This window comes from Heptranchias perlo, chromosome 27 (assembly GCF_035084215.1).
Source record: "Heptranchias perlo isolate sHepPer1 chromosome 27, sHepPer1.hap1, whole genome shotgun sequence".
Taxonomy (NCBI): Eukaryota; Metazoa; Chordata; class Chondrichthyes; order Hexanchiformes; family Hexanchidae; genus Heptranchias; species Heptranchias perlo.
This window is the reverse complement of record NC_090351.1, coordinates 2853651-2925739: the sequence shown is the minus strand read 5'-3', so window position 1 is coordinate 2925739 and position 72089 is coordinate 2853651. Positions and strand designations below refer to the sequence as shown.

The 72089-nt window shown below is 45.9% G+C and overlaps 1 protein-coding gene across 6 annotated transcripts; it reads left to right on the top strand.

Annotated features, from left to right (window-relative positions):
* Positions 1–21200: 21200 nt before the first annotated feature.
* LOC137344342 (ligand-dependent nuclear receptor-interacting factor 1-like) lies at positions 21201–60653 on the top strand. Of its 6 annotated transcripts, XM_068007216.1 has the most exons (7): positions 21237–21385; positions 21512–21894; positions 27396–27540; positions 41547–43383; positions 50233–50544; positions 51871–52386; positions 59622–60653. In XM_068007216.1, the coding sequence occupies exons 4-7, from the start codon at positions 41560–41562 to the stop codon at positions 60069–60071; spliced, it is 3102 nt and encodes a 1033-aa protein (XP_067863317.1). In that variant the 5' UTR covers positions 21237–21385; positions 21512–21894; positions 27396–27540; positions 41547–41559; the 3' UTR covers positions 60072–60653. The 6 variants fall into 6 exon arrangements, with proteins under 6 accessions (XP_067863316.1, XP_067863315.1, XP_067863317.1 ...); XM_068007215.1 differs by lacking the exon at positions 27396–27540 and having other exon boundaries at positions 21201–21275; XM_068007214.1 differs by lacking the exon at positions 27396–27540 and having other exon boundaries at positions 21236–21385.
* Positions 60654–72089: the final 11436 nt, after the last annotated feature.

Here is a 72089-nt window from a genome sequence, read left to right as displayed (position 1 = left end):
AGACATTACTATATGACTAAGGCTTTTTGCTATCGGATGAAGGGAGCCCTTTGGTAATTTTTGCGCTCAGTGTCAAAATCGAGCACTCCCAGCCCGGGCATATCGCGGGTTTAACGTACATGAAAGCCTCCTCGCTCCCGTTTCAGCCCTGAATAATGTACTTTAACCTCAGGCACAGCTATAGAGAATACCCCGACTGCACCGATACCAATCGCTTTCTCACACTAACCTTTCTGAGTGGGGCTGACAGTTTGGTGCCGGGTAGTGTCTGATTAGACTCAATTTTGATGCTCGTGTGGTGACTAACCCAAACTCGTTTCAGACACGGCCCTTACATACAGAGAATGTTATGCCAGGCGCCTGCGCCCGATTCGGACCCAGATCCCAAAGAACAGTCCGATTACTCACGGTCCCGCTCCATGCCTCGTGTCAGATGTCCCGCCATTCATCCAGTTATACAGAAAGTTAAAAACACCAACGTTGCATAATAAACGAAAGGAGATTGAGGGTCGTCTGTTGGTTTAAAGCTTCTTGTCTGATGCTCACATTTACCGTGAATACTTCATTTAGTAGTTACCTGGCAGCAATGGGAGTGCATATTCTGGTAAGTGACATGTATAACATTTTCACACGCGGCTGCCCGAGCTTGATGTGAAATATCTGTTACAATATTCTGAGACCAGGGCCCTGCTTTGCACACTTTACTCGTGCGCTATGTGTCGCATGGGGAGCGGAGTGGTTATGTATTGCAGCGTTTGGACACTTGCAATATATTACAGTGCTAACCGATGTATTTAAAACTCTATAGCTATGATTAGTCTCTGGATTTGCAATCTCCTTACTAAGTTTCCCGTTATAACAATCTAACAGGCCCGTCTGAAGCCTATCGCCTAGGATCTGAAACTAAACTCCCTTCTTGTTGAGTGCAGGAAATATCAATGGAATCTAAAGAAATGAGCCTGCAGGCACTGCACGGCGCCGTCTTATTTCACTAAAGGCTGTGATTTTCTATAGGTGATCGGACACTGAGGAGATTCCTGTGGTAACCCGTCCCATATACAAACATTTAATGCGGTTAATTTGAGGATATGATTCAGGATTTCCGCGGGGTCTTCATTTGTAAACTTTCTTAAAGTTAGGATCGTTGGATCTGTGTTGATAACTCTTTATTCCATGATTCCAGTGGATGCACTGGCAGAAGGAGAACTTTGCAGGGCTGTGGGGAAAGAGCGGGGGAGTGGGACTAATTGGTAGCTCTTTCAAAGAGCCGGCACAGACACGATTGGCCGAATGGCCTCCTTCTCTGCTGTATGAATCCATGATTCTAAGGAAATGCTAGGCCGATAAAACCATAATTTCCGGTTTACCCTGTTCACACTATGTAATTGCTCTGGTGATTGTGAAAATATATTCAGTGAACAGAATATAGGCTTTACAACTGCTCAACTTATTCCAGGCACTAGATAAGTCACCCGTCCGGATGGGAAGCATCCTAGGTTGCTGAGGGAAGTAAGGGTGGAAATTGCGGAGGTACTGGCCATAATCTTCCAATCATCCGTAGATACGGGGGTGGTGCCAGAGGACTGGAGAATTGCAAATGTTACACCCTTGTTCAAAAAAGGGTGTAAGGATAAACCCAGCAACTATAGGCCAGTCAGTTTAACCTCAGTGATGGGGAAACTTTTAGAAACGATAATCCGGGACAGAATTAACAGTCACTTGGACGAGTGTGGATTAATTAGGGAAAGCCAGCACGGATTTGTTACAGACAAATCGTGTTTAACTAACCTGATAGAGTTTTTTGATGAGGTAACAGAGGGGGTAGATGAGGGCAATGCGGTTGATGTGGTGTATATGGACTTTCAAAAGGCATTTGATAAAGTGCCGCATAATAGGCTTGTCGTCAAGATTGAAGCCCATGGAATAAAGGGGGCAGTAGCAACATGGATACAGAATTGGCGAAGGGACAGGAAACAGAGTGTAGTGGTGAACGGTTGTTTTTCGGACTGGAGGGAGGTGTACAGTGGTGTTCTCCAGGGGTCAGTGCTGGGACCACTGCTTTTCTTGATATATATTAATGACTTGGACCTGGGTGTACAGGGCACAATTTCAAAATTTGGAGATGACGCAAAACTTGGAAATGTAGTGAACAGTGAGGAGGATAGTGATAGACTTCAAGAGGGTATGGACAGGCTGGTGGCATGGATAGACATGTGGCAGATGAAATTTAATGCAGAAAAATGCTAAGTGATACATTTCGGTCAGAAGAACAAGGAGAGACAATTTAAACTAGTGGGCACAACTCTAAAAGGGGTACAGGAACAGAGAGAGCTGGGGGTATATGTGCATAAATCGTTGAAGGTGGCAGGGCAGGTTGAGAAAGTAGTTAAAAAACATACAGGATTCTGGGCTTTATAAATAGAGACATAGAGTACAAAAGTATGGAAGTCATGATAAACCTTTATAAATCACTGGTTCGGCCACAACTGAAGTATTGTGTCCAGTTCTGGGCACCGCACTTTAGGAAAGATATGAAGACCTTAGAGAGGGTGCAGAAAAGATTTACTAGAATGAGTCCAGGGATAAAGAACTTTAGTTGCGAGGATAGACTGGAGAAGCTGGGGTTCTTCTCTTTCAAACAGAGACAGTTGAGAGGAGATTTGACAGATGTATTCAAAATCATGAAGGGCCTAGACAGAGTCGATAGAGAGAAACTGTTCCCATTGGTGGAGAGGTCAAGAACCAAAGGACATTGATTTAAGGTGATTGGCAAAAGAACCAAAGGTGTCATGTGGAAAAACATTTTTACACAACGAGTGGTTGGGATCTGGAATGCACTGCCTGAGGGGGTGGTGGAGGCAGATTCAATCATGGCCTTCAAAAAGGAACTGGATGAGTACTTGAAAGGAAAAAATTGCAGGGCTACGGGGATAGGGCGGGGGAGTGGGACTAGTTGGATTGCTATTGTATAGAGCCAGCACGGACTCTGTGGGCCGAATGGCCTCCTTCCATGCTGTAACCTTTCTATGATTCTATGCTGCATCATGGAATTGAGTTTGTAAGGTGTGCAAGTAACGTAAGCATTAAATCTCTACTAAAGCACAATAGGATCACAATGAGGCGGTAACACATAGATTCTCTTTCAAAAAGCTACTGATAAGGTTCCGCACATCACACTTATGCCTAACGTGAAAACTCATGAGATCAATGTAAAATTGATATTCTACTTCAACTAGCTATTGGAAGAGAATGATGGCAACAGTAATTGCTATCGATTCGAACTTGGTAATTGATCAATGATGTCCCAAGGCAGTAATTTAATTTTCATCATGCTTATTCATTTGCTCCATAAAGGTGTAGTTTTTTTTGCCTTTGGGAAGAATACAATTTTGCACAAAAGTAGGACGTAGGCAAGCATCACTCAGGGTGATATAAAGTTACCTGAAAATTTGGCATATCATTGTCAAATGTGATTAATATTGAGAAATACAAGATAATCTGTATCAACGCAAAACATAACAGTTGCGACTACGGTCAATGATGTATCGTGTAGTACAGAGTTGGTGTCATAGTTCACGCTCTGTGGATGAACATGTTTAAAGGAAAGGGATAAAGAAAGGGAGATGGAAAGAGACTTAGCAACTGATGAGATGGACTGAGAATAGTATTTAATATTAAAGAAATGTACGGTCACATATATATAGATATCACATATATATTGGTACAACATAGCAGATATATATATATATATATATAAATACTAATAGTGACAAAATGGATTATAACATAATACATGTATTATTAAATAAGTCAATCCAAATGCCTGAATCCTACCAAATATTGAATGTATTGTCGTGGTGTATGGCAGCAGTTGCAAAAGGTAAATGAAATGTTGGAGACCCGAAGCAGACATAAAAACATAAGAAAGAAATAGAAGCAGGAGTAGGCCATACGGCCCCTCGAGCCTGTTCTGCCATTCAATAAGATCATGGCTGATCTTCAACCTCAACTCCACTTTCTCATCCGATCCCCCATCCCTTGATTTCCTCAGTGTCCAAAAATCTATCGATCTCAGCCTTGAATATATTCAATGACTGAGCATCCACAGCCCTCTGGGGTAGAGAATTCCAAAGATTCACAACCCTCTGAGTGAAGAAATATTTCCTCCTCTTGGTCCTAAATGGCCGACCCCTTATCCTGAGACTATGATCCCTGGTTCTAGACTATTCAGCCAGGAGAAACATCCTCTCAGCATCTACCCTGAGAAGCCCTCAAAACCCATATTATAGAAGTCCAAAGAGGTGATAGTGACACTTTATAAAGTATTAGTTAGACCATGTATGGAGCACTGTATCCATTTGCCTACACCATGCCAATGAACATATTTAGACAAGGAAAGATTCAAATAGGGCAACAAAATAACTCCAACTTTCCATCAAAAAGAAGTTGATGAAAGTAAATCTAGTCTTTATGGGGAAAAGTAATGCTGGATGAATATGATTCAAATGCTTAACCTGGCCAAGATAATTGGAACTAGAGGTGGGTTTTGTTCAGAATCCAGATTGAAGAATCAGGAAACATGATCACAAGCTGCAAAAGGAACCAGTACAAGTAACACAAGGAATTCCTCCTTCAAGCTCAGTGCCCGGATCCTAAAGAGGACACTGTTGCCTTGTGCAGTCAGTGTTAACTCTTTTGAATCATTCAGAACCTAATTGTATCAATTCCTCCTTCAGCCCAGAGTAAGAGAAAAGGATTTTGAAAATTCACCGTATTCCCTCAAAAAGGCATTGGATGAGAAAGTGAGTTAAGCGAAGGGGGTGACTTTTTCTGATTTCCCATTACTTAAGCTTTTAAAATGACAAAAGGAAATTAGTAAGTTGAGGTGGGTAAACTTGGTTTTCATGTAGAAGAGAACTAAGGGAAGGATATAGAGGCACTGGAGAAGGTGCAAAAACATTTACAAGGATGATATCAGAACTGAAAGGTTATAATTATCTGGAAAGACTGAATGGACTGGGGATCTCTCCTCTAAGAAAAAGACTGAGAGGTGACCTGATCGAGCTCTTTAAAAATATGAAGGGGTTCGATAGGATAGAAGTAGATAAAATGTTCCCACTTTTGGGGGAGTCCAAAACTAGGGGTCATTAATATAAGGTACTCACTAATAAATCCAATAAGGAATTCAGAAGAAACTTCCTTACTCAGAGAATGGTTAGAATGTGGAACTTGCTACCACAAGGAATAGTTGAGGGAAATCCAGATAAATTCACGAGGGAGAAAGGAACAGAAGAATATACTGATAGGGTGAGATGAAGTAGGGTGGGAGGAGGCTCGTGTGGAGCATAAACACCGGCACAGACCAGTTGGGCCGAGTGGCCTGTTTCTATGCTGTAAATTCTAAGTAACTCGAGGTTATGACTCCTGAAGAAGTTCACGAGATTGTACAGTCCAAGGGATAAGGTTAGAATTATTGACCAGTCTCGCTCAGATAGACCACAGGAATGGCTGGTGTGAAGAAAATGCCATACTGGTGCAGTGAGGAGCGATCTTCTTGAAATTGGATTAAGGCCCGTTGTTGTAAAGCAGCGGGAGCGTCACTCTGTTTCGAATCAGTCTGTGGGATGTCGAGCGGCCCTGGGAGCGCTTGATGCTGAAACGGGGTGTCCGAAATGGAACGTATTCCGTTCGCTAACGTCAGTGGAAAAGTAGCTATACACATGGAGGCTCAGATTGCCAATCACCTCCGCAAAAGGCGCCTCCAATAGATTACCTCACACCACTTGGAATTCACACTGCGGGTGGTATAACTACCTGGTGCAGAGCCACACTTTAGTAGCCCAGGGAGTCAATTGGATCTCCTAGAGAATTTTATAAACTTTTAAAAAATCTTACAAGGAAGCGAACGATCCTTCCTACCAACATAAAAATAGACATTTCTGGTGGTCTGCACATCCCAGTCAAACATGCTTTCCTCATGGCCTTGTTACCTTACATACTAGCCTTCCATCTAACGGTTCAACAAAGGTGAAATTTATTGAAGATTTCAATCAGTAGAACCAATGGGATCTTGCTTTAACAATGTCAGCTCGGCTCCGTGGATAACACTCGTGTGTTTGAGACAGAAGCTTAAGAGTTTTAGCCCCAATCCAGTATTTGAGCAGATAATTTAGGCTGACATTACATTCAGAAATGGCACCCTCAGAATGAGATTGTAACCTAAGCCCGTCTGCCCCGTCCAGTGGTTCTAGTGGATGATACAGACTCCATGGCACGAGTCAAAGAAGAGCAGGAAGTTCTCCTAGGCAACATGCCCCCATCAACTACCGCCACCAAAAGCAAACTAAATGCTTATTCATAGAAACATAGAGCCGCGAGTAGGCCATTCAGCCCCTCGAGCATGTACCGCCATTCAATTAGATCACGGTTGATCTGTATCTTAACTCCATTTACCCCCTTGGTATTTCATCTGCTTGTTGTTTGTGAAATATTGTTATGCTGATTTGCCCACTAACAACAACCATGATTACAGTCCAACACGATTATTTGTATGTGAAATGCTTGAAGACTTCACAAAGTCTTATATCAATGCAAGTCAGCACTGGTGCCATAACAGATGCCATATCAATGCGAGTCAGTCTTCACTAAGAGCTATATCAGGGCGAGTCAGTCTATACCATGTGCTATATCAGGGGAGTCAGTCTATACCATGTGCTATATCAGGGGAGTCAGTCTATACCATGTGCTACATCAGGGCGAGTCAGTCTATACCATGTTCTATATCAGGGCGAGTCAGTCTATACCATGTTCTACATCAGGAGCGAGTCAGTCTATACCATGTGCTATATCAGGGCGAGTCAGTCTATACCATGTGCTATATCAGGAGCGAGTCAGTCTATACCATGTGCTATATCAGGGCGAGTCAGTCTATACCATGTTCTATATCAGGGCGAGTCAGTCTATACCATGTTCTATATCAGGGCGAGTCAGTCTATACCATGTTCTATATCAGGAGGAGTCAGTCTATACCATGTGCTATATCAGGGTGAGTCAGTCTATACCATGCTCTATATCAGGGTGAGTCAGTCTATACCATGCTCTATATCAGGGCGAGTCACTCTATACCATGCTCTATATCAGGGCGAGTCAGTCTATACCATGTGCTATATCAGAGCGAGTCAGTCTATACCATGTTCTATATCAGGGTGAGTCAGTCTATACCATGTGCTATATCAGGGTGAGTCAGTCTATGCCATGTTCTATATCAGGGCGAGTCAGTCTATACCATGTGCTATATCAGGGCGAGTCAGTCTATACCATGTTCTATATCAGGGCGAGTCAGTCTATACCATGTTCTATATCAGGAGGAGTCAGTCTATACCATGTGCTATATCAGGGCGAGTCAGTCTATACCATGTTCTATATCAGGGCGAGTCAGTCTATACCATGTTCTATATCAGGAGGAGTCAGTCTATACCATGCTCTATATCAGGGTGAGTCAGTCTATACCATGCTCTATATCAGGGCGAGTCACTCTATACCATGCTCTATATCAGGGCGAGTCAGTCTATACCATGTGCTATATCAGAGCGAGTCAGTCTATACCATGTTCTATATCAGGGCGAGTCAGTCTATACCATGTGCTATATCAGAGCGAGTCAGTCTATACCATGTTCTGTATCAGGGCGAGTCAGTCTATACCATGTTCTATATCAGGGCGAGTCAGTCTATACCATGTTCTATATCAGGGCGAGTCAGTCTATACCATGTGCTATATCAGGGCGAGTCAGTCTATACCATGTTCTATATCAGGGCGAGTCAGTCTATACCATGTGCTATATCAGAGCGAGTCAGTCTATACCATGTGCTATATCAGGCCGAGTCAATCTATGCGATGTGCTATATCAGAGCGAGACAGTCTATACCATGTTCTGTATCAGAGCGAGTCAGTCTATACCATGTGCTATATCAGGAGCGAGTCAGTCTATACCATGTGCTATATCAGAGCGAGTCAGTCTATACCATTTGCTGTATCAGGGCGAGTCAGTCTATACCATGTGCTATATCAGGAACGAGTCAGTCTATACCATGTGCTATATCAGGAGCGAGTCAGTCTATACCATGTGCTATATCAGGAGCGAGTCAGTCTATACCATGTTCTATATCAGGAGGAGTCAGTCTATACCATGTTCTATATCAGGACGAGTCAGTCTATACCATGTTCTATATCAGGGTGAGTCAGTCTATACCATGTTCTATATCAGAGCGAGTCAGTCTATACCATGTTCTATATCAGGGTGAGTCAGTCTATATCATGTTCTATATCAGAGCGAGTCAGTCTATACCATGTGCTATATCAGAGCGAGTCAGTCTATACCATGTGCTATATCAGGGCGAATCAGTCTATACCATGTTCTATATCAGGGCGAGTCAGTCTATACCATGTTCTATACCAGGGTGAGTCAGTCTATACCATGTGCTATATCAGGGCGAATCAGTCTATACCATGTTCTATATCAGGGGCGAGTCAGTCTATACCATGTTCTATATCAGGGTGAGTCAGTCTATACCATGTGCTATATCAGGGCGAATCAGTCTATACCATGTTCTATATCAGGGTGAGTCAGTCTATACCATGTGCTATATCAGGGCGAATCAGTCTATACCATGTTCTATATCAGGGGCGAGTCAGTCTATACCATGTTCTATATCAGGGTGAGTCAGTCTATACCATGTGCTATATCAGGGCGAATCAGTCTATACCATGTTCTATATCAGGGGCGAGTCAGTCTATACCATGTTCTCTATCAGGGTGAGTCAGTCTATACCATGTGCTTTATCAGGGCGAATCAGTCTATACCATGTGCTATATCAGGGGCGAGTCAGTCTATACCATGTTCTATATCAGGGGCGAGTCAGTCTATACCATGTTCTATATCAGGGTGAGTCAGTCTATACCATGTTCTATATCAGGGGCGAGTCAGTCTATACCATGTTCTATATCAGGGTGAGTCAGTCTATACCATGTGCTATATCAGGGCGAATCAGTCTATACCATGTGCTATATCAGGGGCGAGTCAGTCTATACCATGTTCTATATCAGGGTGAGTCAGTCTATACCATGTGCTATATCAGGGCGAGTCAGTCTATACCATGTTCTATATCAGGGCGAGTCAGTCTATACCATGTGCTATATCAGGGCGAATCAGTCTATACCATGTTCTATATCAGAGCGAGTCAGTCTATACCATGTGCTATATCAGAGCGAGTCATTCTATACCATGTGCTATATCAGAGCGAGTCAGTCTATACCATGTTCTATATCAGGGTGAGTCAGTCTATACCATGTGCTATATCAGGGCGAGTCAGTCTATACCATGTTCTATATCAGGGTGAGTCAGTCTATACCATGTGCTATATCAGGGCGAGTCAGTCTATACCATGTGCTATATCAGGGCGAGTCAGTCTATACCATGTTCTATATCAGGGCGAGTCAGTCTATACCATGTTCTATATCAGGGTGAGTCAGTCTATACCATGTTCTATATCAGGGTGAGTCAGTCTATACCATGTTCTATATCAGAGCGAGTCAGTCTATACCATGTGCTATATCAGAGCGAGTCATTCTATATCATGTTCTATATCAGAGCGAGTCATTCTATACCATGTGCTATATCAGAGCGAGTCAGTCTATACCATGTTCTATATCAGGGTGAGTCAGTCTATACCATGTGCTATATCAGGGCGAGTCAGTCTATACCATGTTCTATATCAGGGTGAGTCAGTCTATACCATGTGCTATATCAGGGCGAGTCAGTCTATACCATGTGCTATATCAGAGTGAGTCAGTCTATACCATGTACTATATGAGGGTGAGTCAGTCTATACCATGTGCTATATGAGGGTGAGTCAGTCTATACCATGTGCTATATCAGGGCGAGTTAGTCTATACCGTGTGCTTTATGAGGGTGAGTCAGTTTATAACATGTGCTGTATCAGGGCGAGTCAGTCTATAGAGGGTGCCACATAAATGGAAGTCAGTGCTTACCAGGACACTGAGAACCAGTCCTCAGTCCTGTGACGAAGAGGCTCCATTAGATTTCCCTTTAACATTGCAAGCAACAAATATAATCATCTCTTTTCCAACGTGTGTGTGCCTCTTACAAGACAATGAACACCTAAACACTGGTCATTCCTGTGCGTTCTCTGCGATTGTACCGTTAATTTTGTCAAACGGGATTATTTTAAAGATAAGAACGAGAGGCAGGAACAAGAGAAAAGCCTTCAGTCCGTCTCACCCCTTTTCTTTCTGTACACGATCCGCTCAGACCATATTTACCTTACTTCCGCCTTGGTACAAAGCACGTCCGCCAATACAGAGCCTTCGGGTTAACGTGGATAGGAAATTTCAGTCCGCAACGTAACTTTCTAGCCACTAATGGAAAGGTTTGCGGTCTGATTCTGACGCAGAAACCCTCCCGCCCGCAATGTTCTGAATTCAGTTGGATTGTCTCATTGCCTTCAGGCAATAAATCATTCTTTTCCAATCTTGTGACTGGAGTCTTTGGAATAGACCCGAGCAGAATTATTCTCGGAATGATTTCATGGAAGTCCACAGCTGAGGGGTTCAGCTAAAGACTCTGGGGCCAACAGCGATATCACATATCTTGAAAGTACTTGGGAGAGGGAAATCAGTTTTTCGTTCGGGGTTCCTGGTGCATTTATTAGCAGAACTGTTACAAGTAAGTTGGAAAAATAAACAGAAACTAGGAGAGATAGAGTTAGTGGAATAAAGTAACAAGATCTATTTGTTATTAAAATCCCTTGCATCCCAAACCACCGTACTTAGTTATTCGAGGATTTACAGCAACGGAAAAAGGTCACTAGGCCCAACTAGACCGTCCGTTCATCAGAGATCAACCACAGCAAAACACACATACACAGGGGCACAACACACACACACATACACAGGGGCACAACACACACACACATACACAGGGGCACAACACACACACACATACACAGGGGCACAACACACACACACATACACAGGGGCACAACACACACACACATACACAGGGGCACAACACACACACACATACACAGGGGCACAACACACACACACATACACAGGGGCACAACACACACACACATACACAGGGGCAAAACGCACACACACATACACAGGGGCAAAACGCACACACAGACACACATACACAGGGGCAAAACGCACACACAGACGCACATACACAGGGGCAAAACGCACACACAGACACACATACACAGGGGCAAAACGCACACACACACACACACACAGGGGCACAACACACACCAGCAGACACACAGGGGCAAAACACACACCAGCAGACACACAGGGGCAAAACACACACCAGCAGACACACAGGGGTAAAACACACACCAGCAGACACACAGGGGCAAAACACACACACGGGCAAAACACACACACAGGGACTAACACACACATGGGCAAAACACACACATGGGCAAAACACACACAGGGGCAAAACACACACAGGGGCAAAACACACACATGGGCAAAACACACACAGGGGCAAAACACACACAGGGGCAAAACACACACAGGGGAAAAACACACATACAGGGGCAAAACACACACACAGGGGCAAAACACACACACAGGGGCAAAACACACGCAGGGACAAAACACACACGGGGCAAAACACACACCCACACAGGGGCAAAACACACACCCACACAGGGGCAAAACACACACAGGGGCAAAACACACGCAGGGGCAAAACACACACGGGGCAAAACACACACCCACACAGGGGCAAAACACACACCCACACAGGGGCAAAACACACACACACACACACACACAGGGGCAAAACACACACAGGGGCAAAACACCCACACACACAGGGGCAAAATACACACGCACAGGGGCAAAACAAACACACGGGGGAAAAACACACACAGGGGCAAAACACACACACACAGGGGCAAAACACACAGGGGAAAAACACACACAGGGGCAAAACACACACACACACAGGGGCAAAACACACAGGGGCAAAATACACACGGGGCAAAACATGCACAGGGGCAAAACACACACACAGGGGTAAAATGCATGCACATACATACAGGGCAAAACACACACAAAGGGGCAAAACCCTGACGCACACAGGGACAAAACACACACACACAGGGGAAAAAGACACACACACACTCACACATATACGGAGGCAAAATACACACCCAAATATGGGGAAAACATACATACACACATACAGAGGCAGAACACGCCCGGGGCATAACACATAGGGAAAACATACACACGGGGCAATACACACACACAATGGCAAAACACATACACACGTGGGCAAAACATACACACGTGGGCAAAACACACCTGGGGAAAAATGCACACACAGGGGCAAAACACACACCCACAAAGGAGCAAAACACACCCACACAGGGGCAACACACACACATACACGGGGTAAAACACACACAGGGGAGAAACACACACACAGAGGTAAAGCACACACACAAAGGGCAAAAACACACAAGGGCAAAACACATACACACACAGCAAAACACACACACACATAGAGAGGTAAGCACACATACACAGGGGCAAAACACACACCCACACAGGGGCAAAACACACACAGGGACAAAACACCCATGCACACAGGGGCAAAACATACATACAGAGGCAAAGGAACACACACACAGGGGCAAAACACACATATAGGGGCAAACACACACACACAAGGGTAAAACAAACGCCCACACAGGCAAAACACACATGGGGCAAAAGGCACACAAATACAAGGAAAACACATACACATGGTGCAAAACAAACCCACAGGAACAAAACACACACAGGGTCAAAACAAACACCCACACAGGGGCAAAACAAACACACAGGGGCAAAACACACACACACAGGGGCAAAACACACACACAGGAGCAAAACAGACACACAGGGGCAAAACACACACACAGGGGCAAAACACACACAGGGGCAAAACACACATACACACAGGGGCAAAACATACACAGGGGCAAAACACACACGGGGCCAAACACACACACAGAGGCAAAACACACACACACAGGGGCAAAACACACACAGGGGCAAAACACACACGGGGTAAAACACACACAGGGGCAAAACACACACAGGGGGAAAACACACACAGGGGGAAAACACACACAGGGGCAAAACACACACACACAGGGGCAAAACACACACACAGGGGAAAAACACACACAGGGCAAAAAATTCACACACAGGGGCAAAACAAACACAGGGGCAAAACACACATACACACAGGGGCAAAACACACACAGCAGAAAAACACACACACAGGGGCAAAACACACACAGGGGCAAAATACGCACGGGGCAAAACACACACAGGGGCAAAACATACACAGGGGCAAAACACACACACAGGGGAAAAACACACACAGGGGCAAAACACACACACAGGGGCAAAACGCACACACAGGGCAAAACACACACACAGGGGCAAAACACACACACACAGGGCAAAAAATTCACACACAGGGGCAAAACACACACCCACACAGGGGCAAAACACACACACAGGGCAAAACACACACACAGGGGCAAAACACACACACACAGGGCAAAAAATTCACACACAGGGGCAAAACACACACCCACTCAGGGGCAAAACACACCCACACAGGGGCAAAACACACACGGGGCAAAACACACACCCACACAAGGGCAAAACACACACACAGGAGCAAAACACACACACGGGGCAAAACACACACACAGGGGCAAAACACACACACAGGGGCAAAACACACACAGGGGCAAAACACACACACACAGGGGCAAAACACACACCCACACATGGGCAAAACACACACAGGGGCAAAACACACACACACAGGGCAAAAAATTCACACACAGGGGCAAAACACACACCCACTCAGGGGCAAAACACACCCACACAGGGGCAAAACACACACAGGGGCAAAACACACACAGGGGCAAAACACACACACACAGGGCAAAAAATTCTCACACAGGGGCAAAACACACACCCACTCAGGGGCAAAACACACCCACACAGGGGCAAAACACACACAGGGGCAAAACACACACAGGGGCAAAACACACACACACAGGGCAAAAAATTCACACACAGGGGCAAAACACACACCCACTCAGGGGCAAAACACACCCACACAGGGGCAAAACACACACAGGGGCAAATCACACACAGGGGCAAAACACACACCCACACAGGGGCAAAACACACACGGGGCAAAACACACACCCACACAAGGGCAAAACACACACACGGGCAAAACACACACACAGGGCAAAACACACACATGGGCAAAACACACACACACAGGGCAAAAAATTCACACACAGGGGCAAAACACCCACCCACACAGGGGCAAAACTCACCCACACAGGGGCAAAACACACACAGGGGCAAAACACACACAGGGGCAAATCACACACAAGGGCAAAACACACACCCACACAGGGGCAAAACACACACACACAGGGGCAAAACACACACGGGGCAAAACACACACCCACACAAGGGCAAAACACACACACGGGCAAAACACACACACAGGGCAAAACACACACAGGGGCAAAACACACACACACAGGGCAAAAAATTCACACACAGGGGCAAAACACCCACCCACACAGGGGCAAAACTCACCCACACAGGGGCAAAACACACACAGGGGCAAAACACACACAGGGGCAAAACACACACACACAGGGGCAAAACACACACGGGGCAAAACACACACCCACACAAGGGCAAAACACACACACAGGGGCAAAACACACACACAGGGCAAAACACACACAGGGGCAAAAAACACACACAGGGGCAAAACACACACAGGGGCAAAACACACGCACAGGGGCAAAACACACACACAGGGCAAAACACACACACGGGGGCAAAACACACACACACAGGGCAAAAAATTCACACACAGGGGCAAAACACACACACACAGGGGCAAAACACACACCCACACAGGGGCAAAACACACACACACACAGGGGCAAAACACACACACACACAGGGGCAAAACACACACGGGGCAAAACACACACCCACACAGGGGCAAAACACACACACACAGGGGCAAATCACACACAGGGGCAAAACACACACACGCACAGGGGCAAAACACACACACAGGGGCAAAACACACACACAGGGGCAAAACACACACAGGGGCAAAACACATACACACAGGGGCAAAACACACACATGGGCAAAACACACACAGGGGCAAAACACACACCCACACAGGGGCAAAACACACACACAGGGGCAAAACACACACACACACAGGGGCAAAACACACACACAGGGGCAAAACACACACACAGGGGCAAAACACACACAGGGGCAAAACACATACCCACAGGGGCAAAACACACACATGGGCAAAACACACACAGGGGCAAAACACACACAGGGTCAAAACACACACACAGGGGCAAAACACACACAGGGGCAAAACACACACGGGGCAAAACACACACCCACACAGGGGCAAAACACACACACACACACAGGGGCAAAACACACACAGGGGCAAAACACCCACACACACAGGGGCAAAATACACACACACACGGGCAAAACACACACAGGGGCAAAACACACACACAGGGGCAAAACACACACAGGGGAAAAACACACACACACAGGGGCAAAACACACACAGGGGCAAAATACACACGGGGCAAAACACACACGGGCAAAACACACACGCACAGGGGCAAAACACAAACAGGGGCAAAACACACACAAGGACAAAACACACACACAGGGGTAAAATGCATGCACATACATACAGGGCAAAACACACACAAAGGGGCAAAACCCTGACGCACACAGGGACAAAACACACACACAGGGGAAAAAGACACACACACACTCACACATATACGGAGGCAAAATACACACCCAAATATGGGGAAAACATACATACACACATACAGAGGCAGAACACGCCCGGGGCATAACACATAGGGAAAACATACACACGGGGCAATACACACACACAATGGCAAAACACATACACACGTGGGCAAAACATACACACGTGGGCAAAACACACCTGGGGAAAAATGCACACACAGGGGCAAAACACACACCCACAAAGGAGCAAAACACACCCACACAGGGGCAACACACACACATACACGGGGTAAAACACACACAGGGGAGAAACACACACACAGAGGTAAAGCACACACACAAAGGGCAAAAACACACAAGGGCAAAACACATACACACACAGCAAAACACACACACACACATAGAGAGGTAAGCACACATACACAGGGGCAAAACACACACCCACACAGGGGCAAAACACACACAGGGACAAAACACCCACGCACACAGGGGCAAAACATACATACAGAGGCAAAGGAACACACACACAGGGGCAAAACACACATATAGGGGCAAACACACACACACAAGGGTAAAACAAACGCCCACACAGGCAAAACACACATGGGGCAAAAGGCACATAAATACAAGGAAAACACATACACATGGGGCAAAACACCCACCCACACATGGGCAAAACACACACAGGGGCAAAACACGCACAGGGGAAAAACACACACACAGGGGCAAAACACACACAGGGGCAAAACACCCACACGGGGGCAAAACAAACACACAGGGGCAAAACACACACACACAGGGGCAAAACACACACACAGGAGCAAAACACACATACAGGGGCAAAACACATACAGGGGCAAAACACACACAGGGGCAAAACACACATACACACAGGGGCAAAACATACACAGGGGCAAAACACACACAGGGCAAAACACACACACAGAGGCAAAACACACACACACAGGGGCAAAACACACACAGGGGCAAAACACACACAGGGGGAAAACACACACAGGGGCAAAACACACACACACAGGGGCAAAACACACACACACAGGGGAAAAACACACACACAGGGGAAAAACACACACAGGGCAAAAAATTCACACACAGGGGCAAAACAAACACAGGGGCAAAACACACATACACACAGGGGCAAAACACACACAGCGGAAAAACACACACACAGGGGCAAAACACACACAGGGGCAAAATACGCACGAGGCAAAACACACACAGGGGCAAAACATACACAGGGGCAAAACACACACACAGGGGAAAAACACACACAGGGGCAAAACACACACACAGGGGCAAAACACACACAGGGGAAAAACACACACAGGGGCAAAACACACACAGGGGCAAAATACACACGGGGCAAAACACACACGGGCAAAACACACACGCACAGGGGCAAAACACAAACAGGGGCAAAACACACACAAGGACAAAACACACACACAGGGGTAAAATGCATGCACATACATACAGGGCAAAACACACACAAAGGGGCAAAACCCTGACGCACACAGGGACAAAACACACACACACAGGGGAAAAAGACACACACACACTCACACATATACAGAGGCAAAATACACACCCAAATATGGGGAAAACATACATACACACATACAGAGGCAGAACACGCCCGGGGCATAACACATAGGGCAAAACATACACACGGGGCAATACACACAAACAATGGCAAAACACATACACACAGGGGCAAAACATACACACGTGGGCAAAACATACCTGGGGAAAAATGCACACACAGGGGCAAAACACACACCCACAAAGGAGCAAAACACACCCACACAGGGGCAACACACACACATACACGGGGTAAAACACACACAGGGGTGAAACACACACACAGAGGTAAAGCACACACACAAAGGGCAAAAACACACAAGGGCAAAACACATACACACACAGCAAAACACACACACACATAGAGAGGTAAGCACACATACACAGGGGCAAAACACACACCCACACAGGGGCAAAACACACACAGGGACAAAACACCCACGCACACAGGGGCAAAACATACATACAGAGGCAAAGGAACACACACACAGGGGCAAAACACACATATAGGGGCAAACACACACACACAAGGGTAAAACAAACGCCCACACAGGCAAAACACACATGGGGCAAAAGGCACATAAATACAAGGAAAACACATACACATGGGGCAAAACACCCACCCACACATGGGCAAAACACACACAGGGGCAAAACACACACAGGGGAAAAACACACACACAGGGGCAAAACACACACAGGGGCAAAACACCCACACGGGGGCAAAACAAACACACAGGGGCAAAACACACACACACAGGGGCAAAACACACACACACAGGAGCAAAACACACATACAGGGGCAAAACACACACACACAGGGGCAAAACACACACAGGGGCAAAACACACATACACACAGGGGCAAAACATACACAGGGGCAAAACACACACGGGGCAAAACACACACACAGAGGCAAAACACACACACACAGGGGCAAAACACACACACAGGGGCAAAACACACACACAGGGGCAAAACACACACACAGGGGCAAAACACACACAGGGGCAAAACACACACAGGGGCAAAACACACACACAGGGGAAAAACACAAACACAGGGGAAAAACACACACACAGGGGCAAAACACACACACAGGGGCAAAACACACACACAGGGGCAAAACACACACACAGGGGCAAAACACACACACACAGGGCAAAAAATTCACACACAGGGGCAAAACACACACCCACACAGGGGAAAAACACACACACAGGGGCAAAACACACACCCACACAGGGGAAAAACACACACAGGGCAAAACACACACACACTGGGCAAAAAATTCACACACAGGGGCAAAACACACACACACAGGGGCAAAACACACACCCACACAGGGGCAATACACACACACACAGGGGCAAAACACACACAGGGGCAAAACACACACATACACAGGGGCAAAACACACACACAGGGCAAAACACACACACAGGGGCAAAACACACACACAGGGGCTAACACACACATGGGCAAAACACACACATGGGCAAAACACACACAAGGGCAAAACACACACAGGGGCAAAACACACACAGGGGAAAAACACACACACAGGGGCAAAACACCCACAAAGGGGCAAAACACACACACAGGGGCAAAACACACACAGGGTCAAAACACACACACAGGGGCAAAACACACACAGGGGCAAAACACACACCCACACAGGGGCAAAACACACACACACACAGGGGCAAAACACACACAGGGGCAAAACACCCACACACACAGGGGCAAAATACACACACACAGGGGAAAAACACACACAGGGGCAAAACACACACACACACAGGGGCAAAACACACAGGGGCAAAATACACACGGGGCAAAACACACACGGGCAAAACACACACGCACAGGGGCAAAACACGCACAGGGGCAAAACACACACAAGGACAAAACACACACACAGAGGTAAAATGAATGCACATACATACAGGGCAAAACACACACAAAGAGGCAAAACCCTGACGCACACAGGGACAAAACACACACACACAGGGGAAAAAGACACACACACTCACACATATACAGAGGCAAAATACACACCCAAATATGGGGAAAACATACATACACACATACAGAGGCAGAACACGCCCGGGGCATAACACATGGGGCAAAACACACACACGGGGCAAAACACACAAACAGGGGCAAAACACACAAATAGGGGCAAAACACATACACGTACAGGGGCAAAACACACATGCTTACAGGGGCAAAGCACACACAGGGACAAAACACACACACACATTGGCAAAACACACACATGGGGGAAATCACACACACTGGGGTAAAACACACACGGGGCAAAACACACACACACACACACATAACGATCGTGCTACAGGAAGTTTTGCAAGAATCAAATTAATTGGACCTGCTACTTTTCTACTTGTTAGGTTTTTTGGCGGGCGGGGGAGGGGTGAGACCTATAAACCGTGAAATTGGTCATTGGCACAGTCACTGGCGTTGCTCCGGTTCGGAACAGAAGGCAACTATCCTCCTGGCCACTCAAATGCTGGCGAGTTGATGCACGCCCGGTATTGGGCTCCTGGGGAACAAATGCTCGGTGGCGAGCCGACCACCTAGAAACTTGCTGAAATATGGATGGAAAGTGTTGCTGGAATGCAGTTTGACAGACAGCTTCATTGTGAGCGCTAACATTTCACAGCGTCAGAGGATGTGCGGCTTTCAGCTAGAAACACTCCAACAAGTGAACATGGCGACCGCAGCGCCCACACACACAGGATGGGGGAAGGAGGCAGGGAGCGCTGAGGGTTAAGACGCTATGAACCTATTTTGATGCATGAGAATCATCAGCCATGAAAATGCTGCAATAGATTATGGCAGTCGCGATTTTACAGAAATGCTTACACTAGTTCTTTTGAAATCCGTATCAGGATTACACGATCTAAACTTCCGGGTGATGTCTGCAGAGCAATCATCCACAAGGAAACACTAGCAGCAGAAGCTCCTGTGTGCAACACAGTTCTTGGAATAATACACATTGTACACTATTGATAAATGCACTAAATATGCTACAAAATACCGCCGACGGAGGCCGCGTATTTTCGACAGGAAATACAACGATACTCGAACCGGCGACTGGTTCCTACACATTGAACAAAAACAGGACTTCGAGTTTATGCAGATTACTATTTGAGGCGACGGCTTTCACAACTTTTATCAGCGGTATTTGTGTTGAAATCGGTACCGTTGTCCACGTCACTGATCACCCTGCTTGAAAAGCTACGTGTTGCGTCTGAGTTTTAAAACAGACTCAAACCACAACACAAGCAGGCAGAAGCAGCGGTGTATAGTTGGGATAATATGTAGAGATCATATTAGTATATAGTGGGTGGAAATCTGCAATAAATATAATGCGTTCATGAACTGGGAGATTCGACAGCGAACAATTGAGAGCGCTGCTGTTTGCGTGGCTGTTGGATCCGCAAGGCTGGGTGTGCGCGACGTTTGTTTGCATTTGATTGACAGGCGGCCTGGACCGATCCCAGGGCTCGCTCGCTCGCTCGGCTCCCCACTGCCTCGAAGAGCGGCGGCGCGGGGAGGGGTGGGGCGGCTCCTGATTGGCGGCCGCTGGCGGGGTCAGGGTTCAGGCGCGGGCCAATGGCAGCGGGCGGTGGTGCGCGAGCGGCCGTGCGGCTCCTGTGCGTGGAGAGGCCGGCCGTTGGATGGGGACGAGGTAACCGCACTTTGCCTGCAGAGCGGGCGCCGCTCCCGCCTGGAGCCGCCTACCATTGCACCCAGCAGACCCTTATTGACTTAAACGTGTCCTCCCCACTGCCTCCCGAGGTTAAATCAATGAAGTTTATTTTATTTTTTGTACATGTGTGAGGGGGGTATCTAATGGCTGTCAGATTATGCAGGTTCTTGGCCCGTGGCCCTGTTAACCACCCTTGTCCTTTGTTTCTGTTCCAGGGTGAAGCGCTGCCGCCTCCTGAGCTTCGGATCTGGGTGCTGCCAGGGACGGCCTGCCTAACTCGCCGCCATTTTGTGGTGGGTTGTTGGCCGAGGATTGTGGGAGGGGGGTGCGGTCCCGGCCGCCGCCGCACGGTGGCGCTGCGGCCCGGGTTTTTGGCAACAAGCAAGAGGAGGAGGAGGAGGAGGAAGAAGAGGAGGAGGAGGGAGAGGGAAGAGGCGGCTGCACCACCCACTCCCGGGGGCACGGAGGGAGCAGCAGGCAACAGTCACCGGCACAGGCTGCAGGATCAGAGCAGGGCTCGGCCTCCCTCAGCCGCCATCATGAGCAACATGAAGCCCCTGGTTTTGCAGAGCGCAGACAGCTCGGGCGGTGCTCAGTGGTAAGTACCGAGCTGTGGATTAACTCCCACCTGATTTAGAGCTGCCACTCTGGCCTTGTGCTGCTCTACTACTACTTCTGGCTGTTGCTGTTGTGATTTTTACAAACAAAACATAGTACTATAAGTGTTTTAGAATATGTTTGCCTGGAGATTGGTATTGCTGGAAACCTTTGCTACAAAGGGTAAAATTCTGTTGGCATCTATGAGTCAGATCCGCCTACTGGGCAGTCTCAGAATTCAAAGGCGGAACAACCGGTGTGTGTTTTACGTCAAGTGTATGCCGGCTGCAGATAACCGTTTAACTTTCACAGGATTTTGAAAGCTGAGCGTCACGTAAATGTCCCGATGAGATTCGAGGCTCATGTGTGGCTTGTTAAGTTTGAAGAGACATTGCCATTTGATCTCTAAACACCTACAGTAGAATGAGTGAACGGGCGGTTACATAGAGTTGTATTTTGAATGTATTCTGAGCCAGTGAGTGTGGATTGGAAAAAAGTTATGGAGAGTGAGGCAAACTCACAAATTCTTCAGGCTGCTGGTGGGAGACTTTGCCACGGAGCAGATTGAGGGGGTGGGGGCATTAGCGGGCAGGGTGACGGGGGCACCTGGTTATTGTGGGTGTAATAAAGGAGGGTGGGGACTGTGTGACGGTCAGTGTGTGACCCCCCCCAGCCCCCCAGCACCTGTTGTCAGCAGCGTTACTCGATGGTGAGAGGCGACCTGCAACACTTTCCTACAAAACGCATGGTGCAGTGACTCCACTCCCCCGCTCACCCCCCCGCTATCCCGGAGCCACGGGCAGCTCGGTGAACGGACCCGGCGTGTTTAGGCAAAGCGAGGGATCAGATGAATTTCGTCACCCACACTGCCTACCGGAAGTGCCCGTGCATGGCCCGCAGCCGCCATCTGCGGCAGGAATTTCGGTACGGAATCTCGCGCCCTTTTCGTATCGCCGCCCGACTCCAGCGGAGTTGACTGAAAGGAACCATCCCTCCAGCCTCTCCCTCCCTCGAACCTCCTCCTCCCCCCCCCCCCTCAGCCCTTTCTTCCCCCTTCCCCCCCCCCTCAGCCCTTTCTCCCTCCTCTCCCCCCCCTCAGCCCTTTCTCCCTCCTCCCCCTCCCCTCAGCCCTTTCTCCCTCCTCCCCCTCCCCTCAGCCCTTTCTCCCTCCTCTCCCCCCCCTCAGCCCTTTCTCCCTCCTCTCCCCCCCCTCAGCCCTTTCTCCCTCCTCTCCCCCCCTCAGCCCTTTCTCCCTCCTCCCCCCCGCCTCAGCCCTTTCTCCCTCCTCCCCCCCGCCTCAGCCCTTTCTCCCTCCTCCCCCCCCCTCCTCAGCCCTTTCTCCCACCTCCCCCCCTCCTCAGCCCTTTCTCCCACCTCCCCCCCCTCCTCAGCCCTTTCTCCCTCCTCCCCCCCCTCCTCAGCCCTTTCTCCCTCCTCCCCCCCCTCCGCCCTTTCCCCCTCCCCCTCTACCCCCCGCCCTCTTCCCCCTCCCCCTCTACCCCCCGCCCTCTTCACCCCCCCGCCCTCTTTCCCTCCCCCGCCCACTTTCCCGCCTCCCGCCCCGCCCTCTTTCCCGCCCCCCCTCCCTCCCTCTTTCCCCCCCCTCCCACCCTCTTTCCCGCCCCTCCCACCCTCTTTCCCGCCCCTCCCACCCTCTTTCCCGCCTCCCCCTCCCCCCTCCCTCCTGCCCTCCCCCTCCCTCCTGCCCTCCCCCCTCTCTCTTCCCACCCTGCTCTCTTTCTCCCCTTCCCCCGGCCCTCTTTCCCGCCCTCCCCCCTCTCTCTTCCCACCCTGCTCTCTTTCCCCCCCTTCCCCCTGCTCTCTTTCCCCCTCCCCCCCTCCCCTCTCCCCCCCTTCCCCTCCTCCCCCCCTTCCCCTCCTCCCCCCCTTCCCCTCCTCCCCCTGCTCTCTTTCCCCCCTCCCCCTGCTCTCTTTCCCCCCTCCCCCTGCTCTCTTTCCCCCCTGCTCTCTTTCCCTCTCCCCCCGCTCTCTTTCCCCCTCCCTCTTTCCCCCCCTTCCCTCTTTCCCCCCCTTCCCTCTTTCCCCCCCTTTCCTCTTTCCCCCCCTTCCCTCTTTCCCCCCCTTCCCTCTTTCCCCTCTTTCCCCCCCTTCCCCCTGCTCTCTTTCCCACCTTCCCCCCCTTCCCCCCCTTCCCTCTTTCCCCCCCTTCCCCCTGCTCTCTTTCCCACCTTCCCCCCTGCTCTCTTTCCCCCCTTCCTCTTTCCTCCCCTCCCTCCCCCCCAGCACTTTCCCGCCTCCCCGCCCTCGTCCCTCCCTCCGCCCTCTCCTGCCATCTCTCTCCCCACGCCCTCTCCCGCCATCTCTCTCCCCCCCCGCCCTCTCCGGCCATCTCTCTCCCCCCCCGCCCTCTCCGGCCATCTCTCTCCCCCCGCCCTCTCTCCCCCCCAGCATTTTCCCGCCATCTCTCCCCCCCCCCCCCCGCACTTTCCCGCCATCTCTCCCCCCCCCCCCCCCGCACTTTCCCGCCATCTCCCCCCCCCCCGCACTTTCCCGCCATCTCTTCCCCCCCCCCCCCCGCACTTTCCCGCCATCTCTCCCCCCCCCCCCGCACTTTCCCGCCATCTCTCCCCCCCCCGCACTTTCCCGCCATCTCTCCCCCCCCCCCGCACTTTCCCGCCATCTCTCCCCCCCCCCATCTCTCCCCCCCCCCCCCGCACTTTCCCGCCATCTCTCCCCCCCCCCCCCCCGCACTTTCCCGCCATCTCTCCCCCCCCCGCACTTTCCCGCCATCTCTCCCCCCCCCCCGCACTTTCCCGCCATCTCTCCCCCCCCCCGCACTTTCCCGCCATCTCTCCCCCCCCCCGCACTTTCCCGCCATCTCTCCCCCCCCCCGCACTTTCCCGCCATCTCTCCCCCCCCCCGCACTTTCCCGCCATCTCTCCCCCCCCCCCGCACTTTCCCGCCATCTCCCCCCCCCCCCATCTCTCCCCCCCCCCCCCATCTCTCCCCCCCCCCGCACTTTCCCGCCATCTCTCCCCCCCCCCCGCACTTTCCCGCCATCTCTCCCCCCCCCCCCCCGCACTTTCCCGCCATCTCTCCCCCCCCCGCACTTTCCCGCCATCTCTCCCCCCCCCCCCCCCGCACTTTCCCGCCATCTCTCTCCCCCCCCCGCACTTTCCCGCCATCTCTCCCCCCCCCCCCCGCCACTTTCCCGCCATCTCTCCCCCCCCCCATCTCTCCCCCCCCCCCCCCCGCACTTTCCCGCCATCTCTCCCCCCCCCCCCCCCGCACTTTCCCGCCATCTCTCCCCCCCCCCCCCCCGCACTTTCCCGCCATCTCTCTCCCCCCCCCTCCGCACTTCCCCGCCATCTCCCCCCCCCCCCGCACTTTCCCGCCAACTCCCCCCCCCCCCCCCCCGCACTTTCCCGCCATCTCTCCCCCCCCCGCACTTTCCCGCCATCTCTCCCCCCCCCGCACTTTCCCGCCATCTCTCCCCCCCCCCCCCGCACTTTCCCGCCATCTCTCCCCCCCCCCCGCACTTTCCCGCCATCTCTCCCCCCCCCCCCGCACTTTCCCGCCATCTCTCCCCCCCCCCCCCCGCACTTTCCCGCCATCTCTCTCCCCCCCCCCCCCCCCGCACTTTCCCGCCATCTCTCTCCCCCCCCCCCCCCCCCGCACTTTCCCGCCATCTCTCTCCCCCGCCATCTCTCTCCCCCCCCCCGCACTTTCCCGCCATCTCTCTCCCCCCCCCCCCCGCACTTTCCCGCCATCTCTCCCCACCCCCCCCGCACTTTCCCGCCATCTCTCCCCCCCCCGCACTTTCCCGCCATCTCTCCCCCCCCCCCCCCCCCCCGCACTTTCCCGCCATCTCTCCCCCCCCCCGCACTTCCCGCCATCCTCTCCCCCCCCCCCGCACTTTCCCGCCATCTCTCCCCCCCCCCGCACTTTCCCGCCATCTCTCCCCCCCCCCGCACTTTCCCGCCATCTCTCCCCCCCCCCCCGCACTTTCCCGCCATCTCTCCCCCCCCCCGCACTTTCCCGCCATCTCTCCCCCCCCCGCACTTTCCCGCCATCTCTCCCCCCCCCCCCCCCCGCACTTTCCCGCCATCTCTCCCCCCCCCCCCCCGCACTTTCCCGCCATCTCTCCCCCCCCCCCCCGCACTTTCCCGCCATCTCTCCCCCCCCCCCCCGCACTTTCCCGCCATCTCTCCCCCCCCCCCCCCGCACTTTCCCGCCATCTCTCCCCCCCCCCCCCCCCGCACTTTCCCGCCATCTCTCCCCCCCCCCCCGCACTTTCCCGCCATCTCTCCCCCCCCCCCCCGCACTTTCCCGCCATCTCTCTCTCCCCCCCCCCCCCGCACTTTCCCGCCATCTCTCCCCCCCCCCCCCCCCGCACTTTCCCGCCATCTCTCCCCCCCCCCCCGCACTTTCCGCCATCTCTCTCTCCCCCCCCCCCCCCCCGCACTTTCCCGCCATCTCTCTCTTCCCCCCCCCCCCCCCCCCACACACTTTCCCGCCATCTCTCTCCCCCCCCCCGCACTTTCCCGCCATCTCTCCCCCCCCCCCCCCCCACACACACACTTTCCCGCCATCTCTCTCTCTCTCTCCCCCTCTCTTTCTCTCCTTTCCCCTCTCTCTCTCTTTCCCTCCCTTTCGCTGGCGGCGGCGCTGCTACGGTATGTATGACGACACCCCTTGACGTCAACACGTTGGGGCGCAGTCATTGGCTCCCTTTGTGTGTCTGCGTTCTATGGGCGTGACCAGCCCGGCAGGCTTGTCCAATGGAGGAGGATCGAGTCTGTTGCTGATGCGAGGGTCCGATTGGTGCGCTGGTTGGCGCGGTACTTCCGCTCGCATTCCTCAGCTCGGTTCATGAACGATCCATCAAAGTTGCCCCTATAATAGTTTTAATGTAGAAAGTTACAGGTAGAAACGGATAAATTTATATTTGGTTACTGAGCACAATGAGATTCAGATATGCATCTACTTGATCATTTTCAGCTACATATATCGATCCAGGGAACCAATCTTTCCGAATTCCACATTTCACCCCAGTGATGATGTTACAGTCAATAGCATTGCATTAAGGTACCGTTAAACAGGGTCTCAGAGCGTAGTTTGCTGGTAAATTTAAGGAACTAGATCAAGGTGAGCTGGAACGAACCCTAGAGTCATAAAGGAAATGCCTTTTAAGGCAGTAAAGTGCTTTGGGAGGTCCTGAGGTCGCGGAAGCAGTTATATCAATGCAATTTTTTAAATTGTTGTTGATATAGATAGTGTGTATATTTATAGACCCAGCAATTACAGCAAGAGATTGGACACTGAGTCGTGTTTCACTATTAGTAATACAGGAGACTATAATGTATTTCACATACTTTTAAATTTCGAGTGAGCTACAGGACATCTGGGAAATTGGGGTGATGTCTGTAAGTTTAATGTAGCCCAGTTTAGTATCCGCGTGTCAATGGGATGTTCGGTCAGGTATGAAGCAGTTGTCTCCTGATGCCGGTTGTATTTCTGAGTAATCTGTTCTATCTACAGAGTGTCTGGGGATGTGACATAGAACAAGAAAGCCTTGCTTATCTCCCGCAGTCTAGTGTTTGGAGTCATCAAAACCGCCTAAAGCTGATCAGACATCGCACTTCGACTAAGTATCTGCACATTAGACAAGGCACAATTTAACCACGTACGGTAACACACTGCAATACCATCACAGTAGATCAATGTATAAACTGCAGATTTTATTTAATGGGATGTGTGTGGCTTCTGAGGGCAGTTGTGGACGAATCACCTTTGATCGCTGATATGGTCCATCAGCTTTAAGTGCAAACATCTCCCCAATGCAGCAGTGTCCATACCGAGGTAACCCATTGCTCGGCCCGATTGTATGGGGTTTGGGAAGGCGGGCGGTAAATGGATAGCTCGGCGCAGGGTGTACCGATCTGACGCCGAGCAGTGTTTGGATACTTGGCGTGCTGTGACAGGGGGATAGTGACATCAAACATTCGGTCCTCGGCAGTGGAGTCCAGAATAGATATGAAATCCCACCAGAACACACACACGGACCTGTCAGTCAGCGAGCCCCCATTCCTACAGACAACCACCAGAACACACACACGGACCTGTCAGTCAGCGAGCCCCCTTTCCTACAGACAACCACCAGAACACACACACGGACCTGTCAGTCAGCGAGCCCCCTTTCCTACAGACAACCACCAGAACACACACACGGACCTGTCAGTCAGCGAGCCCCCTTTCCTACAGACAACCACCAGAACACACACACGGACCTGTCAGATAGCGAGCCCCCTTTCCTACAGACAACCACCAGAACACACACACGGACCTGTCAGTCAGCGAGCCCCCTTTCCTACAGACAACACGACCCTTTATAGTTTGAAGTGGAAACTCCAGTGGTTTTTGGGTTTTAAGCCCAAGCGTGAGCCAAACATGATACCCAAGGGGGAGGAGGGGGGGGGGGTGCACAGAAATTCCGACCATTCTTTCATCAGTGCGGCATTTTATCAGTTTACGATCTCGTGCAATCTCAAATCCAGATAAGATCTTGGTGTAATTGAACGAATGATTCTGCCCTTTAACCATGAAGGCAACATATAACCCAGGAAGTGTTACTGTCAAAGGCTCACGGTCGGTGAACAGGTGCGGAAGAATGTTCCGGGCCGAGTACATTCCCTGCTCTTTTTTCCAACTCTCAACTTTTTCCTATTGGATCTCAATAGCGGATTGAGCAGGCAGTGATCGCTTTGATCATCCATTTCTCGGAATTATCTTTGCATGTGTGCAGACAGGACGCATTTTTATTAAATAATCTCCTGCTGATTTAAATCAACAACCCAACATTAATAACATGGCTCAATAAATTATAATAATTTGAATGTACAGTTGGTATGCTGGGTATATACTGACCTTTCCTATGATTCCCAATGTCTGTATTGAGATGTTGGGAACACCCGCATGCTTGCAGCTGTTTAATCGCCCCAGATGTGGGGTTTTGTTGTGACACCCTGTGCAATGGACGGGTTGAAATCTCGGTTGTTTATGGTTGTGATATTGGCAAATGGCAATTGGTAGCTGGTCCAAGTACAGGATACACTCCAACCTTCACAGCCGAGTAATGGTTAGTCACCCCTAAATGGGCATGTTAGAACCTCAGGGAATGGACCCTGACATGAAGTAACACCATTGCACATTAAGCTAACGGACACATGGGTAGACAGACTTGGTGGAGTGGGTAGTTTAGATTAGGGGGTGTTGAGTCAGGTTAATGGAGCCATAAATCCAAAAGTGTGATTGGATGGTTGAGATAGACGGTCTCTTGGTTGATAGCCCCCTGTGTCACCAGCAATGTTTTCGGGCAAATTTGAAGCCGGAGTTGGGACTAATCCTACCGACAGCGGGTTTCTGGAGGGAAGGTGAGCCAACTGCGACGTGACCTGTGCTCAGGGTAGATTCCCACACCAGCCCTGGAATTTAGCAGATATTGGCGAGATGCACGAGTGCAGCTTAAAGGCAGTTCCCGCTGCTTCCAATGCTCTAGTAGCCGCTCCGTGTTGGTATTCCCACTACTTACACTTGGCTTGTAAACCAACCGCCATGTTAGTCACCTTGTCAAAACCTGACTTTCCCCTCATGCTCATTTTTGGCGGTTGTATTTTTTCTGCGAATTCATTTTGCCCTCAAGCTTATTCTGATTCTTCTGTTATGTTCTGACGCTGTCTTCAATTGTTTAGCTTGTTTTCAATGTTCCTTTTTCACTTGTGTCAGAGTTTTAAAAAAAGGGTTCCTGTCCGCTTCGCTCTTGATTTTACTTTATCGGATTGAGTCAGACTGGGAGTTAACTCATTAGATTATAATATCAGACCGCACCATCTTTTTAAAAAAAAAGACTTGTTAACTGGAACACGCCCAGTTTAATAAAAAAAACTTGTTTTAAAAAACAAATTCTCAACCTAACGGCAAATGTTCACAGTTTTTAAATTCTACCAGTGGTCCCAATAATGGGCTTTAACCTCTGGACTGAAAAAGGCCCCCGGACAGGCCTCGGTAATCAAACCGCTTTATAAGCATCACAATCAGCTACCGTGTGAGATGGAATGACTCATACATTGAGCTGAAAACTTAACCCACACCCGTGGTAACCGGGGGAATTAGGTCGGTCTGTGGGCACATTGACAGCCCATCGGTTCGAATTATTGGTTAATTCCAGCTTCCCATATATTTACATTGATATATTGGTTCCATACTAACAGTATTGAATTCAGGAAATTTGTTACTAATATTTAAACAAGTGATACGCGCAGTTAAATATATCTGACCAATTAATCGCACACATAACGGTATAGAAATCGAGGCTAGACTGTACTACGTGGCTTTCTGGTTGATGGTAAGATTGCTAGTAATTATTTTAATTAACATTAAAAACTCATCGATTTTATATCTATAATCAATATTTTAAAAAGGTATATTCTAGCACGTGTTAATGCCAACAGTTGCAAAACAGTCTTAAAATGCTGAGTTGCAGCCTGAAACTGACAAACAGAATTTAGCTGATTGTTAAGTAAACACAAACTCCGGTCAATCATAGAATGGTTACAACACAGGAAACCGCCATTCGGCCCATTGAGCCCGTACTGGCTCTTTGTAAGAGCAATCTAGTTACTCCCATCCCCCCGTTAATTCCCTGTAGCCCTGCAAATTTTTTCTCTTTCGAGTAATTATCTAATTCCTTTTTGAAAGCCACGATTGAATCTGCTTCCACTACCCTTTCAGGCAGTACATACCAGATCATAACTACTTGCTGTGTAAAAAGATTTTCTTTTGCCAATCACCTGGACACAGGTCCAAATGAACCCTTTACACTGTACATTATATGGTATTACACTCCTGTACTTACCATTTGACTTACTGTGAGCTATATGTGTATAAAAGTTCTTTCTAGTGTACATCCATCATATACCAGACATCATACCTCAGTGTTATACATTTCACATCCATACACAGGACAGTGACTGACCTTGAGCCTGAAATCTACATCTAGTTACAATTGTGTCTGATTGACCTCAGCTGTTTATAAATAATTACAATTACAAGGATTTGCCTACTGATAGCATTGGCCTTAAAGGTGCTAAAACTGCCCCAGAACGCAGACCATCCATGCGCAGTGCCGTAGGAAATTGCTTATTATCACATCTCATTTTCATGATGTGATGCTATTACACAAACATGGGTGGAATTTCTGGAGCCTTGCTGATTGTTCTGAGGTATTATAGAAAGGATACAGAGGCACTGGAGAAGTTGCAAAAAAGATTCCCAAGGATGATATCAGAACTGAGAGGATGTACTTATCAGGAAAGGCTGACCAGACTGGGGCTCTTTTCTCTAGAAATGAGAAGGCTGAGGAGGGGTGACCTGATAGTGGTCTTCAAAATTGTGAAGGGGTTTGATAAGGTAGATGTAGAGAAGATGTTTCCACTTGTGGGGGAGACCAGAACTAGGGGCCATAAATATAAGATAGTCACTAATAAATCCAATAGGGAATTCAGGAGAAATTTCTTTACCCAGAGAGTGGTTAGAATGTGGAACTCACTATCACAAGGAGTAGTTAGGCAAATAGCATAGATGCATTTAAGGGGAAGCTGGATAAACACATGAGGGAGAAAGGAATAGAAGGATATTTTGATAGGGTTAGATGAAGATGGGTGGGAGGAGGCTGGTGTGGAGCATAAATGCCTGCTAGACCAGTTGGGCTGAATGGCCTATTTCTGAGCTGTAAATTCTATGGTCATTATTGGCCAAATGACTAACTACAATCACCTGCAGAGAATCAATTTAACAAAGCAGGCATGTTGGACTTAGCACCCACTTCTTATTCTTTTCCCTCCCTTTTTCCCCTCTTCCCCTGACCAGATTTTTCTAGTTAATTTGTATTTAAGAAAAAATTCTTCCTGCTTGTTGCAGCCTCACTTTACCTCACCTCCCTCAGCATCCTGTGAGAAAGAGGTGGTGTCCCAAGGCAACTTCCCATCCTTGGTACTGCTCCATCCCGAGTGTTGGTGCTTGATACTTGGGCTGCTTCAACCCACCAAGCAAAGCTCCATGCACTTGACCCAGCCCGGCTCCATTATTTTAGATTTGTTGTAGTATTCGTAGGGATTATTTAAAATGTATTTTAAAAATCCTGAGATTCTCACTAGCATTTTAGAAAAGACCAACTACTATTTAATCATATCCAGATTAAATATTGATTAATGTAGCTGGAGTCCTTGTTTTCAGCTTTTGCACATTTAAGATTTTATACTTAGTTTAATTTTGCAAGACTTACAGTCTACTGCTTCCCAGCCTCATGCTCTGGCCCCCTCACTGCATCCCAGCCTGAGTCCCTTTGCTCCTTCTCAGATCCCAACTCCAACACTTCCTATTTCCAGCCATAAGGCCCAGTCGACTGGTTCCTCCGAAGAAATATCCCAACCCCCAGCTTCCCACCTGGGCCCCAGCCTCTGATTTATCTCTCTCCTTTATGTGTTGCAGCAGCTCTGAACAGCCCAGTACCAGTCTGAACTATTTCCCTGTAGCTAATGCAATGGAAATTCCATCTAATTCAGGGTAAAGGCAGGTTTCAACCCCTGAACCCAACCTGTCCCTCACTCTCAACATTAGACCCCTTCCTCCCATTTGAAAGGGACACATTGCTGTTGTGACTCAGCCACACCACTGTGCTTTCTTTACAGAGCTGACTACGGCTTACCAGGAGCTGCGAGTCAGAGATAAGATTTGCAGCTATACAACTACATGAGCAACAATAAGGGACATCCACCAATAATGCTTTCAAACAAAATCTATTCAGGGGTCATTGCTAAGTTTAAAAACAAGTTCTGTAATTATCTTGTGATTCAGCTGATCCTCCCAAGTAACAGACTGAACCTGTCACATGTTTGTAGCAGCAGTGACCATTGAAAGCTCAGGAACAGTCAGTTAGAGGAACTCCACTGGTGCAAGGCAATGGAGCAGGAAAATGTACAGGTTCTGAGATTTAACAGCCCAAGTGGAAGAAGAAGACTGAATGATGTAAAGGCTGTGGAGTCCTGGGAAGGTACAGAGTCATAGTGAAACATTGTAGTAGTGAAATCATTTACTGTTATTGGTGTACAGGATATGGAGTGACAGATAAATATTGGTGATAAAGTTCTGAAATAATGAACACTATTGAATTTAAAGTTGTGGAGGTATAGTATTGTTGAATAGACTGGCAAATGATTACTTCAAGTGCAGCAGGTAGAACAATGCTGACACAAAGGATGAAGACTAGTGAGATAGTTGAATTCTATTGGTGTAAAAGCTTTAGAATACTGGATTGAAGCAGCCATCTTGGTAAAATATCTACCGTTCACAGTACATAATCTCCATAACATTGCCTATCTGTGCACATGCTTCAGTCCAGCTGCTGCTAAAACCCTCATTAATGCTTTTGTTATGTCCAGACTCAACAATTCGAATGCTCTCCTGGCCAGCCTCTCATCTGCCACCCTCCATAAACTTGAGCTCATCCAAAACTCTGCTGCCCGTATCCTAACTCGCACCAAGTCCCATTTACCCAACACCACTGTGCTCGCTGACCTACAGTGGCACTCAGACTGGGAACGCCTCCAATTTAAAATTCCCATCCCTGTGTTCAAATCCCTCCATGGCCTTGCCCCTCCCTATCTCTGTAACCTCCTCCAGCCATACAACCCTTTGAGATCTCTGCGCTCCTCCAATTCTGGCCTTTTGTCCATCCCTGATTTCAGTCGCTCCGTCGTTGGCGGCTGTGCCTTCAGCTGCCTAGGCCCTAAGCTCTGGAATTCCTTCCCTCAACCTCTCCGCCTCTCTCTCCTCCATTAAGACTCTTCTTAAAACCTACCTCTTTGACTAAGCTTTTGGTCACCTGTCATAATATCTCTTTATGTGGCTTAGTGTCAAATTTTGTCTGATAACGCTCCTGTGAAGTGCCTTGGGACATTCTAATATGTTAAAGGTGCTATATAAATGCAAGTTGTTGTTTTAAGGCTTTGGGTAGTTGGAGATTCTCATATATATCCATGGAGTAATGCTATTGCTGCATGAGTTGTGAAGAAGTGAGTTAGTTGATGTGTAGAATATGGAGTAGTGGACTGGTATAACCTGTGCTACCAAAATGCTTTGGACATGAATGGATGCTATTGGTGTAAACACTGTGAAGCAAAAAGTGAAAGTGGATGTGGAATACTATTGGCGCACAGGCCATGAGGAACACTACTGAAGCGTTGGTGTTGAGGAACACTAGTGAAGTATTGGTGTTGAGGAACACTAGTGAAGTATTGGTGTTGAGGAACACTAGTGAAGTATTGGTGTTGAGGAACACTAGTGAAGTATTGGTGTTAAGGCACTCTACGAAGCATTGGTATTGGTGTTGAGGCACTCTACGGATGTATTGGTGTTGAGGCACTTTATGGATGTATTGGTGTTGAGGCACTCTATGGATGTATTGGTGTTGAGGCACTTTATGGATGTATTGGTGTTGAGGCACTCTATGGATGTATTGGTGTTGAGGCACTTTATGGATGTATTGGTGTTGAGGCACTCTATGGATGTATTGGTTTTGAGGCACTTTATGGATGTATTGGTGTTCAGGCACTCTATGGATGTATTGGTGTTGAGGCACTCTACGGATGTATTGGTGTTGAGGCACTCTACTGAAGCATTGGTATTGGTGTTGACGAACATTAGTGAAGTATTGGTGTTGAGGCACTCTACGGATGTATTGGTGTTGAGGCACTCTACTGATGCATTGGTGTTGGTGTTGAGGCACTCTACTGATGCATTGGTGTTGGTGTTGAGGCACTCTACTGATGCATTGGTGTTGGTGTTGAGGCACTCTACTGATGTGTTGGTGTTGAGGCACTCTACTGATGTGTTGGTGTTGAGGCACTCTACTGATGTGTTGGTGTTGAGGCACTCTACTGATGTGTTGGTGTTGAGGCACTCTACTGATGTATTGGTGTTGAGGCACTCTACTGATGTATTGGTGTTGAGGCACTCTACTGATGTATTGGTGTTGAGGCACTCTACTGAAGCATTGGTGTTGAGGCACTCTACTGAAGCATTGGTGTTGAGGCACTCTACTGAAGCATTGGTGTTGAGGCACTCTACTGATGCATTGGCGTTGAGGCACTCTACTGATGCATTGGCGTTGAGGCACTCTACTGATGCATTGGCGTTGAGGCACTCTACTGATGCATTGGCGTTGAGGCACTCTACTGATGCATTGGCGTTGAGGCACTCTACTGAATCACTGACTATGGAGAGGAGGAATCCTACTGAAACAAGAAACATAGTTGAGGAATCCTGCTGCACAGAATATGGTCTTGAGAAACTCTGCAAAAGCTCTGGCAATGGAGTAGAGGAACCCCACTAAAACACTGGTAGTGGAATTGAAGAACCCTACTGAACCATTGAGTGTGGAATTGAAGGACCCTACTGAACCATTGAGTGTGGAATTGAAGGACCCTACTGAACCATTGAGTGTGGAATTGAAGGACCCTACTGAACCATTGAGTGTGGAATTGAAGGACCCTACTGAACCATTGAGTGTGGAATTGAAGGACCCTACTGAACCATTGAGTGTGGAATTGAAGAACCCTACTGAACCATTGAGTGTGGAATTGAAGGACCCTACTGAACCATTGAGTGTGGAATTGAAGGACCCTACTGAACCATTGAGTGTGGAATTGAAGGACCCTACTGAACCATTGAGTGTGGAATTGAAGAACCCTACTGAACCATTGAGTGTGGAATTGAAGGACCCTACTGAACCATTGAGTGTGGAATTGAAGGACCCTACTGAACCATTGAGTGTGGAATTGAAGGACCCTACTGAACCATTGAGTGTGGAATTGAAGAACCCTACTGAACCATTGAGTGTGGAATTGAAGGACCCTACTGAACCATTGAGTGTGGAATTGAAGGACCCTACTGAACCATTGAGTGTGGAATTGAAGGACCCTACTGAACCATTGAGTGTGGAATTGAAGAACCCTACTGAACCATTGAGTGTGGAATTGAAGGACCCTACTGAACCATTGAGTGTGGAATTGAAGAACCCTACTGAAGCACTGGCAGTGGGGTTGAGGAAGTCTTTAAATAAAAGAAAGAGTTCCATTTACATCCCGCCTTTCACGACCTCAGGATGTCCCAAAGCGATTTACAGCCAATTAAGTACTTTTGAAGTGTAGTAACTGTTATAATGTAGGAAACACGGTAGCCAATTTGTGTGCAGCAGGATCCCACAAAGAGCAATATGATAATGACCAGATAATCTATTCTTAGTGGTTTTGGTTAAGGGATAAATATTACCCAGGACACTGGGGAGACCTCCCTTACCTTGGAATTGAAGAACCAATGGTACATTTCTGAATGTTACGGCTGTTACACAGGAAGGTGGAAGAATCCTGTTAAGTACAGCTTGTGGAAGAATGGGATGGAGGAATCTTGGATTAATGATTGTAGTTATATGCTCTGGATTAAGGAGAGTAGAATGCTGTTGACAAAATTGAGGAATTCCATTGGTGTAAAGGTTCTTGAGTTCAAAGACAGAAGAACCATAGCAGTATACTGGCTATGGAGTTGAGGATGCCTGTTGGTGCACAGGCTGTAGACCTAAGGAATCCAACTGAAGATTTGGCAGTGGACTGCAGGTACCCAATGGTGAATTTTATGTGGAATAACTGTATTGGAGCATTGTTAAGTGGAGTTGCGGCATCACGTTGGTGCATTGGATATAGAGTTAAGGCACACTATTGACACGTTGACTATGGACTTGAGGAACCCTATGTTGCATTGCCTGCGGAGTTGAGGAACCCTATGTTGCATTGGATGTGGAGTTGAGGAGCTCCAATATTGCATTGGATGTGGAGTTGAGGAGCCCCAATATTGCATTGGATGTGGAATTGAGGAGCCCCAATATTGCATTGGATGTGGAGTTGAGGAGCCCCAATATTGCATTGGATGTGGAGTTGAGGAGCCCCAATATTGCATTGGATGTGGAGTTGAGGAGCCCCAATATTGCATTGGATGTGGAGTTGAGGAGCCCCAATATTGCATTGGATGTGGAGTTGAGGAGCCCCAATATTGCATTGGATGTGGAGTTGAGGAGCCCCAATATTGCATTGGATGTGGAGTTGAGGAGCCCCACAGGAGTATTTTTCAATGGAGTTGAGGAATCCTCAAAGTGTATTGGCTCTGAAATCGAGGAGCCTATAGAAACTCTGGTGAATTTCCCTATGGAGTTGGTGCATTGGCTGCAGAGTTGAGGAACCTTATTTTGTGCACAAGTTGTGGAGAAATCAAAGTGGCAGTTCTAACACGCGCGCAAGTATTTTTGTACTTTGTATAGCGCTCCTATCTTTAGGATGGATTTATAATTTTGATTGCGACATGTTTTCTTATGCAGGGGGGTGGCACTCAGACTGATGAAAGTATGGAGCATTGTTGCTATTGATGTTGGTGTCAACCTGTCAACGGTCATTTGTTGAGAGTGAGGGACAACAATAACCTGGACTCGACTCCGAAAAGTGAACACAATTTACAAATAGTCGACGGGGCGATTGTGCGTGTCAGTGCTCGCGTTCACAGGAGGGGGCGTGTCCAGGGGGCGTGTCTATGGCTGCAGGGGCGTGTCTGTGGATGTGACGTACTATAGGGGCGTGACTGTAGCCTGAGGGGGCGTGTCTCTGCAGTGAGGCCGGGGACCTGATGTACAAACGTTAAGATGGCGGCCTGAGCCGCGCGAACTGTCAGCGTTCAAAATCCGCAGCGTTCCAGTCGGGCCGAGGGCCGGATGGCGGGGTGCCCGGAGTCCGGCCTCTTCTCTTGGCGCCGCGCTTCTCCCTCCCTCAGGGGGAGGCGCCGCCGGGTGGGCGCATTTCATCTGGTTTTAATGGCCGACCGTGTGCAGCCGGCACCAAGTGTGGACTCCGTACGCGGCCCAGGGCGGGCGGGCAGGCAGGCAGCATGCCGCAGAGTCCATCCTCTCCCCCCCGGTCAGAATGGGTCACCGTCCGGGCTCATCGGCAGCTCTCATGGCCGGAGTCTTCAGCCCCATATTGTCCCCATATTCTGAGACCTGATGTAGGAGCTGTCACTGGGTGGGCTGGTACACTAGATGGGCTGTCACTGGGTGGGCTGGTACACTAGATGGGCTGTCACTGGGTGGGCTGGTACACTAGATGGGCTGTCACTGGGTGGGCTGGTACACTAGATGGGCTGTCACACTAGATGGGCTGTCACTGGGTGGGCTGGTACACTAGATAGGCTGTCAGTGGGTGGGCTGGTACACTAGATGGGCTGTCAGTGGGTGGGCTGGTACACTGGGTGGGCTGGTACACTAGATAGGCTGTCAGTGGGTGGGCTGGTACACTAGATGGGCTGTCAGTGGGTGGGCTGGTACACTAAATGGGCTGGTACACTGGTTGGGCTGGTACACCAGATGGGCTGTCAGTGGGTGGGCTGGTATTGGGAGAGCTGGCAATGAGTCATTTACCTGGCCTGTCAGCATGGAGTAGTAGATGCCCGGGCATATGTTAGCAATCACTCCTCTTTCACCTCCCTCCATGTAGCCCAGAGTAACCCAGGTTGCCAACAAGAAGTGTCACTTTTAAGATGCCTATGGCCTAATGAGGCTGCAGTGGTGCTCACATGACCCTCACTTTCTCTCCTGTTTAAACCTGACTTCAGTTGTATATCCCCCATGTAGTAAAACCGGAGACCTCCCCTTACATGAACAACTTTCAACTCGGTGATTTGTTTTCTCACTTATTTTGCTGGGACAACTTGTGCTTGCTTCTCTCCATGTCAAACAATATTTGGATTCAAGTGCTGCTTAAAGTAACACTGGGCCTTTGTGATGACTGAAGGTGACAGTCAATGTCCTGGGTGCCTCTTGCTGAAGAACAACATACTATCATACTTCGTCTTGTCAGTTCTGTACCTGCACCAAATAGTACTGAGTGCTGCACTAGGAGGCCGTTCTTCAACAAAAACCGCAGGAGTGAGCCCAGGTAAGCTGGGTGAGCTGTGGTGTTGGCAGTCACAAGCCTTGAGATAATGGCACCCAAAAGAACTGAAATAAAAACAGAAAATGTTGGAGAAGCTCAGCAAGTCAGGCAGCATCTGTGGGGAAAGAAACAGAGTTAACGTTTCAGGACCATGCCATGATGGAGTGCCAGACTAGTACCATCCTCTGGATGGTGGCATGCATTGGTACAAATTGATGGATCTATGATGGATGGGTAAACTACTCGACTGGTAAAGTGGGAGAACAACATTACCTGTCAACCAGCACTGACTGGTATTAGCACGTTGTGAGTTTTACATTAAGACATGTTGGCGTCCATAGAACTAGTTTTGTTTGTGGCCTGGGGTAGTGCTGAGTAATCTTAGTTCCTATTTAGTGTGTGAGGTAAAATTATTTGTGGTTCTTCTGGGCTGTAGCTTTAATTTGGAACCCCTAGGTGGATTTTTAAATGAGTGCAGTGAAATGTTTAATGCTAGTGAAAATTATTTTTTGATACTCAAATAGAAAGTGAAGTGTTTGAGCACTTCCCACCTTTGCTTCTAAGAATTTTCTCTCTTGTTCACCCTGTGTTTATTTGCTTTCTTGTTTCTCCCAAGTTCAAATACATTGCACTACATACTCTTCCTTCTCCTGTCAAATTCAGTGTTACATATAATTACATAGAATGTACAGCATAGAAACAGGCCATTCGGCATGACAGGTCCATGCCGGTGTTTAAGCTCCACACAAGCCTCCTCTCTCCCTACCTCATCTAACCCTATCAGCATATCCTTCTATTCCTTTCTCCCTCATGTATTTATCTAGCTTCCCCTTAAATGCATCCATGCTAGCCGGCTCAGCTACTCCTTGTGATAGCAAGTTCCACATTCTAACCACTCTCTGGGTAAAGAAGTTTCTCCTGAATTCCCTATTGAATTTATTAGTGACTATCTTATATTTATGGCCCCTAGCTCTGGTTTTCCCCGCAAGTGAAAACATCCTCTATGCATCTACCCTATCAAAGCCCTTCATAATCTTGAAGACCTCTATCAGGTCATCACTAAGTTTTCTCTTTTCTAGAGAAAAGAGCCCCAGCCTGCTCAATCTTTCATGATAAGTATAACCTCTCAGTAATTCTTTTTTGCACCTTCTCCAGTACCTCCATATCCTTTTTATAATATGGAGACCAGAACTGTTCACAGTACTCAAAGTGTGGATAACTATGGTTTCTATACAAGTTAAACATAACTTCTCTGCTTTTCAATTCTATCCCTCTAGAAATGAGCCCCAGTGCTTTGTTTGCTTTATTTATGGCTTTATTAACCTGCTTCCCTTCTTTTAGTGATTTGTGTATCTGTACCTCCAGATCTCTCTACTCCTCTGCCCCATTTAGACTCTTGTTATCCAATCAGTATGTGGCCCCCTTATTCTTCCTACCAAAATGTAATACTTCACAATTATCTATATTGAAATTAATTTGCCAATTGCACGTCCATTCTGCAAGTTTATTAATGTTTTCCTGTATTTTATCACAGTCCTCCTCGGTATTAACTATAGTGTTGGTGTTGAGAGTGTTGAAATCAGAACTTAGCGTGCAGTCTCCTACTTTAACTCATTGGTTCCTGGGTTCTCAAAACTGTGAAACTCCTTATCTCCTCAGTCTTTTCCATCCTTCAGGCTTTCAGAGCTCAAGCTTGACATCACCTAAATAATTCTTCCTGATTTACCTTGTTCTGTCTTCCACTGTTTTCAACCTTTATACACAGTGGCCTTGGCTGTTCAGCTCGGTTTCTCAATTTGGAAAAATAGAGAACAACTTGCATTTATATAGCACTTCAATGTAGTAAACCGTCCCAAGGCCACTGCTGTGTACATAGAATTTGCAAAGACTTTTTTTAAAAAAGCACTCCAAACATGCATGGGAAATGATGTTCATAGTATCGTAGTAGTTGCCTCACAGGAGGCGGCCATTTGGCGCATCGTGCCTGTGCCAGCTCTTTGAAAGAGCTATCCAATTAATCCCATTCCCCGGCTCTTCCCCCATGGCACTGTAAATTTTTTCCCTTCAAGTATTTATCCAATTCCCTTTTGAAAGTTACTATTGAATCTGCTTCCACCACCCTTTCAGGCAGTGCATTCCAGATCACAACTCGCTGCGTAAAAAAAAATGTTTCCTCGTTGCCTCTGGCTCTTTTGCCAATCACTTTAAATCTGTGTCCTCTGGTTACTGACCCTTCTGCCACTGGAAACAGTTTCTCCTTATTTACTCATTCATGATTTTGAACACCTCTATCAAATCTCCCCTTAACCATCTCTGTTCTAAGAAGAACAACTCCAGCTTCTCCAGTCTCTCCACATAACTGAAGTCCCTCATCCCTGACACCATTCTAGTAGATGTTCGGTTGTGGGTATGAATTCTTTTGCAGAAAAGGCATTATTTTGTCAGTCATTGTCAAGATAGAATCACCTACTTGTGTGAAGAGAATCATTTGTATGTGACACTATAGTGTGCTGTAGCTTGGTTACTGATACAGTGCAATATGCTTTGTAATAGAAGCAAATATAAAGCTGTATCACTTAATAAAACCTTTTAATATCTCTCCTAGCATTTCAGGATGCATGTATCGGATTGTGCAGACTACGAGTCTGGATGGGAAGAATCTCTTGAAACTGATTCCTCTTCCCAACATCCCTGGACACTACATCCCAGCTGTTCCTCTTCCCGTTTCCACCGGTAGTGCCCCTTCCAAAGTAAATGTGTCGACCGTGATCCGTGTTGCAACGCAACCTAAAACAACAACTTGCAGCACTCCAACGGCATATCTTCCTGTGTTGCAACAAACCAACACAGGAAGTTTTCTAATAACATCACTTGAAGGATCAGCCAGCCACAGTGGGATGTCTCCAGTCAATCCTTCATGTGAAAATATATTTGCAGTACCAGCAGTTGCATCTTTGCAATGCCCTAGTCTAACACCAGTTACCTTGCCTGGTCTACCTATGCAGAAGACCCAAGAATCTCCCATTTTAGCTACAGACCAAAAGGGTTATAATCTAAGAAGAGTTACTGTGCCTGGTGTACCAGTGCAGAGTAACCAAACACCTCCCGCTTTGGCTACAGATCAAATGGCTTATAATCTGACCACAGTTACTTTGCCTGGTCCAGCTGTACAGAAAACCCAAGCATCTCCCACTTTAGCTACAGATCAAATGTCATATAATCTAGCAACAGTTACTTTGCCTAGTCTACCAGTGCAGAAGACCCAAGAATCTCCCATTTTAGCTACAGACCAAAAGGTTTATAATCTAAGAAGAGTTACTGTGCCTGGTGTACCAGTGCAGAGTAACCAAACACCTCCCGCTTTGGCTACAGATCAAATGGCTTATAATCTGACCACAGTTACTTTGCCTGGTCCAGCTGTTCAGAAAACCCAAGCATCCCCCACTTTGCCTATGGACCAAAAGGCTTATAATCTAACAACAGTTACTTTGCCTGGTCTACCAGTGCAGAGTACCCAAGCACCTCCCACTTTGGCTACAAATCAGAAGACTTTCATGCTTGTAAAGTCTCCAGTGTTACCTTCTGGCCATCATCTTCAGATCCCTGCAAATGCAGAAGTCAAATCTGTTCCAGCGTCTTCACTGCCCCTTGCTATTCAGCAGAAGATATTGGCTACTGCAGCGTCCAACCTCGCTAACTCGGCTGAATCCACGAAGCCATCTCCGACTGTCATTTACGTTTGCCCAGTGAACACCGTGAAGACGACACCGAAACGCCTTCCAAACATTCGCCCCAAGAACATTGTGCAGCTGCCCACAGCCCTCGCCGTTGGCGACAGCCCTGTTCAAGGCGCAGCAGCACCTGCTGCTGTTGTCAGTAGTGCAGCAGTTTCTAATGCTGAGCAGTCCCAGTCCCAGGACAGTGTGATGAAATGGGTCGTGCAGAAGAATCCGCAGTCCTTAGCGCACTGCCTTATTCCGGTTAAATCTTCCAATAACTTGGCCTCGAAGATCTTAAAGAGCTTGGCAGATCAGCAGCACGCGGAGAGCGGCACAACAAACCTGATACCATTGGCGTCAACTGCACCCTCAGAAAAGGGTGCCAACGTTTTTTCTGCATTCAAGGAAAATGCCCTGGTTATGTACAATGGTAAAGTCTATCTTGTCGTCCAGAAGAACAGTGGATTGCCCAGCCCGTGCCCTGAGAGTGTTCCAGCTTCCGGGAGCCTTACAGAGAAAGAGAACGCCTTGTCTGCTGTTTTATCACGGACCGATTTAATAACCAAAATCAAAGAGGAACCAGAGGACCCTGATTCTGAACCGTTCGAGCAGAAGGAGAACCAATTCTTAAGCCGGCCTGCAGACACCTGTAGAATGGCATTTGGTGTCCAAAATCCCTATGACCAGCACAGGGCTCAGGATGTACCAGGCACTGTACGTGAGGTAAGCCTTTGCATCGTTTTTAAGTTTAGTCAGATAGAATGAAGAAACATTTTTATTGTCTGATTATTCTGCACTTCACACTGGGAAATAATATTTCATTAATTTGTCTGCTTTAAATGTTGTTAAAATAGCTGATAGTTGCAATGTTAAACTGCACAATAGCATTTTACTTTGGACTCTAGTGAGATGTGTTAGTCATGGACTTTTCCTCTGTTTCGTGGAGCTGAGGTTTATTTTTAACTGTTACCGTTGCATGTTCCAGTCCTTGCTGTTCATAACTTTTAAACTTTGTACCTAAAATCTGGTTCCTCGCTTACCTACTCAGTACAAATGTCTGAAGTTGCTACGGCCCTTAATAAAAGTCAATGCAGTTTGCCAATAAGCTAACGGTGGAGGTGATGAACACTAAATACAGTGCACCAAATCTTGTATTCAGACTGTCCAGACAAAAGTAAACCTACTATTCACTGCACTATCTGCTTAAAGATCAGTTGAATCATAAAATGTTATGCTCACATTCAGCCGCAAACTGGTTTTGAGAAATGAATGACTTTTATAGCTGGGCTTTCTTCCCAGAATGGGGACTCAGGCTGTAGATGTCTGTGTATGTGAGTAGCGGTTTTGTTTTTCATAGAATAGTTACAGCACAGAAGGAGGCCGTCTTGTCCATTGAGCCCGTGCCGGCTCTTTAAGAGCAATCTAGTTAGTCCCATTCCCCACACTTTTCCTGTAGCCCTGCAAATTTTTCCCTTCAAATATTTCTCCAATTCCTTTTTGAAAGCCATGATTGAATCTGCTTCCAGGCAACGCATTCCAGCTCATAACAACTTGCTGTGTAAAGAAAAAAGTTTTTCCTCATGTTGCCTTTGGTTCTTTTGCCAATCACCTTAAATCTGTGTCCTCCGATTCTCAATCCTTCTGCCAATTCGAACAGTTTCTCTTTATTTACTTTATCTAAACCCTTCATAATTTTGAACAGTTGTATCAAATCACCTCTTAACCTTCTCTGCTCGAAGGAGAACAAACCCAGCTTCTCCAGTCTATCCACGTAACTGAAGTCCCTCATCCCTGGTCCCATTCCAGTAAATCTTTTCTACACCCTCTCTAAGGTCTTCACATCCTTTCTACTCTGCGTCCCAGAGGTAGCCATGGAAATAGTGGATGCATTGGTTGTCATCTTCCAAATTCTATAGATAATGGAACAGTTCCTGCAGATTGGAGGGTGACAAATGTAACCCCACTATTTAGAAAAGGAGGGAGAGAGAAAACAGGGAACTACAGACCGGTTAGCCTAACATCAGTAGTAGGGAAAATGCTAGAGTCTATTACAAAGGATGAGATAACAGGACACTTAGAAAATATCAACGGGATTAGACAAAATCAGCATGGATTTATGAAAGGGAAATCGTGTTTGACAAACCTACTGGAGTTTTTTGAGGATGTGACTGGTAGAATAGATAAGGGAGAACCAGTGGATATGGTGTATTTGGATTTTCAGACGGTCTTTGTTAAAGTCCCACATAAGAGGTTAGTGTGCAAAATTAAAGCACATGGGATTGGGGGTAATATACTGGCATGGATTGAAAATTGGTTAACAGACAGGAAACAGAGAGTAGGAATAAATGGGTCTTTTTCAGGGTGGCAGACGGTGACTTGTGGGGTACCGTAGGGATTGGTGCTTGGGCCCCGGCTATTCACAATATATATCAATAATTTGGATGAGGGAACCAAATGTAATATTTCCAAGTTTGCTGACGACACAAAACTAGGTGGGATTGTGAGTTGTGAGGAGGATGCAAAGAGGCTTCAAGGCAATTTAGACAAGTTGAATGAGTGGGCAAATGCATGGCAGATGCAGTATAACGTGGATAAATGTGAAATTATCCACTTCGGAAGGAAAAACAGAAAGGCAGAGTATTATTTAAATGGTGATAGATTGGGAAATGTTGATGTACAAAGGGACCTGGGTGTCCTTGTACACCAGTCACTGAAAGCAAACATGCAGTTGCAGCAAGCAGTTAGGAAGGCAAATGATATGTTGGCCTTCATTGCAAGAGGATTTGAGTACAGGAGCAAGGATGTCTTACTGCAGTTATACAGGGCCTTGGTGAGACCACACCTGGAGTATTGAGTGCAGTTTTGGTCTCCTTACCTAAGGGAGGATATACTTGCCATAGAGGGAGTGCAGCAAAGGTTCACCAGAATGATTCGTGGGATGGCAGGACTGTCGTATGAGGAGAGATTGGGTCGACAAGGCCTGTATTTACTCGAGTTTAGAAGAATGAGAGGTGATCTCATTGAAACATATAAAATTCAGACAGGGCTAGACAGACTTGATGCAGGGAGGATGTTTCCCCTGCTGGGGTGGGGGGGGTTGGGGGGGGGGGGTTCTAGAACGAGGGGGTCACAGTCTCAGGATATGGGGTAGGACATTTAGGACTCAGACGAGGAGAAATTTCTTCATTCAGAGGGTGGTGAGCCTGTGGAATTCTCTACCACAGAAGGCTGTGGAGGCCAAGTCACTGAATATATTTAAGAAGGAGATAGATAGATTTCTAGACACAAAAGGCATCAAGGGGTCTGGGGAGAGAGCGGGAACATGGTATTGAGATAGAGGATCAGCCGTGATCATGTTGAATGACGGAGCAGGCTCGAAGGGCCAAATGGCCTACTCCTGCTCTTACTTTCTATGTTTCTAGTACGGTGCCCAGAATTGGACACAATACTCCAGCTGTGGCCAAACTAGTGTTCTATAAAGATTCAACATAACTTCCTTGCTTTTGTACTCTATCCCTCTATTTATAGAGCCCAGGATCCCATATGCTTTTCTAACCATTTTCTCAACCTGTCCTGCCACCTTCAAAGATTTGTGCACATATACCCCCAGGTCTCTCTGTTCCTGCACCCCTTTTAGAATTGTACCATTTACTTCATATTGCCTCTTCTATTCTTCCTGCCAAAATGTATCACTTTGCACTTCTCTGCGTTAAATTTCATCTGCCATGTGTCCGCCCATTCCACCAGCCTGTCCATGTCCTCTTGAAGTCTATCACTATCCTCCTCACTGTTTAATACACTTCCAAGTTTTGTGTCATCTGCCAATTTTGAAATTGTACCCTGTACATCCAAGTCCAAGTCATTTATTTATTTATATATATATATATATAAAAAAACAGTGGCCCTAGTACCGACCCCTAGGGAGCACCGCCATATATCTTCCTCCAGTCCAAAAAACAACCGTTCACATCTACTCTCTGCTTCCTGTCACTTAGCCAATTTCGTATCCAGGCTGCCACTGCTCCTTTTATTCAATGGACTTCAATTTTGCTGACAAGCCTATCGTGTGGCACTTGCTCAATCGCCTTTTGAAAATCCATATACACAACATCAACAGCATTGCCCACATCAACCCTCTCTGTTACCTCATCAAAAAAATTCAATCAAGTTAGTTAAAAATGATTTGCCTTTAACAAATCCATGCTGGCTTTACTTTATTAATGCACACTTGTCCAAGTGACTATTAATTTTGTCCTGAATTATTGTTTCTAAAAGCATTCCCATCATCGAGCTTAAACTGACTGGCTTGTAGTTGCTGGGTTTATCCTTACACCCTTTTTTGAATGAGTGTAACATTTGCAATTCTCCAGTCCTCTGGCACCACATCCATATCTAAGGAGGATTAGAAGATTATGGCCAGCACATCCACAATTTCCACCCTTACTTCTCTCAGCAACCTAGGATGCTTCTCATCCAGACTGGGTGACTTATCTACTTTAGATACAGCCAGCCTTTTCAGTACCTCCACTTTATTTTTAGCCCACCCAATGTCTCAACTACCTCCTCTTTTATTGTGACTTTGGTAAAGACAGATGCAAAGTACTCATTTAGTACCTCAACCATGCCCTCTGCCTCCATGCAGAGATCTTTTTGGTCCCTATTCGGCCCCATCCCCCCACTTACTATCCGTTTACTATTTATATGCCAATAGAAGACTTTTGATTCCCTTTTATGTTAGCTGCCAGTATATTCTAATACTCTCTCTTTGCCCCTCTTATTTCCTTTTTCACTTCTCTGTACTTTCTATACTCGGCCTGGTTCTCACTTGTATTATCAACCGGACATCTGTCATGTGCTTCATCTTACACCCTCTCTCTTTCGTCAACCAGGGAGTTCTGGCTTTGATTGCCTGAACTTTCCCCCTTGTGGGAATGTACCTAGACTGTACTTGAACCATCTCCGCTTTTAAGGCCGCCCATTGTTCGTTTACAGTTTTGCCTGCCAATCTTTGATTCCAATTTACCCGGGCCAGATCTGTTCTCAACCCACTGAAACTGGCCCTCCTCCAATTAAGCATTTTTACTCTAGATTGCTCCTTGTCCTTTTTCATTACTAATCTAAACCTTATGATACAATGATCACTGTTCCTTAAATGTTCCCCACTGACACTTGCTCCACTTGGCCCACTTCATTCCCCAGAACCAGATCCAGCCTCCTTCCTCGTAGGGCCGGAAACATACTGATCAAGAAAGTTCTCCTGAACACACTTCAGAAATTCCTCCCCCTCTTTGCCCCTTACACTATATTAGGATAGTTGAAGTCCCCCCCTTATCACTACTCTATAGTTCTTGCATCATTCTGTAATTTCCCTGCAAGTTTGCCCCTCTATATCCTTCCCATTTATTGGTGGCCTATAGAATACACCCAGTAGTGTAATGGCTCCTCTATAGTTTCTTAACTCTAACTGAATAGATTCTGTCCTTGACCCCTCCAGGACATCCTTTCTCTCCATCACTGCAATTTTCTCCTTAATCAATACTGCCACTCTCCTCCATTTTTCCTCCCCTATCTTTCCTGAACACCTTGTGTCCAGAATATTTAGTACCCAATCCTGAACACCTTGTTTCCAGAATATATAGTACCCAATCCTCCCCATGGTCATTCTTATAGATATGAATCCAGATGGCGATTGTGGATAAGCTATTTGACCATGGGGAGTGCTGAGCCCAATCCTTTCCTGGCCAGGCATCCAAGGGTTGCTGGATAGCGATGAGATGTGGGAACGCTGGCCAACTTCTTTTCCCACATTAGGTTGCTGAGACAAATTGTAGAAGCCCTACTGCCACCCGGACCCAAATATCTCTGCACTCTGGGGCCTTGCATTGTTGGTGGTTATTTTATAAGTGACCTCCAAGTATTGGTGCTCTGTGTTTCTGTCAACTTCTAGTCTATAAACCATTTTCCACAAAAATATATTGGCAATTTAGATTTTTGTGTGCATATCATAGGGTTATGTTTCAAAATGAAAACTTTCACACTGCTATTACTGGTTGTTGTTTATTCATTAACCCACAACTCATTCCACAGAACATTATATAAACTGTTCAGTCTTTGCACTTGTCTAGTCAGCTGTTAGAAAATCGCTGTATGCTGAGTGCCATATCAAACTTGCATTATTGAACTGACAGTACATTACTTGAACCTGCTGCTTCCTTACAATACACTTTGTCATTGTTCTCCTGTTTTTATCCAACTGAGATAGTTCTACAGAATCAACTGCTACACTGCAGTGTGCAAAAGCAGTGTTATTTCTTTGGTTAGCTGCAGTGATATAAACCTCATGCCATTTCTATTCAAATCATGTGGCACTTCTGTGATTTGCATATGATGCTAGTCTGGCTTTCGCTGTGTGACATGATCATTTTGCTTCAGAAAAGAAAATGGTAAGTAATATTTAAAGGGAAAGAAAGTCAAGGAGGTGTACTTTTTGTTTGGTTTAAACCTAGTTCCCAGTGTGCACAACACAACATTCTTAATTTGGCAATGATTGGTAATGTCAAAGAGCCTCGTAATGGCTGGTGTGGGAAATGAAAGAATGTCCCACTAATACAATAAGAATTCTGAGATGGGAGTTGAGGTGCATTGACAAGACAAAGTAAAGGGAGCTTTACTCAGTATCTAACCATGCTGTACCTAATTTGAGAGCACCTGATGTTGACACGAGTTCTTGAAGTGGAAAGTGTTCCATTTCCTAGGACTAACATTCTGTGCCCTGAAGAGAATAAAATTAATTTTTAGCTTTTCAATGTTCTGCCAGTTCAGGTTTCTGCTCTGTGAAAAACCATAGACAGGAGCAGTCTGTACATCCTGGAGTATCTCTATTCATTGCAATGGGGCCGCAACTGGGGATTAGCTGGACCGAAGTGACCCATGAAACCATGCTCTGAGCTGCCTGTAACACAATGAAACGGGCCACCAGTGAGTGAGACTCAACAGGCAGGTCTCCATTCATGTCCGACACTTTGAAGTCTTAAAAAAAAAGTTTGATTTTTTTTAAAGAATATAATTTTAATAAAAAAGGACTAATCTGAACTAAAATGAAACCTAGATTCTTTTCTTCCCTTTTAAATTTGTATATGATTTGTAGGATTACATAGTATGTTACTACTTTGTGAGATGTTGTGGTAGAGGTGACCTGAGTTTCACTCTGCATGCTTTACAATGGTGTCTCTTGAAGTGTCACTATCTTATTTACCTTGCATGTTTCTTGAACTTGTATGTAGCGGGCACTATTTGCACTAAGTGATTGTAAATTGTACACCGACCTCCACAATTGTGAATCACAAGCATAGGACTTCAGATCATAGGCATGATAAAAAATATGATTTTAATGTTGTGGTCTCTTGTATTAAAATGTATCTTGTTTAACAATTGTTTTATTCCACCGTGCAGTTCAGTTTGTGAGCACTGCAATCCAAGATTCTTCAGCTTATTTGCCAAAAAATGTTTGTATTCGTTGAATGGTTAAAAACCTTTCTTCCTCTTCTTTTTCCTCTTCCCACCTCCTGCCAGCACACGGAGACGATTTGTGGGACTGCTAGAGAGGAAACTGATGAGCAGTTACTGAAGAAGGCAGGAATTCACACCGATCTCCGAATCTGCCTCACCAGAATATCAGCAAAACAGCTGGAGCAGTGGGAGAAGAGCAATTCCACTGCAAGCTCCGAGTCACTAGAGACACCCACTTATCTGACTGAGAAAACAGATAACTTACAGACTGATGCAATTAATAAAGAGACGCAAGTGAATTTGATACTTCCAGTTGTTAAAAAAGAGGAACCTATAGAGACAGAATATTACGCATACCATACAAAGGAGATAGAGGTACATCTCAATTTCAGCAGCACTGATTTATCTAAAAAACCGGCTGAAAATTGTAAATTCCTCTGTGAAATTTTGAGTAGAGTATCGCAAACACTTGGGGATCAGTTTGCAGTAACTGTTGGGAGTACACTGCTGCCTTAAATGTAGTAACTACCAAATATGTAGATTAAGAACCAGTGACATTCAATATTTTTAATATAATTCAGCGCATTTCCCCCTCACTTTCTGTCCTCTCCTTAAGAAGCTAATTCTTGCATTTCTGTAAGGACTGGCAGATGTTCAGTCCTGTTCTCAATTAACCATTCTTCATGTGTGAGCCTAAACAGTGAGTATTAGCAAGCTATTTGACTGTGGAAGACATCAGATCCGAACCCAATCTTGTTCTCACCCGATGTACACATTTTCCAACAGGAGTCACTGGATAGCCATCAGGAACAGAAATCCTGCCTTATCTTTATTTTCTCCTCTTCCTCCTTTCCTTGTCCTGGAACACTGAGGCCAATTATAGCACCGTGCTGGTGTCTTGTCTGCATCAAATCAGAGACTTTTGATCTATGTGACTTAGATCCAAATGGTGCCTTTATCCAGTGGTACCATCAAGGGCGTTCCAAAGCTCCTTTAATGTAATATTCTTTAGTTTCATGTAATGCCTAAAATTTGACATTACAATCATTAGAAAGAACTTGCATTTATAAAGCACCTGTCACAACCTCAGGACATCCCAAAGCTTCATAGCCAATGAAGTACTTTTGAAGTGTAATCACTGTTATTAGCTGCCACTTTTCCCTACATTATTTTTGCACAGCAATATCCCACAAACAGCAATGAAACAAGTGACCATCTGTTTTAGGTGTTAGTTGGGAGATTCGTATTGACCAGGAGAGCTCCCCTGCATTTCTTCAAATAGTGCCATGGGATCTTTTACGTGAGAGGGCAAGGAGGACCTGGGTTTAACATCTCATCCGAGAGCTGGCACCTCACCGACAGTGCAGCACTCCCTCAGTATTGCACTGATGTGTCAGCCTAGATTATGTGCTCAAGACTCCAGACTGGGACTTGAACCCACAATCACTGAGCCAAGGCTGACCCCTAAAGAACAATATCCCTTAAAATTTCTTGTTTCATGGGTAAAAAGTAAATTTGACTGCAGTTGCTCGTAAAATTCAAGGGATATCATTCATTAAAAATATAAATATATTGCTTTGAGGTGCGTCCTATGATTTTATATGACAATTACAAAATAATCCTGACATTTAAGGAGCAGTGTCCTTTATATGCAAGACAAACTTTAATGGCATGTTTGCTGATTTTCTGATTCTGTTTTAGATTAAACTTGAGCCCAAATCAGCAGTGAAAAGAAAACCAGAAAGTAACAAGTGTTCAGTGACAGTTAAGAAACAACGCATAAAAAGGTTTATTTCAAACTGGGAATCCGAACATGCCTACAGCTGCCATCCCGAATACAATATGGAAGCACCTTCCCACGGTACCGAAGCAGCCTCCCTCGTCGACTCTCACTGTGGACAGGAGACATTCACCAGCTCAACTGAGCCTAGCTCAGTGCCGCAGGAGAGCATGATAATGGAATCGTCCCCCACGATGACTGTCAGCACTGGGACAGTTAGTGCGCACAGCCCCTCAGCTGTCTCCACTGTTCCTGTGCCCAGCACCTCGTCTCCCTCCATGGGACACTCCCCTACAGCTGAGATCAGTGAAACATGCAGTTACTCTCCTCTCCCTCCCTCAAGTGTAGACGAAACTACGCGCGACGAGAAGATCAGAAGGCTGAAAGAGATTCTGAAGGAGAAGGAGGCCGCACTGGAGGCAATACGGAGGAAAATGGTTTTGGCACCTTTATAAAGTTCTCGATCAAAATTAAGAGTTTGTGTCTTTGCCCATGCTATTTATCTTAAGAACTGAATGTTCACCATTCTGTGTGATCTCAGTCTCTCTTGATAAATTTAAGATGACAAATATTTGAAGTGTTTGTCTTTTGAAATGTTATTTTTGCTGCATAGTTGAGCAAACACTTTTATTGAATTTTAATATTTGCCATTTTAAATTGTAGCAAACGTAATCATTTATAACTAGGGTAGAGGTTGGGCTATATTGTACAATGTAAGGGGAGATACGTGGTTGTTTGGCTGTATTAGTCTGTTAAGTAGTGTAGCTTGCTATTTAATTGTGTGCTTAATATACATTGAACCTAAAAATGCATTTTATTCTTGTGTGTATTCCTGGGCCAAAAACTGGGTTCACAGTTGTACGTGCTGTGCTGGTGCTGGGATCTAAACACTCAAGGGAATTAGATAAATACTTGAAGGGAAAAAGTTTACAGGGCTATGGGGAAAGAGCAGGGGTATGGGACTAATTGGATAACTTTTTTGAAGAGCTGGCATAGGCACGATGGGCCAAATGGCCTCCTTCTGTTTCTGTGCTGTACCTACTATGATGACTATGAAGTCCCATCCCACAGATTTCTCCTGCACTTCAGGATCTATCCAGTTCATTGCTGTAGAATTCATTTGATATTGTACATCTGCTAGTTGCAAAGTAACTAAGCTAGCCTGAACCAGCCTACACTCAAAGTTTGATTATTAGAAGAAAAGTAATTCTTTTTACCTTTTGCATTTTCCCCTCCCTCATCTGAAAACATTATCCCTTCCTGAGAGGATTGGCTTGCTATCAGTGTGTTCAGGGAGCAAGAACGAGTTTATCTGTATTTATAAACTTATCTAAATAACTTTTCCCTCACCTCTCATTCCATTTGCTATCAGGGCTCAATCTGGCATGGTCTATTCTGTAGGTACACCACCATATTGCATTTTTAACAGCCTTCCTAAGTGTGAATTGCCTTTTCAGTATCATGCTTGGTTAAGCACCTACAGTCCTATTTACACAGTGTCATTTAAGTTTTTTTCTGTTCCTCAGTTTAATAAGTTGTCCAGATTTATTCCCCAGTAAATAGAAATTTGGGGTTTTTTTCTGTAACTCTTTAACTTTTTTTTTAAACTGCTGGGAAACACATGAAATTTAAGATGTTTCTGGTTTTAGAGAACCCCTAAATGTTGGTCTTCGTTAAGACTTTTTTTTGATATAGAGCTCATGTGACTGTCTTCTTGTGCTGTAGAATGGCCCTTCTCCCTGTTCATGAATCTGTTCTTGTTGTGGAAGTGTAGGTAGGGGGATTGATTTTTGTTAGGTAAGGGACATGGAACCAAGGCGGGTAGATGGAGATAAGATACAGATAATTGAATGGCGGAACAGGCTTGAGGGGCTGAATTGCCTACTCCTGCTCCTATGATACTCATTTATCTGTAATTTCCATGTGGATGGAACTAAGCTCATAAGCGCTCCTGCAGTTTTACTGTGGCAACTCAAAAGATTGGTGCCTCTGATGACTGTCTTCCAAATGTGAGATGTTGACTTGTTCAGTTTGGCTGGAGTTGTCTGCCCATCTTGGTGAGCTCTTAATAGAACATCGGAATATCATCCTTCAAGAGAAAGTAGGCCTGCAGCCAGCAAGATAACAGGGCCCTCTGGCATTAATTGTATCAAGAACCTGGGACATAGGTGTTCGTGTGGCTGCAAGGCTGTAACTCAATGTTCACACTGGTGGCTCGGGTTGATGTCCCTCCTTAGGCTTTGTACTGACTGTGCCAATGGGGCATTTTACATGTTTGCATAGGCCACTGGTGCACATGGCCACTGATTCACTGCACATTTATTTGAGCCTGACCATTAGATGTGTCAAAACCCCAATTGAATATTTCCCTTCAGCCTTGTGTTGTGGTTGGCCCTTTAGATCCAAAGTAGTCATCATCTGTTATATTGCTGATTGTATTCAGTCAGTAATTTATGGCTTGTGATTTTTCTTGCAAAGGACTCTTGGTTTTTGACAAGTCAGTATGCCCTTCCTTCAGAGATACTTCAGATTCTAGTTAAGATGTGGACCGTGGGATTTTAAAAAAAAGTACTTTGTATATAAGATCACAATCTCTTCCAACCATTACATGCTTGTGAGTTATGCAAAACTGGCCTCAGTTTCAACTAGGCAAGAGAGTGATCTTTAGGAGCCAGTAGTTGAGTTCCTACCTAAAGCAGTTCTAGAATTTCAACCTTGGGCGGAAATTGCTATTTCACTTTGAGCTGCTGCTTGCAGAGTAGAATATATATTTACTATGTGGGTGCCCAAGAGTCTCGCCTGCTATGTTGACAGGGCACAGCTAATAATGGTCAGACACATGGATCAGCCCTTTCCATGTAAACATTGTCAAAATGGGCAGTTGCACTATCAACTTGTATACAGGAAACCTTTAGGTAATGTCAAAGGTCATTTGAATAGATCTTGTAGGGACCTCTTTAAAAGAGAAAGGCTACTGTATACAATAGTGGTAAGATTGCTACTTGGAGCATTCTTTATACTTCTACACATGAAAAATTAGACAAGTAAAACTGCCAAAATGATAAAACTGCTGTAAGAAAGGAGCAGGCTTCTTAGAATAAAACCTCCAGCTATTTAAAACAAATTCTTTCGGTAATTATTAATTCTGTTAAGTACTTTATGTGAACATAGCCAAAGGTAATTGCTTGCTGAGCCTTATAGCTAAAAGATTCAGCAGTGTATGGCAAATGATTGACCGTGAACTAAATGGTTTGTAAAGTTCTAGCATGAACCATTCTGCCCTCCATGTTATGACTAAACCTCCTTTTAACATGTTCAAGTGATAACTTATTGCTGGAGATATAGGCTGAGGAAATGCATCATTTGGTGGAACAGGAACTGTACTTTCTGAAGCCTTGCAATCATAACTTTCTTTAAACAAAATGATTAACAGAACTTTGCATGTTACACAAATACAGATAGGACAGATAACTAACAAGGTGCCAGCTCTAAATAACCAATGGATTCTATATAAGATAATATCTCTACATCAGTTGCAGGGAAGGGTGAGACCATCTTTGATAAAACAAGTGGAAGGTATGGACAGCAACCTTGGGCTGAACAAATTGAAGGTACAGGTGTGCTATCAAGAGCTCCCCACTATCTACAACCTCTTGTTATGTTTCATGATCTGAGTCAGAAGGAGGCTGGATTCTGAGAGATGACATCAGGGAAAACTTGATGTCTGAGCGGCAATTTGATTAGATTTAAGAATGAAGAGCTGCTGGACTATTGACATGCTGGAAAGGGAAATTATGCCCCATCCTCGTTATCTACAGAACTCTAGGTAAGACAGTACAGAAAGCCATGAGCACTAGAAATCCAGTACCGAAGAGAACATGCATCAGTAGCAAAGCATTCACTTTAGGGGCAACAAAAACCCAGCTGTCCAGTCTTTCACCTGGAGGGTAAGAAATTGATGCTAAGTATCCTCAGAAAGAGCATCGATCTTCTCTTGCCTGAGAGCTGCCTTAATGGCCATCAGAAGCTTGGGGAGCACTTGTACAACTGAAGGCAAATCTAAAAAATGGTACCTTAAACTGAAATGTTTCCAACCCACCACATGTATGAAATAATAGTGACAAAGACAGATGACTCATGCCTCATGCAGGTCAACAGGGCTTAAAAATAATTCATCAAAACTAATAGCTCTGGCCAGCTACTGCACTTTAGGAAGTTCTGTAAATTACTTACTTAGTTCCTGAGGATCCACGATGGATGTAGATAAGCCCTATTTGAGTTTGAAAAGCAATTGGGGATATTGGTACTACGGGCCATCAGTTATGGAACTTTGAGCAAAAAGCATGCATCAATTATGAAATAGTGTTGAGTTGGACATCTGATGATGGGGAGGGGAGGTGCCGTTTAGTGATTAACCATGTCTGAATCATGTAGGTGTAAAGCTGAATGTTCAATTCTTGGGGGTCAGATCTAAAGATATGTGCTATTCATCCTTCAAGGGGATGTACTTGGAGCATAAATAGAATTCTGTCAGATGTTATAGTTTGGATGACCTTGGGTCTGAATAGGTTGCCATAGTGGGAAGAGGGTGTCTGAGGAACACTACTAAATCTGAAACGATGTAAGTTCATACTTGTATGTGTATGATATCTCTGGCTTCAAACTGAATGCCTGCTGGAAAGGAGTTGCTATCCTTTCCTTTCCAATCCAGTCCAGTCCAACATGGAAGATGTAGATTTCCTGCTGATCATTAAAGTCACCAATCAACAGGCAGATTTCCATTAGCCATCAAATGTAGTTCACATACATTTTCTACTGTAGTCTTAAATGCCTTATGGTAGTAGACACTGGTTTTCTGTGAAGTCTTTTCTAGTGTAACTGAGTAAAGACAGTACAGATGGGAACATGAGATGATTAGGCTGCATGTGAGAGCAAGCATTAAAACTATTACACCTCAGCACAAAGTACTCACATTCACTTCATGGCCTATTATAAACTGAAAGAAATTGACACCTTGCTGGACAAAATAGTCTTAGATGACAAAATGTTCTTGCTATACCCACATTGGGAGTAAGATTTTTCCAGTTAATCGGTTGGTATTTCATAGTCGCTGGCTCAGAGCAATTCTGAATATGGAGTAATGTCAGGCTTGTAGCTGACCAGTAAACACATCCATAATACTGCCCATTATAGAAGGAATTTAGGCACACAAGATACTTCAACTTTGTGCAAACATAACTTTAGATCATCAGCATAACAGACGTCCATGGGTTCATGGACCTAGAATACATCAACTGCAACTTCATTTTTACCTTCTAACCACAAATAACAACCTCTGCAATACATGTAATCATACCTGTAACAACATGCTTCAGTCTGCAATTAAATAAGGAGCTTAAATCAACTAAATATACCTGTTTCGTGCAGAGTACATACAGAGCCACTAGCTAACATGCTACCTTGTTATACAGGCTGCACCTTGCTGAAATGATTAACAATACACACTTTGTGGAGGGGAATTGTATCTCAAAATCTCAACCATGAAGCCAGTCTTTGTACTGGATAACAGATAGACAAAGAGAGAAGATGCCAACTCCAATCCCTCTGAGGGTAAATTCAAGCCAGCCACTCTCAATTCTTCCCAGATTTATTTTCAGAGTTCACTCTAAAGGTGGCTTTCTTCCATCACTACCTTGCTGAAGTTTATTACCATGACAATAGTGCGGGAGGATCAAGAGTTAGGAAATTGGTTTAATCTTCTCACTCATATTGTTGGCCAACAATAGCTCACTTGGCTTCTTAGTCTCACTGTTCACAATATCACATAAATATAGATAAGGAAGACCATTCAACCTGTCTTAGTTCATCCACCCATAAAGACTTGACAATATTCAATAGTTCCTTAAGTGATTCTGTGTTTTTCCCCTCCACTATACCCAAAGGTCTGCTCCATGTGTTGATCACTCTGTGTGAAGAGAAACTTCCTGAATTCAGTACTAAATTTGGCTTTCACTAGTTTGAACCTTGTGCCTTTCTCCAATTCTCTTGCTTTAATTTGAAGTGATGTTCCAGAACTACCTTTTTCATAGTTTGCTATCTTCTATCCCCCTATGTGACCATCTTTATATCGCCTCCATTCAAGGCTGGAAAACCCAAGTTTTCCCATCTTCTTGTAACTGACGGTAGGAATCAACCTCAAAGGCTCTTCTATTAACTGCCTTGAATGTGTTTCGTGCCCAGAAATGGACACAATACTTAAGGTATGGTCTCACCAAAACATGAGTTCCTTCGCCTTGAACTTCATTATTTTGGCTATACTGTTCAGCGTTCTACTGGCCTTACTGATCACTGCTTTGGAGTAATTGGGCATGTTGACTGTGGACTCTAACAAAACCCATAGATCTCTTTCAACTTTATACTTAGGGAGAAAATATAATGAATAGCTATGTGCAGCACTTAACACATGCCCTATTAAATTTCATCTGCCATGGACTTGCTCCTCAAGTATTTTGCCTAATTTATTTTGTAGTTCCCGAGCTGTTTCCATAGATTCAACTACCAGCCCCTAATCATCTGTGAACTTCACGTCTGAGCTTCGAAATCCAAGGCGTTAATACAAATTAGAAACTGAAAGTTCCAACACCGATCCCTGGGGCAGCCCAGTCAGCACTTGTCCACACCCTGACATAACTCCGCTGCTTCCAGCCCTTTAGCAAATTCTTTATCTATTCCCATGACTTACCTTGGATCCCCGCCCCTTTCGATTTAAGTAGTAGCCTTTCTTTAAGAGCTCAGCCATTTTTGGAAATCAGGGTACCCAGGTGGTCATGGTTTTCCACACAGATTTCTTTCAAAGTCAGAGGAGGTTGGTCGGAGGGGATCTCCTCCTGAATCCTTGGTTGTTGCTGTTTACTCGGCTATTGTTGTGCAGGCGATTCTTGAATTTATGCCTGATAATTCACACGCTATTGATGTAATACCCCAGTTTCTCTGGCTTGTGCAATCTATCCCAGAGCGGATGCCACAGCACTTGAGCAGCAGCCCACCTGGGTATGCTCAAGCTTATGGATACACAATCATTTTGAAAGTCACACCTTGCGAATGTATTTTTGGCCATTGGGCCTTTGTCGATGATGGAGGGAGGTTAGCACAGAGAAGCGTTGAGAAAACCACAAAGCTATCTTGTAGGGGCAGAGAGAGTCTACCTGCTAGTGGCAAAGATGGCAGAATCTCCCTCGGTGCGACCATTTACCTCTGCCATCATGGGGCAGTGCTGTCTCCGGGGCTGCAGGCGAAATACATCTCTTTAGGTGGGTCTTAATGTCTATGAAGGAGGTATCGACACCTCATTTGCTTTAACAGTGCTGTCACAGTATTTAGGGCTGGTGGTTCAGTGACAGGGATGCAAAGTTGAGCACCCACAAGTGTACTACCTGAAACTTGTGACTTATTTCAGAAAGTCACTTGACTCACCTGTATCCGGTTTACCCGGCATCAATCTCACAGATTAGAATGCATTGATCGGGTTCATTTTGAAATAACCGGAGATTATTGAACAAACGCAGAAATTTATAAAATGTGTGATTTTGCATGCCGCTAGGACATAACACTTCGATGTTGTAGAAGCAATAATGCAAATCTTATGTTAATTTTCTGATTCTATTCATTTTAGATCAAGTCCAAATCAGCAGTGAAGAAAAAAACGGAAAGCAACAAGTGTCCATTGATAATTAAGAAACAACGTTTTAAAAGGTGGATTTTGAACCGGGAATCAGAGCACGCGTACAGCTGTCTCCCAGGACACAATGCTGATGGAACGGCCCAAGTCAGCCTTCCCTGTGAGCTGGAGACGTTCACCAGCTCACTGAGCACTAGCTCAGTGTCAGGAGACAGAAGGATAATGGAATCCTCCCATATGATGACTCGGAGCACTGTGACAGAGAGTGTGCCCAGCACTTCGGCTGTCTCCGGGACACACTTTCCCACGGTTGAGATCCTTCCTCCCTTAAGCGTAGACAAGGGCATGCGTGAGGAGAAAATCAGACGACTAAAGGAAATTCTGAAGGAGAAGGAGGCCGCACTGGAGACCATACGGAGAAGAAAGATTTCGACACCTTCATAGAGTTCTTCTAGATTAAAACTAAGAGTTCGTGTCCTTATCTTGATGCTTAGCTAAAGAATTGGAAGATCACCATTCTGTGATCTCAGTCTCTCTTGAAGGTTAAGGTGACACATATTTGACGTGTTTATCTTTCAAATGTTATTTTTGCTGCATAGTTGAGCAGCTATTTTTATTGAATTTTAAGATTTGCTATCTCAAATTGTAGTGGATTAAATGATTTATAAAAAGGATTGCGATTCCGTTATATTGTATAGAGTAAGGGGGAGTTCAGGCCGTATTGGTTTGTTTAGTAAGTTGTCTGGGTTTCTATATAATTGTGTTTTTAATATACATTGAACCAGAAGATACATTTTATTCTTATATATATACCTGGGGAAGTTCTGAGTTGACGAATTGGGGTTATGTGCATATTTATCTAAACATTAAATCCGATCACTTAGCTCTTTTTTTGTATTCTAGAATCGGTACGTTTCGTTATCGTATAACGTGTCCAATATTATACATTTTGTGGATTAGAATTACTTGAGCTAGCCCACACTAACCTGGGCATGTAATGTGATTAAAAAGAGATGCTTAACGCTCCTTTCTCCTTACGTTTGCCGTATGTTTCCCTGAGAGAACAGCCTATTGACTTGCTACCAAATTTTTGCACCCATTTCCCAGGTGCGCACCACTTAGCTGGGTTTTCTTTCCAAATCATTGCAAATTGTTTCTACAATATTCTGAATATTGTTTCACTCATCCTTCGCCCTATTAAGATGAGGAACCGTCGCCAGCAATCGTGTCAGACCATTATGAGCAACCCTGCGTGACTCGTTATTCTGAATCTATTACTTACACTCCACAGATTGGAGAAGTTCCAAATGGCAATTTGGGCTCAGGTTGGTCAGGTCGTCTCCTGCGCGGAAACTATATTTGTGTAGATTTTTTTTTGAATATTTAGGGATAGAACTGTTTTTCATCTAGGCTCAGTTTGTTTACAAATTGCCTGCTGGTAGTTATAGCTATTACGCGTCTCTTTTAATATGATCATCTTTCTAAAGGATGGATTGCTGAGAAAGCGGTGGAGGTTCACTGTCCAATCCTTGGGTTTCCCATTGATCTCAGAACTCTTCGTTGGAATAAATGCAAGTGCTCATGATCATTAACAGCCATTCCAGACATCTGTGAGATGTGTCTTCCGTGCAGTTGAACAATTTAGAGTCAGCAGTAGAGTGACTTTTCTGTCAATCTCAATTCATTAATACCTCCGTCCTCTGATCTCCAAACTGATCACGAAGGACGAGAGTGGACCAGTCTTCTGCCTTAATATTGAGATCACGAGCCCAAGACCCAAAAGCTCTATCCAAGTTTCGGACATAAGCACCACCATCTGGATTGACAGCAGATAAGATAAAGGTGGGGAGAGTCAATAAACAGACCACAGTGACTTCCCCAAAAGCGGTCTACCAAAATGCTATCTCGGTATTCTCTACTTTTTGGTTCTTTTGGGGAAAGACCCCCTTTTTCCTGTTTCATGAAGGGAATGTACAGATTTGACGTTACTCACTTGTTTCCGACACGCAAATGGTTTAGATTTTGTGATTCATATCACACATCACTCATGTCGAAGAAGCAGAACTGGAAATGATAAAACAGTTGAAAATTACGCAAGATAAACCTAGCATGAAAGAATTAAAGGCAGGAGTATTCTACGAAAAGTGCACCAAAGATAGATGATAGGATGTTATAATACCAAATGAGAAAGACGTTTTAAAGAATAATATCTTTGAAATTTTGATACTAAAGATTTGAAAGGATGTTGACGGTAATAGTCAAGTTGAACTAAAGGTTGGGCTCTATAAAGACTCTATCCCTTCAAAAAACGTTGTTAACCTGATTAAACTCCGTACGTTTCCTCGAAAGTTGAATGAAGAAGACACTTGAACTCTAAGTGAGAGATGGCTGTACTGCATTCTTCACAAATAAATTTCACGATGTCCACAATAGGGCAGGTTAGAATGTACTTGTCCACTTTACACCTGCGGCAGGTGGTGAGCGAACTAACACGAGGAAAAAACCTACTTGACCTTGTCCTCACCAATCTACCTGTCGCTGATGCATCTGCCCATGACAGAATTGGTAGAAGTGACCACTGCACTGTCCTCGTGGAGATGAAGTCCCATCTTCGCACTGAGGACACCATCCAATGTGTTGTGTGGCACTATCACCGTGCTAAATGGGATAGATTCAGAACAGATCTAGCAGCTCAAAACTGGGCATCCATGAGGTGCTGTGGGCCATCAGCAGCAGCAGAATTGTATTCCAGCACAATCTGTAACCTCATGGCCCAGCATATTCTTCACTTTACCATTACCAACAAGCCAGGGGATCAACCCTGGTTCAATGAGGAGCGTGGAAGAGCATGCTAGGAGCAGCACCAGGCATACCTAAAAATGAGGTGCCAACCTGGTGAAGCTACAACTCAGGACTACATGCATGCTAAACAGCGGAAGCAACATGCTATAGACAGAGCTAAGCGATTCCACAACCAATGGATCAGATCAAAGCTCTGCAGTCCTGCCACATCCAGTCGTGAATGGTGGTGGATAATTAAACAAGTAACGGGAGGAGGAGGCTCTGTAAACATCCCCATCCTCAATGATGGCGGAATCCAGCACGTGAGTGCAAAAGACAAGGCTGAAGCGTTTGCAACCATCTTCAGCCAGAAGTGCCGAGTGGATGATCCATCTCGGCCTCCTCCCGATATCCCCACTATTACAGAAGCCGGTCTTCAGCCAATTCGATTCACTCCACGTGATATCAAGAAACGGCTGAGTGCACTGGATACAGCAAAGGCTATGGACCCTGACAACATCCCGGCTGTAGTGCTGAAGACTTGTGCTCCAGAACTAGCCGTGCCTCCAGCCAAACTGTTCCAGTACAGTTACAACACTAGCATCCACCCGACAATGTGGAAAATTGCCCAGGCATGTCCTGTCCACAAAAAGGAGGACAAATCCAATCAGGCCAATTACCACCCCATCAGTCTACTCTCAATCATCAGCAAAGTGATGGAAGGTGTCATCAACAGTGCTATCAAGCAGCACTTACTCACCAATCACCTGCTCACCGATGCTAAGTTTGGGTTCCACCAGGACCACTCGGCTCCAGCTCACATTACAGCCTTGGTCCAAACATGGATAAAAGAGCTGAATTCCAGAGGTGAGGTAAGTGACTGCCCTTGACATCAAGGCAGCATTTGATCGAGTGTGGCACCAAGGAGCCCTAGTAAATTTGAAGTCAATGGGAATCAGTGGGAAAACTCTCCAGTGGCTGGAGTCATACCTAGCACAAAGGAAGATGGGAGTGGTTGTTGGAGGCCAATCATCTCAGCCCCAGGACATCGCTGCAGGAGTTCCTCAGGGCAGTGTCTTAGGCCCAACCATCTTCAGCTGCTTCATCAATGACCTTCCCTCCATCATAAGGTCAGAAATGGGGATGTTCGCTGATGATTGCACAGTGTTCAGTTCCATTCGCAACCCCTCAGATAATGAAGTAGTCCATGCCCGCATGCAACAAGACCTGGACAACATCCAGGCTTGGGCTGAGAAGTGGCAAGTAACATTCGTGCCAGACAAGTGCCAGGCAATGACCATCTCCAACAAGACAGAGTCTAACCACCTCCCCTTGACATTCAATGGCATTACCATCACAGGGGAAACATCAGTGACTGACACTGTTATGATTGGGACTGCAGCAATAATTAAATGCAGCAATAGTTAGGAACATAGAAATATAGGAACAAGAGTAGGCCATTCAGCCCCTAGTACCTGCTCCACTATTTGATAAGATCATGGCTGATCTGTGATCTAACTCCATATACCTGCCTTTGGCCCATATCCCTTAATATCTTTGGTTGCCAAAAAGCTATCTATCTCAGATTTAAATTTAGCAATTGAGCTAGTATCAATTGCCGTTTGCAGAAGAGAGTTCCAAACTTCTACCACCCTTTGTGTGTAGAAATGTTTTCTAATCTCGCTCCTGAAAGGCCTGGCTCTAATTTTTAGACTGTGCCCCCGACTCCTAAAATCCCCAACCAGCGGAAATAGTTTCACTCTATCCACCCTATCTGTTCCCCTTAATATCTTATAAACTTCGATCAGATCACCCTTAACCTTCGAAACTCTAGAGAATACAATCCCAATTTGTGTAATCTCTCCTCATAACTTAACCCTTGAAGTCCGGGTATCATTCTAGTAAACCTACGCTGCACTCCCTCCAAGGCCAATATGTCCTTCCGAAGGTGCGGTGCCCAGAACTGCTCTCAGTACTCCAGGTGCGGTCTAACCAGGGTTTTGTATAGTTGCAGCATAACTTCTGCCCCCTTGTACTCTAGTCCTCTAGATATAAAGGCCAGCATTCCTTTAGCCTTCTTGATTATTTTCTGCACCTGTTCATGACACTTCAATGATCCATGTACCTGAACCCCTAAGTCCCTTTGGACATCCACTGTTTTTAACTTTTTACCATTTAGAAAGTACCCTGTTCTATCCTTTTTTGATCCAAAGTGGATGACCTCACATTTGTCTACATTGAATTCCATTTGCCACAGTTTTGCCCATTTGCCTAATCTATCAATATCGCTTTGTAATTTTATGTTTTCATCTACACTGCTTACAATGCCACCAATCTTTGTGTCATCGGCAAACTTAGGTATGAGACTTTCTATGCCTTCATCTAAGTCGTTAATAAATATTGTGAATAATTGAGGCCCCAAGACAGGTCCCTGCGGGACTCCTGCCAATGTGAGTACCTTCCCATTATCCCTACTCTCTGTCGCCTTTCGCTCAGCCAACTTCCTAACCAAGTCCGTACTTTTCCCTCAATTCCATGGGCTTCTATCTTAGCTGACAGTCTCTTATGTGGGACCTTATCAAATACCTTCTGGAAGTCCATATAAATAACATCCATTGACATTCCCCTGTCCACTACTTTAGTCACCTCTTCAAAAAATTCAATCAGGTTTGTCAGGCACGACCTACCTTTCACAAATCCATGCTCGCTCTCTCTGATTAACTGAAAATTCTCGAGGTGTTCAGTCACCCTATCTTTAATTATAGACTCCAGCATTTTCCCCACAACAGATGTTAAGCTAACTGGTCTATAATTCCCCAGTTTCCCTCTCCTTTCTTAAAAAGCGGAGTGATATGTGCAATTTTCCAATCTAGAGGGACAGTTCCTGAATCTAGAGAACTTTGAAAGATTATAGTTAGGGCATCCGCAATGTGCTCACCTACTTCCTTTAAAACCCTGGGATGGAAACCATCTGGTCCTGGGGATTTGTCACTCTTTAGTGCTATTATTTTCTTCATTACTGTTGCTTTACTTATGTTAATTTTATCGAGTCCCTGTCCCCGATTCAATATTAGTTTTCTTGGGATTTCCGGCATGCTATCCTCTTTTTCGACTGTAAATACTGACGCAAAGTAATTGTTCAACATGTCCGCCATTTCCCCATTTTCAATGACAATATCCCCACTTTCAGTTTGTAAGGGGCCAACACTACTCCTGACCACCCTCTTTTTCCTAATATAACTATAAAAGTTCTTCGTATTGGTTTTGATATCCCTTGTGAGTTTCTTTTCATACTCTCTTTTTGTAGCCCTTACTATCTGTTTTGTGACCCTTTGTTGATCTTTGTATCTTTCCCATTCGCCAGGATCTGTGCCATTTTTTGCCTTTTTCTATGCCCTTTCCTTATGTCTTATACTGTCCCTTACCTCTTTAGTTGTCTGTGGCTGTTTTTTTTGGCAAGTAGAGTTTTTGCCCCTCAGGGGTATAAACCGATTCTGTATCATGTTAAATGTTTCTTTAAACATTTCCCACTGATCATCAGTCGTTTTACCCATTAACAGATTTGCCCAGTTTACTGTGGACAGTCTCTGTCTCATCCCATTGAAGTCGGCCTTCCCCAAGTCTAGAATCTTAGCAGCTGATTCACTTTTTTCCCTTTCAAATACTACATTGAACTCGATCATGTTATGATCACTATTGGATAGATGTTCACGCACAGTTAAGCCATTAACTAAATCTGGTTCATTACTCATTACTAAATCGAGTATGGCTTGCCCCCTTATTGCCTTTAGGACATACTGCTGTAGAAAACTATCCCGGACACCTTTCTGACAGTTGCTGGTCTGTTTTTCCCAATCTATGTGAAGGTTAAAGTCCCCCATTAAGACCACTATGCCTTTCTTACACGCTTGTCTAATCTCTGCATTTATACAATCTAGCACTTCAGAGCTGCTGCCAGGGCTCCTATATACAACTCCCACCATAGTCTTAGATCCTTTCCTATTTCTCAATTCAACCCATAAGGTCTCTGTTGGCTGCTTACTTCTCGTTATATCCCCCTTTATCATTGAAGTGATTTCATCTCTAATCATTAAGGCTACTCCTCCCCCTCTTCCATTTTCCCTATCTCTTCTGTAGACCTTATAACCTGGTATAATTAGTTCCCAATCCTGTCCATCCTGCAGCCATGTCTCAGTAATAGCTATCATGTCATACCCTCCAATTTGAATTTGAACCTGTAGTTCATTTAATTTATTCCTTATACTCCGTGCATTTGTATATAGAACTCTTAGTTGGGCCACACATCCTAGCCTGACCTTCAGCTTTGATGCTGGGTTAATCGCCTTACGCCTTCTAGTTTTTATTTTATCTGTCGCACCTAAAGTACACTTTCTTTCCGCTGCTCTACGCTTTTCCCTTTCACTTGTTCTTGAACAACTGTTTGTACTATTTGTATTGTAGATTTCCCCTGGGTCTTCCCCTCTCTTGCTGCTCTCAACTTTATTCCCTTCTGACTCCCCGCTCAGGTTCCCATCCCCCTGCCATGGAACTCCATTGTTACTTTGTCTTCTTTGATTTGAACTCTGCTGGAGTATTTGAGAATATGCTCGAGTTTCAAATGATACAATTCCAAATCAATTGCTCTGCTCACACGCACAACGTTTCTTGTTGAAACTCTTTCTCTGAATCACAGGCCTCCCAGTTGACTTTTCCAGCAACAGCCAAATGGTCAGTTCTTAAACACAATTTTTCTTTGATGTCAGAATCTACTGACAGACGATAAGAAGTTGCATGTGGAATCTAGGATTGGTTCAGGAGCATAACTTAATGCAAAGCAATGCGTCCAAGTATCAACATAGACTAATTAAATACATTATTAGGAGAAACACTACAGGACGCTACTATGAATCTCAACGTGCAATCTCAGGCATCACCCTATCCCAGCTAAACGCATTAGCTGTGCGTCATCGTCAATGATGTGCAAATCTGTTGTTTGTGACATCAAATTTTATAACTGGTATACTATGACTGTTGTCATTTTGGCAAAGGCAGTCGGAGCACCCCGCAAATATCAATGAAATGGATGACGAGTTGATCTGCTTTTAGCTGGTAGCGGGGATTTACTAGAACGGTCCCAAGGATGCGGGACTTCAGTTACAAGGAGAGATTAGAGAAACGGGGATTTTTCTCCATAGGGCAGAGAAGGTTACAGGGAGATTTAATTGAGGTGTTCAAAATGAGGAGTGGTTTTGATAGAGTAAATAAAGAGAAGCTGTTTCCACTGGTGGGAGGGTCGGTAACCAGAGGACACAGATTGGCAAAAGAACCAGAGGGGAGATGAGGAGATTTTTTTTTTACACAGCGAGTTGTTATGATCTGGAATGCACTGCCTGAAAGGGTGGTGGAAGCAGATTCAATAGTAACTTTCAAAAGGGAACTGGATAAATAATTAGAATCATAGAATCATAGAAAGTTAGGGCACAGAAGGAGGCCATTCCACATATTGTGTCCATGCCGGCCAAAAAGGAGCTATCCAGCTTAATCTCACTTTCCAGCACTTGGTCCGTAGCCCTGTAGGTTACAGCACTTCAGGTGCACATCCAACTTTTTAAATGAGTTGAGGGTTTCTGCCTCTACCACCCTTTCAGGTAGTGAGTTCCAGACCCCCACCATCCACTGGGTGAAAACATTTCTTCTCAGCTCTCCTCTATTCCTTCTACCAATTACTTTAAATCTATGCCCCCTGGCCACTGACCCCTCTGCTAAGGGAAATAGGTCCTCCCTATCCACTCTATCTAGTCCCATAATAATTTTATACACCTCAATTAAGTCTCCCCTCAGCCTCCTTTGTTCCAAAGAAAACAACCCCAGCCTATCCGATCTTTCCTCATAGCTAAAATTCTCCAGCTCTGGCAACATCCTTGTAAATCTCCTCTGCTCCCTCTCTAGTGCAATCACATCTTTCCTGTAATGTGGTGACCAGATCTGTACGCCGTACTCAAGCTGTTTGATGAAACCAATGTTTTATACAGTTCCTGCACAACCCCCCTGCTCTTATATTCTATGCCTCGGCTAATAAAGGAAAGTATCCCGTATGCCTTTTTAACCATCTCATCTACCTTTCCTGCTACCTTCAGGGATCTGTGGACATGCACTCCAAAGTCCCTTTGTTCCTCTCAGTATCCTCCCATTTATTGTGTATTCCCTTGCCTTGTTTGCCCTCCCCAAATTCATTACCTCACACTTCTCCGGATTGAATTCCATTTGCCACTTTTTTGCCCACCTGACCAGTCCATTGATATCTTCCTCCAGTCTACAGCTTTCCTCCTCACTATCAACCACATGGCCAATTTTTGTATCATCTGCAAACTTCTTGATCAAGCCCCCTACATTTAAGTCCAAATCATTAATATATACCAGAAAAAGCAAGACCTAGTACTGAGCCCTGCGGAACCCCACTGGAAACAGCCTTCCAGTCACAGAAACACCCGTCCACCATTACCCTTTGCTTCCTGCCACTGGGCATATTTTGGATCCAACTAGCCACTTTCCCTTGGATCCCATGGGCTTTTACTTTTTTGACTAGTCTGCCATGTGAGGCCTTGTCAAAAAGCCTTGCTAAAATCCAAGTTCACTTATAGAATCATAGAATCATAGAAGTTACAACATGGAAACAGGCCCTTCGGCCCAACATGTCCATGTCACCCAGTTTATACCACTAAGCTAGTCCCAATTGCCTGCACTTGGCCCATATCCCTCGATACCCATCTTCCCCATGTAACTGTCCAAATGCTTTTTAAAAGACAAAATTGTACCCGCCTCTACTACTGCCTCTGGCAGCTCGTTCCAGACACTCACCACCCTTTGAGTGAAAAAATTGCCCCTCTGGATCCTTTTGTATCTCTCCCCTCTCACCTTAAATCTGTGCCCCCTCGTTATAGACTCCCCTACCTTTGGGAAAAGATTTTGACTATCGACCTTATCTATGCCCCTCATTATTTTATAGACTTCTATAAGATCACCCCTTAACCTCCTACTCTCCAGGGAATAAAGTCCCAGTCTGTCTAACCTCTCCCTGTAAGTCAAACCATCAAGTCCCGGTAGCATCCTAGTAAATCTTTTCTGCACTCTTTCTAGTTTAATAATATCCTTTCTATAATAGGGTGACCAGAACTGTACACAGTACTCCAAGTGTGGCCTCACCAATGCCCTGTACAACTTCAACAAGACATCACAACTCCTGCATTCAATGTTCTGACCAATGAAACCAAGCATGCTGAATGCCTTCTTCACCACCCTATCCACCTGTGACTCCACTTTCAAGGAGCTATGAATCTGTACTCCTAGATCTCTTTGTTCTATAACTCTCCCCAACGCCCTACCATTAACGGAGTAGGTCCTGGCCCGATTCGATCTACCAAAATGCATCACCTCACATTTATCTAAATTAAACTCCATCTGCCATTCATCGGCCCACTGGCCCAATTTATCAAGATCCCGTTGCAATCCTAGATAACCTTCTTCACTGTCCACAATGCCACCAATCTTGGTGTCATCTGCAAACTTACTAACCATGCCTCCTAAATTCTCATCCAAATCATTAATATAAATAACAAATAACAGCGGACCCAGCACCGATCCCTGAGGCACACCGCTGGACACAGGCATCCAGTTTGAAAAACAACCCTCGACAACCACCCTCTGTCTTCTGTCGTCAAGCCAATTTTGTATCCAATTGGCTACCTCACCTTGGATCCCATGAGATTTAACCTTATGTAACAACCTACCATGCGGTACCTTGTCAAATGCTTTGCTGAAGTCCATGTAGACCACGTCTACTGCACAGCCCTCATCTATCGTCTTGGTTACCCCTTCAAAAAACTCAATCAAATTTGTGAGACATGATTTTCCTCTCACAAAACCATGCTGACTGTTCCTAATTAGTCCCTGCCTCTCCAAATGCCTGTAGATTCTGTCCCTCAGAATACCCTCTAACAACTTACCCACTACAGATGTCAGGCTCACTGGTCTGTAGTTCCCAGGCTTTTCCCTGCCGCCCTTCTTAAACAAAGGCACAACATTTGCTACCCTCCAATCTTCAGGCACCTCACCTGTAGCGGTGGATGATTCAAATATCTCTGCTAGGGGACCCGCAATTTCCTCCCTAACCTCCCATAACGTCCTGGGATACATTTCATCAGGTCCCGGAGATTTATCTACCTTGATGCGCGTTAAGACTTCCAGCACCTCCCTCTCTGTAATATGTACACTCCTCAAGACATCACTATTTATTTCCCCAAGTTCCCTAACATCCATGCCTTTCTCAACCGTAAATACCGATGTGAAATATTCATTTAGGATCTCACCCATCTCTTGTGGTTCCGCACATAGATGACCTTGTTGATCCTTAAGAGGCCCTACTCTCTCCCTAGTTACCCTTTTGCCCTTTATGTATTTGTAGAAGCTCTTTGGATTCACCTTTGCCTGATCTGCCAAAGCAATCTCATATCCCCTTTTTGCCCTCCTGATTTCTCTCTTAACTCTACTCCGGCAATCTCTATACTCTTCAAGGGATCCACTTGATCCCAGCTGCCTATGCATGTCATATGCCTCCTTCTTATTTTTGACTAGTGCCTCAATCTCCCGAGTCATCCAAGGTTCCCTACTTCTACCAGCCTTGCCCTTCACTTTATAAGGAATGTGCTTACACTGAACCCTGGTTAACACACTTTTGAAAGCCTCCCACTTACCAGACGTCCCTTTGCCTGCCAACAGACTCTCCCAATCAACTTCTGAAAGTTCCTGTCTAATACCATCAAAATTGGCCTTTCCCCAATTTAGAATTTTAACTTTTGGGCCAGACCTATCCTTCTCCATAGCTATCTTAAAACTAATGGAATTATGATCACTGGTCCCAAAGTGATCCCTCACTAACACTTCTGTCACCTGCCCTTCCTTATTTCCCAAGAGGAGGTCAAGTTTTGCCCCCTCTCTAGTCGGGCCATCCACATACTGAATGAGAAATTCCTCCTGAATACACTCAACAAATTTCTCTCCATCCAAGCCCCTAATGCTATGGCTGTCCCAGTCAATGTTGGGAAAGTTAAAGTCCCCTACTATTACCACCCTATTTTTCTTGCAGCTGTCTGTAATCTCCTTACATATTTGCTCCTCAATTTCCCGTTGACTATTTGGGGGTCTGTAGTACAATCCTATCAAAGTGATCTCTCCCTTCTTATTTTTCAGTTCTACCCATATAGACTCAGTGGGCGAACCCTCGGATATATCCCCTCTCACTACTGCCGTGATGTTCTCCCTAATCAAGAACGCAACTCCCCCTCCTCTCTTACCTCCTGCTCTATCTTTCCTATAGCATCTGTACCCTGGAACATTGAGCTGCCAGTCCTGCCCCTCCCTTAGCCATGTTTCAGTAATAGCTATAACATCCCAGTCCCATGTACCCATCCATGCCCTGAGTTCATCTGCCTTGCCCATCAGACTTCTTGCATTGAAATAAATGCAGTTTAATCTGGACTTCCCTTGGTCTTTGCCCTGCTTTCTCAGACCATCTGTCCGGTCATGTTCTGTACACTCTCCCTTACTGCCTTTTGTTTCTGTCACCACTTTATTTCCCACTGACTTCCTGCATCGGTTCCCATCCCCCTGCCACATTCGTTTAAA

Bases quoted from the DNA above. Each gene is read 5' to 3' on its own strand.
- LOC137344342 (XM_068007213.1), top strand. From the start codon at position 38,811: ATGTCCTGGGTGCCTCTTGCTGAAGAACAACATACTATCATACTTCGT. The intron at 38,945-41,546 runs GTAAGCTGGGTG...TATCTCTCCTAG, and splicing joins AACCGCAGGAGTGAGCCCAG to CATTTCAGGATGCATGTATC. The intron at 50,545-51,870 runs GTACATCTCAAT...ATTCTGTTTTAG, and splicing joins ACCATACAAAGGAGATAGAG to ATTAAACTTGAGCCCAAATC.